Source organism: Pinus tabuliformis, chromosome 9 (genome assembly GCF_031772625.1).
Source record: "Pinus tabuliformis cultivar Carrire ecotype Pingquan chromosome 9, CPIR1, whole genome shotgun sequence".
Taxonomy (NCBI): domain Eukaryota; kingdom Viridiplantae; phylum Streptophyta; class Pinopsida; order Pinales; family Pinaceae; genus Pinus; species Pinus tabuliformis.
In genome coordinates, this window is record NC_142307.1 from 1,385,781,484 (window position 1) to 1,385,853,572 (window position 72,089).

General features: G+C 37.1%; 1 protein-coding gene and 2 pseudogenes across 2 annotated transcripts in view; all 3 read right to left on the minus strand.

The window, feature by feature from the left end:
- Positions 1-655, minus strand: part of LOC149153668 (putative linoleate 9S-lipoxygenase 5) — a 1,503-nt pseudogene extending 848 nt beyond the window's left edge. Inside the window, exons 1-2 of the transcript XR_016263331.1 lie at positions 345-655; positions 1-247 (exon numbers count right to left, since the gene is read on the minus strand). The exon at positions 1-247 is cut by the window's left edge and continues 848 nt beyond it. The product of XR_016263331.1 is annotated as a putative linoleate 9S-lipoxygenase 5 (transcript). The remainder of the gene's footprint in view (positions 248-344) is intronic.
- Positions 656-2,267: 1,612 nt separating this feature from the next.
- LOC149153669 (linoleate 9S-lipoxygenase 2-like) lies at positions 2,268-3,678 on the minus strand. Its single transcript, XM_089443892.1, has 5 exons — positions 3,616-3,678; positions 3,118-3,370; positions 2,716-3,057; positions 2,521-2,606; positions 2,268-2,405 (listed from the first exon to the last, which is right to left on the minus strand). The coding sequence occupies exons 1-5, from the start codon at positions 3,676-3,678 to the stop codon at positions 2,268-2,270; spliced, it is 882 nt and encodes a 293-aa protein (XP_089300018.1).
- Positions 3,679-24,835: 21,157 nt separating this feature from the next.
- Positions 24,836-57,994, minus strand: LOC149153670 (putative linoleate 9S-lipoxygenase 5; annotated as a pseudogene).
- Between the last annotated feature and the right edge of the window lie 14,095 nt (positions 57,995-72,089).

The window sequence follows — 72,089 nt, forward strand, 5'->3', positions numbered from 1 at the left end:
CAGGCAACTCTTGTTCGTCAAACCTCCAGTCCTTGTACGCTACTGCAGACATCTCCATGCTATACCTTCCAGGAAATACTCTTGTTTCAAGAATGCCTCACCATTTATAAGAATTTGGCAAGCCAGAGCATTAATTTTCATGGTGTCTCGGAAATGGGGACTCAGTAGCTTATACACGGGATGCATCACACTCAGCTGTCTGTTGGTGGCGATGACAAATGGCTCCGTTACTGCGTGAGTATTAAGCCTGAAAAAAATCCCACCATCACTAAGTTGGGACCCTATATTATTGTAAATACTAAACAGATTCTGCATGTATATTCCCAGATTCTGCATGATTTTACCAGTGACTGATAAGCTGATGGTAACCAGAATCATTAACGGCTACGTAGCATTTGGCGAGCTGCCATAGAGCTCCTTGTGCGCCTTCCTCTGCAGGAGTGAACACCTCCTGAAAGCTTTCGCGGCGTTGATGTGAAGGGGGTAGGCTCAGCTCGATTGCGACTGGTCTTAATGTGCCATCCTTCTTAAGGAACAGAATTGTGCGAGAAGCATATATCTTGGTGGTAGGCAGAGCGTTGATTCGGTTCACATAAGGCATGAAGACATCATGGTGGTCCAGAATGAAGCCTGTTGTCCTCCATGCTCTGAACATACGTCATATCATATAAATTTATAAATACATATCTTTGAAAGGTATCCAAAATAATAGTCTCAATACATCTGCCCATACATAATAGATATATCATATTAATTTATAAAGACAAAGATAAGAGACATATTATATTAATTTATAAATACAAAAGGGATCAAAAACTTGGAATATAAGTTTTTAAATAACTTAATATACACCTTTCCAACGATAAGAGATATATTTTTTTAAATGAAGTTTGACCTAAATAGTTTTTATCCATTTATTTGTTCATAATTTAATTTTTGTTACCGTAAATTTTATCTAGTTATGAAGTCAATATATTCATGGTGATTATCGGTCATTGATTTATATGTTTTATTTATTTATTGAAGTTTGCCTTAAATAATTTTTTTATTATTTATTCATAATTTAATTTGTGTTATTATTTATTTTAATAATTTAATTTTTATTAAACTATATTTTGTTTAATTATAATATTAATTTATTTATGGGGTTATGGGTTATTGACTTATTGTTTTCATTGGAATATTATGATACAAGAGAAGACAGTTGAACAAGGCTAATTGCTAAACTCTATAGAGGTGTGCATACTTTATTTATTTTTAAATTTGAACTCGTGATATTTTACAAGGAAGTCCTCTTAATCATTAGGCCTACATAATTGTATAAAGAATTTCATTTATGAGAAGTGGTCAGGAAAGGAAAACAAATATGTTAGAATTGTTACATTTTTGTTGTATTTGGTCCAGTCAAAAAAGCCTCATATTTTGTAATATTCATAGATGATGCAATTGGGAAGGTTTGGGGCCCCATCTCATGAAAAGTAATGGCTAGGTGTTTGAAATATTTCTAAAACAATCATGATGTTGAATTGTTTGAGGAGAAATAATGGTGGATAGTATTGATACCAACATATTGCTGAATTGTTTGAGGAAAAATAATGGTAGAGAGTATTGTTCCATCCAATTACTTTAACCATTATTGTAATAGGTTCTAGATAAAGCATGAGAAGATGATACTCCTGAGCAGATTTGGAAAAGATGAATTGCATTATCATGGACATGGTGAGAAGCATCTCAAATCTAAGATTTAAAAAACATTTTTCAGTAAAATGAGTAAGGATAGCTTGTTCCTTATCATCACCCATTATAGCTTTAGATAGTGGCATTCACGAGGAAGATTGGTATCAATTATTTTCATTATATCTTTTTTATCTTCTACATAATCCTAAAGAACATAAAGAGCATAGGACCAAGTTAATCTGTATAAATAAAGTTTAAAGTGGTGATTAGAATAAATTAGACTCATGCATAAAGTCAATTTAAGTGAACTTTATTAGTTTTTATTTTCATATTATATAGTCTATTTAAAGTCACAGTGAATTCATTGTAAATTGTTACTCAGTTGATTATAAGTTGCAAATATAAATATAAATATAAATATAAATATAAATATAAATATATATATATATATATATATATATATATATATATATATATATATATATATATATATATATATATATATTTTAAAACGGTCAAAAATATTATTAAGTAAATCACTCAAATTATTTTATATCAAATTTAAATTATTTTATATCAAATTTTCATAATTAAGAAACAAGTATACGGTTGGGTGATACCTGCTCTACTGTTAGTCCATCGAGATTCTTTTGTATATGTGAAGCCGTAATAGAACTGATCTGAGGACCATATATCTCTGGGTCCAGTTTACTTCTCGGAGGAAAACTCTGTCAATTCAATCATTCATAACATGAAAACAATGTGAAGTAAGCATAACTAAAATATCAAAGGAGGTTCTGTATATTGATAATGGCAGGGAGGGGCCAGCTCTTTGCTAATTACTTGAAGTCTCTGTATAACAACAGGATCGACACCTGCCAGCATCTGGCGCGCAAACTCTTCGTCTGTCCTCCACGCAAATTCGTCAGCTGTGTCCATTCATTCCATAATTTGTATCAATTTCAATTAAAATCAGGTCGATTGAATCTAATGCAGAATAAGAACATGAAGGGATCAGTTTAGAAGAAAAGTACTGACTGGCAATAACTTGGTGAAGCGGATACTTGAGCAACTTTTCGCCGTCTGTTGTGAGGAACTCCTTGATGAGCTCAAGAGGGATGAGACTCGTCATAGCGTCCAGAATTGGGTTGTCGGGCAGCTTTATCCCATCGGAGTAGAGCTTCACAATGTCTTCAAAGGAATCGAATTCGTTGGGTGTTGGATCGAACAGAGATTGGAGCTCTGGTATCAGGAATTGGACGACTGACTTGAGGGCATACGCCAAGAAATCAGACATTTTCAGATGCCCAAAACGCTCATCTCTGGGAACGTAGATGTCAAGGCTCATGTCCAATGGCAGTCTGCTTTCGGTAGCGGGCTCTGTAATGCCACAAAATCAACGAATGCCACACAATTGATCGGCACTACAAATGCACCAACCTGTTTCTGTAGGAGGGCGGCCCGTTCTGCCCCTCCGCGGGTATGGAAACTGTTGAGACCCTCCCAGCACTGGTCGCCTGAGCTCCACGCTCTTGTCTGGGTCTCCGTGATCATTGTAGAAATCGTAGTCATACACTCTGTCCCTCTCCTTCCTCTCACTCTCTGCCATTCCATCGTATTCGCCTCTCAGGCTTATCAGGTCCTCATTCCTCAGTTTTATGAGCGCGGGAGGACAATTCGAAGGGAAATAGCTCTGCAGATTACAGTAAAACACGGTTAGTAGCACATAATTTCGTCAGTTCCTTTCAAAACATTGGACTCGATCTCAGAGATGTGATCAATGTAAGGTTAGTTTGCTTACACAACTCATGCTATTGTTCAGGCTATTCATCTCTAATGTATAACCTAAACCACTCAAACCATCAATGAAGAATTACACATAACACTGCATATCTAATCTACACATAACACTACATACCCGATTAGAGAAAAAGATACGGCCTCTATTGTCTGTAGAGGCGGGATACACCCACGAGTTGCAGTCGAAATGAACGTTGCCATGATGGGGAACTTCAAGCGTGAGTGAGTTGAGGAAGAACTCATCATGATGCCAATTAGTGATGAAGACAGCTCCATAGAATGTATATAGGAACAAATGAATATTTTAACAATAACCATTAATTTACCAAAATATATATAATTATTATTAAAATATTTTACTTTAACAATTTTTTTTCTATATATAAATTATAGGAACATAAATTAGTTAATATAAATCTTCAAATAGTTTATTTAAATATTTTTAAAAAGTATAATATTTAAACATCTTACACATTTTTTTTACTTCTAATTATTTTACAATATTTTTATTTTTTATTATAATTTACATTATTTTTCTATTTAGAACATAGTTTTAAATTTTTATTTTTATTTAAAAAAAAAAAAAAACTACCCACACCTTTACACATTTTGTTATACTAAATGTAAAATAAACCTCTCAACTCAATAATATTTTAAATCACTAAATTTATTTATATATTTAAAAAATATCTTAAATTATAAAAAATTACAATAAACACATGAAGAAGAACAAAACATTTATTTATAAATTAAACTTAACCTTTAACAAATAAACTCATGCACCTATAAAATATACTTCATCTTTCAAAATAAACTCGTGCTCCTGTACCATGTCATGTGTTTGTGTTTGGTTAAAATGAACTATATTCGCCCCACTATTTTCCCAGCCCGTGACTATTTTCTATAACTTCGCCCCTATCGTTTTCCCATACTGTTTTCTATAACTTCACCCCAATCGTCTTTCCAACCAGACAATACTTTCTATAATTTTTAACATTAAATGATCAGTAATGGTTCCTTGCATTTCTCAACTAAACATTTATCTCTTACCATCCCCATTAAATGATCAATAGTGGCCAGTCTAATTTTCGTGTAATGAACTTAAAGAAATTATTTTTTTACCTTCATGAACTTAAAGAAACATTGTTAACCCTTCCATTATCCTAATCAAACACTCCTCTTTACACCTTTACCATCTATGTTAGAACAAGACTCAAGGGACCACCTTCACTAAGTCAAGGCCATCATTTCTAAATACTTTGTTTATGCAAAAATATTCCTCATAAGGTGATGCAAGAGAATCTCTAGCCACTCAAGGACAAAATTGGCATGGATGAACAAGAAGGAAGAACACATTGAATAATATGAAATGGCGTGGATTGATTAGGTTGTGTAAGGAAGAAATCATGGTGTGTTGCATGTTCTAGTGTGTAGGTCATTTTGAAGTGCAAGGAGGAGACATGGAGAAGGCCTACAAAGTTTTTAACAATTCTTTATCCAAGAATATGGCCATTGATCAAGATTGATGTGAGAGTTCTATAGAAGATTGGTCGGAAGGTCCCCAAAAGTTCCACAAAGGAATTTTGGGTTAGATCATGAATTATGGATCACTAAATGGGAAGCCTATAATATATTGATGACACCAAAATGAATGGAGGGGATAAAAGTATCACATCCGTATAAGGATGCCATGTGGTAGGGGGGTCATACGAATGGTGGATCCATATAGAATCAAGGAAGTTAGCATGGCGATTGGGAGAACTATCAGGGGATTAAAGGAAGTAGAGAAGATTGCACGTTACATATAGATTGTCAATCTTACCAGGGTTTGGTAGGAAAATGAATTTAACCTAGGAACCTAGGAACCTAGTAACGAGGAATAAGTAAAGAAAAACATGGAACAAATGGGCCATTCAACCATGGTTTAGATTAGAGAATAAGATTTAAAAGAAAGAACTAAGAATTGGAAGCTTGTAGGAGGAAGAATATATGAGTCTAGAACTTGTAGAAGGTTTGATAGGTTTTTTTGTGCAATCTTACAACTTGATATGTAGTAGCCAATTAAATGCTATTCATCGATAATAAGTTTACTCTACTCTATCAAACAAGTAACAAAGATTCAAACTAGGGTTATTAGATAGAAGGGAAGAGAAGAATATGTAATTTAGTTCTCCTTGTTGAATCTTCATGGTTGGATTGATGGAAAGAAAAGGAGGTAGTAGCTCCAACATCCTTCTATAAAAGATAGAAAAATAGTGTTCCTCCTTTACAAGTTGTAAGAATATAGATTTGACTTGTTAAATAAAGAAAAAAAACCTTTGAATCTACTTGCAAGATTCAATGGCATATAAGCATAAGAATTCAAATAAAAGCATTAAACCAACAAAGTTAAATGGGGGTAAATGGAGGATGTTATATTTCCAAGAAGAAAGATATACATCAACAAGATCTATACCATATGAAGTGATGTGACTAAACTAAGTCCCTTCCCCTTGTAGTTTTATCATCTTTAAAGCTCTATTATGTCCAATGGGCTTAAATGTTCGCTAGCTTAAATTAAGTTTAGTAGAATTTCCATAAAAAAGAGAATCACAATAGTTAGAGCCCAATGTCCAAGGACAAGTTCATATATCTATAGGGGAGTCACACCAAAACATAGATAACACATATTAAAGATGCTTTTAAATACTATGGAAAAAGATGCTCTTAAATAGAGTGTGAAGTTTCTAATGGTTTGTTATTATTAATGTGACTCATTACTCAAGAAATACTAAGGCATAATATGTACACAACATTGATAAAGGATGAAAAGATCACCATACTCCATATAAAGCACATTGACCTTTTCACAAGTGGTTAATTATGACGCAATAAACATAGAAGAGTGTGATCCCAATAAAAGGTACAATAGACTTTGCACAAACAATCAAGCTTGAATTAATCAATATGGGTTAAATTCACTTAAAGTATCAACTTAATCACCATGGGTTAATTCACACAAGCTATCAACTTAAGATTGATTTAATCAACCTAGGAAAATCCTTACATCAATTTTGATCTTTTCAATGGTTGTGTACTACTCAAGGAGAGCATGCTCATTAATTTCAATTTTATTTAGCCTCTTTTGTACATATTTAATGGGGAAAATCATGCACATCATTAATATTGAGGCTAATATATGGTCTCTCAAGGTTTATGCTATATCCAACTATAGGTTTTAATCTTGTACAATGAATTGTTGCAAATATATTACTAATAAAAATAGAAAATATGCAATGGCACACACACACATTTAGCACAAAGATTTTACTTTGGAAATCCAAATGAGGAAAACCAAAAATATTTTTTCTTCAAGTATATTCTATCTTTACAATGTTACCATACAATGATATATATATATATATATATATATATATATATATATATATATATATATATATATATATATATATATATATCCTCCCAATCCATTAACCTTGGATTAGAATATAACCATAGTTCCTTAACTAGAAGTACATTACCGTGGATCTCAAAACCATGTGCCATGAAACCACCAAAGACAAAAACCATACCAAAACAACCGCTCAATAAAATACTCTCCATAAAAAAATTATTAATGATGTTTTTGCCCAACAAGCCCCTTTGGGACCCCGCACAGGGGCTACTATCCTCTCGGTGACCCCTCGTTGTGCCCAACGTAATGAATCACATGTGGTGATGATCATGAAAAGAATATAACACATAACCAACATTCTCTTATTTGTCATTTGCTTTGAATTTCAAGCACCACAAGGGTTCTTGATCAATGATCCAAGAAAGCAACGTCCAATGTTTCTTTGCACCAAGAAAACTTCTTAGTGCTCATACAATTTATTAGTGAATCTGCAACATTCTTGAAGGTGTCCACCTTCACCAACAACACTATCTTGTCTTCAAACTCTCCTCTCAAAAAGTGATACTAAACATCAATATGCTTTGTCTTATAATGATAAACTAGGTTCTTCTCTAGGAATATTACACTCTTACAGTCATAATCTATAATTAGAGTTTGCTATACAAACCCAATACTTGAACACACTATTTGTAACGATTCTGCATCCTTGCTTGTGTGAGTGCATGCCATGTATTCAACTTTTGTAGTTGAGAGTGTGACTATAGACTATCTCTTTCTTATCCAACCAATTGATCATCCAAATGGGTTAAACATATCCACTTTCAAATATTTTGTGATCCAAATCTATAGTCAATTCTACATCAACAACCCCATGCATATCCAAAACTTTATCCAATCCTAGTCTTCCTTAGTAGCGAAATCGATAACTACCCCGTAAATACTTAAAAACTCTCCTTATTGTCTCCCAATGTTCCTTTGGTTTTGACATATAACTCCTCAAAAACCTTGTTGCATGTGAAATGTTCAATCTAGCATAGACCATTACATCCATCAAATTACCAATAGCACTATCATAAGGAACAAGGGACCTGTCCTCTTCCTCTTCCCATGTTGAGATATTGATCTATTGATAACTTTACACTTGTAGGAACATGGGCCTTTATCAGTTTACATTCTTGCATATTAAACCTCAAAAACATTGTCTCAACATGTGTCCTCTGATTTAACTAGACTTTCTTGTTTTCATGATCTCTTTTAATTTCCATTCCCAAAATGAAATTTGCAACACCAATATCTTTCATGTCATATTTAGTGGAAAACTATGTTCTTACAACCTAGATGGTTTCTTTGTTTCCATTCAACAACTTATCATGTACATACAAGACATAAAAAATAAGATGATCACCAACTAATTTTAAATATACACAATGACATGATTTTCTCCTTATGAAGCCAAGTCCCGATGTATAAGTATCAAAATTTTGATACATTGGATTAGAATATAACCATAGTTCCTTAACTATAATTACAATGACATGGACCTCAAAACCATGTGTCATGAAACCACCAAAGACAAAAACCACACCAAAAAAATCGCCTAATAAAATAATCTCCATAAACAATTACCAATGATTTTTTGCTCAACAGGCCCCTTTGGGACCCCGCACAAGGGCTAATATCCCCTTTGTGACCCCTTATTGTGCCCAATGTAATGAATCACATGTGACGATAATCATGCAAAGAATATAACACATAAACAATATTCTCTCATTTGTCATTTTATTTGCATTTCAGGCGCCATAAGGGTTCTTGATCAATGATCCAAGAAAGCAACATCTAATGTTTCTTTGCACCAAGAAAGCTTCTTAGTGCTCATACAATTTATCAGTGAATCTGCAAAATTCTTCAAGGTGTCCACCTCCACCAACAACACTATCTTGCCTTCAAACTCTCCTCTCACAAAGTGATACTAAACATCAATATGCTCTGTCTTATAATGATAAATTGGGTTCTTCACTAGGAATATAACACTCTTACAATCAAAATCTATCATTAGAGTTTTCTATACAAACCAATACTTGAACACAATATTTGTAACCATACTACATCCTTTATTGCATGAGTGGATGCCATGTATTCAACTTTTGTTGTTGATATTGTGACTGTATATTGTCTCTTTCCTATCCAGCCAATTGATCATCCAAATGGGTTAAACATGTCCACTTGTAAATATTTTGTTATCCAAATCTCTAGTCAATTCTACATCAAAAAACGCATGCATGTCCAACACTTTATCCAATCCTGGTCTTCCTTAGTAGCAAAATCGATAACTACCATGTAGATACTTGAAAACCCTCTTTTTTGTTTCCTAATGTTCCTTTGGTTTTACATATAATTGCTCAAAAATCTCGTTTCACATGCAATGTTCAATCTAGCATAGATCATTGCATCCATAAAATTACCAATAACACTAGCATAAGGAACACGGGACATGTCCTCTTCCTCTTCCCATGTCGAGACATTGATATATAGTTAACTTTACACCTGCAGGAACATGGGCCTTTATCGGTTTAGATTCTTGCATATTAAACCTATAAAATATTGTCTCAACATATGTCCTCTGATTTAACTATACATTCTTGTTTTCGCGATCTCTTTTAATTTCCATTCCCAAAATCAAATTTGCAACACCAAGATATTTCATGTCATATTTAGTGGAAAACTAAGTTTTCACAACCTATATGGTTTCTTTGTTTCGAATAAACAACATATCATCCACATACAAGAGAAAACAAATAAGATGATCTCCTACTAATTTTAAATATACATAGTGATATGCTTTTCTCCTTATGAATCCAAGTCCCAATGTATAAGTATCAAAAAATTTATACCACATCCTTGATGATTTCTTTAACCCATGCCATGACTTTTTCAACCCTCCAACTCCTTTCCCTTCACTACAATGTCTATTGGATGTTTCAACTAGATTTTCTCTTCTAAATCCCCATGTACGAATTTTGTTTTCACATCCATCTATTCTACTTCAATAATAAAAAAAAACAACAATAGATAAAAGAAATCTAAAAGAAGTTAACTTTTCAATAGGAGAAAAAAATTTCACAAGGCAATTTCTACTACTTGGAAATAATCTTTTGCTACTAAATGAGCTTTGTATTTGTCCACTTTTCTTCTACATCCAAATTCTTCTTAAACACCCATTTGATGCCAATGGGATTTCTTCCAACCAACTACTCCCTTAGATCTCAAGCCTTATCCTTAACCAAGATTTATGTTTCCTTAACCATGGCCTTTTTCCAAAGCTTCCATCCTTTGAATCCACTACCTCCCTAATAGTTCTAGGATCATCATCAATAATAAATAAAATAAAATTTGGAATGAAATCAAGTGGAGCATACCTCTCTCGTTGCCTTCTTTCTTGAACTAATATCCTCAATATTTAAACATGATTTTCTTCACTCATGTTGTTTTGTAGAGTATTATTCATCACCCTTCAATTCAAACTCTACTTTCTAAAGTTCTTTCTCCCAATGTAGGACTTCTTGTCTGAAAAAAACTTTGATTTCTCTAAATACCACGTGTTGATTATACACAACCTTCTTAGTTTCTAGGTTCCAAAGTTTATAACCTTTCATAACATTTTTATTTCTAATAAAGATACTATTTCAAGTGTTATTATCTATCTTGCTCCTATTCTTATCATCCAATGCTCGGGAGTGTGATTTGTTTACTAGGTAACACATAATGCCCATTGCCTCTAAAATAATCCATGTCCTAACTTGGCACCTTTGAGGATGCTCCTTACGTTTTCCATCAATGTCATGTTCATCGTTTTTGCAACCCCATTCTATTAAGGTGTGCATGGTGTAGTCTTTTTCCTTCCTATACTGCACATATTAAAAAACTCATGGAACTCTTTCCCATAGAATTCCTCACTATTATATATCCTCAACACCTTGATTTTCTTCTCTATTTGATTTTCCACAAGATCCTTAAACTCCTTAAACTTGTCAAAGTATTCATATTCCTTCCCAAGGAAAAAAATCCATGTACTCCTCAAGAAGTAATCTATAAATGAGAAATAATACACATTTACCCAATGATGGAACTAACAAAACACATCACTATGCATCAAGTATAACATTCCCTCTATCCTCATAGCACTAGAGGAGAATATTACTCGGTTTTTCTTCTCATATAAGAAATGCTCATAGAAAAAACAAAGTTTAGATAAAATCTAGACAGAGCTTTAACAATACCTTTATCATGCAGTAATTGAAGGTTATTCTCTTCGGTATGTCCTGGTCTTTGACACCACAACATATTCTTTTCTCTAAAGACTACATGGCTTTTTCCTTCTTTAGTTCTACTATTAGGAACAATGGAGCTATTGCACTCATCACTAATAGTGCTTCCTAGCAACTTATACAGAGGTACAATCCAAAATACCCTTGGAAATACCATTTCTCCTTGAACCATCTTATAGGTTCCTTTCCAACCATTATTTTTACACTTGCATTACTCATATTGCTTACAGAAATCAATTTTTTGGCTAATCTGAGATGTGTATAACAACATAGATTGTTCTAATCCTTCCATCAATGAGCTTCAACTTGAATTTTCCTCATCTTATGATTCTAGCTACTACCTCATCTCTTAGGAAAGCATCAATGCCATCATATCTTTCATATTACAAAACCACTCCCTGTGAGAACTCATATGAAAAGATACACCTAATTTGACTAACCTTGCATGTGTACTTGAAGAAGCCAAGGACATATCCCATTCTTTTGAAAAAAAAATTGCTTCTGGAAGAGGAGAAACATTAAACCCCTTCCCTTTCTTAATAATTTTGGATATACAATGTTTCTTGTAATTCCATTCTTTTGCACTTCTCCATCATACCTTTACAAATTTTCTTCGAGATTTATCTAGATTTAAATCGCCCACATTGGGACTTATTTTTATTCTATAAAAGGATCATCCTATTATAAATAAGGAATCTATTTTTTGTCTTTATTTGTTTTTCCAACTCGTCTCCTCCATAAGACTATTTCATCAAAACTTAAAAGTAGTTGCATTACAACCTATGGAAAAAAACAGACTATCTCATGAGTTTGGTAAAGAAAAAAACAATATGACATCCTTATATTCATCTAAAATATTATGATAAATAAATAATAGCTTACTTACCATAGTATTGAAGGCATTCGGATGATCTTTCACTGGCTCTCCATCCTTCATCATCAACTTATACAACTTCTTTTGTGGGAACAATTTATTCACGAGGGACTTAGAATAATTCAAGGCCCCTAAATTGTTCCACAATGCCTTCCTTGTAGCTTCTCCTAGAGCATCTAGTAATACTAAATTTGAGAGATACAATTGTATTGTTCTCTTTTATTTCTAATCCAACTTGGTCCAATCTTCTATTAACATCCTCATTGTATTAGTACCAAGATCCATATCAATCCATTGATCTTTGTCCACCAATATATCTTCCATTTTGAGATTCCACATCTCAAAACTCTACCCATAGAATTTCTCAACAGATATATTTTAATTTCTCACCATTTCCTTTCACCATAAGAATCAACACTACATATGTGCGATTCTAACAAGGTTTTCCCCAAGGCCAAGCTAAAACCCTTAGCAACAAAGGCATCCCCTTGAAGCAAAACTATTTAGATACCAGATGTAGGTGTTGACCCTATACAATTAATTGTTGCAAAAATATTCTTAATAAAAATAAAAAATGCAATGGTATGCATGCGCACACACACACATTTAGGAAAAGACTTTACTCTCGAAACCCAAATTCAGAAAACTAGAAACATTTTTTTAGTATATTCAATATTTACAATGTTATAATACAATATGTATATTCCCCAAATGCATTAACCCTAGATTATAATATACTTGTACTTTCTTAACCAAAAAAACATTACGATGGAACTCAAAACCCGTGCCATAAAATGCTAGTGGAAAAAATGATATTGTGAGAAATTGGTCAATAAAAACCTATCAATGATTTTTTCTGCATGGGGTTACTCATGCAAAGAATAGACTAACATACCCAACACTAATTCCTTTTTCAAATTCCACATGGTGATGTTTACTAAAGTCAATAATAGATGTCTCATGGTGATAAAAATCAAGTGTTAACATATATCCCTTCAATTATGAAATCAATATAGATTTCCATAAATTACGAGAAATATTCCACTACAATAGTTCATCATAATAAGTCATACAAGTTTTCTCATCCTATTATTAGTGGTAGTGTTTTACTTAATATTCTAGTTACTATCTTAATACATGACAATATTGAAATGAATGAAGCTACGGAAATAAAGCACTATCCACACAATGAACATAAGATAAATCATGGGGAAAACCAATATAGTAAAAACCAAACTAGAAAGGGAGGCCTATGCTCTACTCTCTTCTCTCTAGTTATGAAATGCAAATACAAAGAAAGGGGTACCTAATATGGAGTTTCTATGGGCACTATGTCTAGTATGGCTATTACACAATCTTATGTTTCTTCTGTTATGCTTCAATATCCCACTCCTAGGTCATCTAGTTAACTATGGAATAATAAATAATATAATAATAATGGAAACCCTTCCTTTCATAGCAGCCCAATATTTAACATAGCTTAATAGTCATCCATGGTTAGGGTTACAATTTTTGCATGTATCAACTTCTTATTAATGTTAGAATTTTGGACCCTCTACATACAAATTAGGATGTATATTTGCAACTTCTCCTAAAGTTTTAAACAAAGTCACAAGAAACGGATCTACACTACTGCTCTACTGACATTATTTCACAATTTAGAACAAAAATTTCTGACATGCAAGAGGTAATAACACACATGCAACAAGTATTTTTATCTGGGGGAAAAAATATGCTAAAAACCCCAATGCCTTTTGCATTAATCAAATTAAATATAGATGTATTACAATTTATTTTCTTAGCTAAGCTCACCTTGCAAGTGCACAACCTATCTCTCTGCCCACTGAAGGCCTCTAACATAGACTACGTCAAAATTTTGCCTCAACTTGAGCTCCTATTTCCTTACATTGTTCCTTAAGGAATTAACCCCTATTATTTAGGAAATCCCCTCAATTGAATTGCACAATTCCTTTAGGCTGATCATCTGACTGCATGCAACACATGTACACTCAAGACTAGTCTACAACTGATGTTACACTGCCTTGGAATCTCCAACTCAACTAGGTAACTCAAATTCTCTACATGCACTAGCTATTTTTGGTTGATTTATCAGTTAACTGGATGATCACTGAGTTTGACTGAAGTCCCACTGCTTAACTGACCTTCCACTAGTTCCTCCAAAACTTGGAACTAGTTTAACTGAAAATAACCTGAGATAACTGATCTTGATTGCTATAAATTAGCAATCACACATGAAAAACTGAGCTCTAACTCTTCCAACTCAAATTTACTAAGTAAACTACGTGACACAATCCATGTCACACAAGTTAACATCATCCAAGTTGTCTGCTAATGTGGAAATTCGAATTTTCTCAATTTAATCAAGGAAAAATCAAATTGAGAATTTCTTGTTGCAATTTTCAACACTCCCTCTCAGCAAGAAAGGGATTATCAACCACCCCTATCCTGCACCTATGGAACTCGAACTTCCCTCTTGACAAGGCCTTTGTCAAAATATTAACATCTTTTTCCTCTATCAGAATGTACTGCAACAACATTATTCGTCTCTACACGTAGTCCCTTAAATCGTGATATCAGATATCTATATGCTTGGATCAATCATGAAAAACATGATTTTCAGAGAGCTTGATGCAACTATGATTATAATAGTAGATCGTAGTTGGATTCATCATCTGACCAAACAATCCAAAAAGTATCTTTCTCATCTAGATTGCCTCACATGTTTCCTGATTGGAAGCCATGTATTTTGCTTTCGCCGAGCTGAGTGCCACAAATCTTTGCTTCCTTCTATACCAATAAAATGTTGTAGACCCAACACTAAAAATTCCACCTAATCTACACTTTCGGTTTGATGGACTCCCCACCCAATCTGCATCTGTGAAGCCACAAAGCTTCACTCCCTCTGTCTGACTATACCATATTCCAAACTGGTTAGTGCCTCTGAGATACTGTAGAAAATGCTTAGCTTCCCTCCAAAATAGTTTGGTTGGCCTAACTCTAGATTGGATCATCTAGTAGAATCCAGTTCCTCTCCTGAAGTGGCATGAGACCCATGTCCTTCATTTCAAACTATCTTGCAAGGTCCTCCTTGCAAGATCTAATCAGCTGCTCATCACCACTTAAAATCAATTCATCAACATATTGGACAATAATCAACAATTTACCTTCTACCAAGACATGTTAGAGGTTTTCATCTGCTTCATTTTTGGTGAAGCCCAAACCAGTGAGATAGCTATCGATCCTAGTGTACCAAGCACAAGGTGCTTGCTTGAGATCGTATAACACTCGCTTGAGTCTACACACATGAGACTCTCGGTCAAAAGTCTTTAATCCTTCATATTTCTCGATGTACACCTCCTCCTTAATAACTCCATTGAGGAATGTTGTTTTCACATCAATCTGGTGGATCTTCCCCCCCATCTGTATAGCTAGATAAATAATTGATCTAATGGATGAGTGCCTTGCTATAGGAGAAAAGGTCTCCTCATAGTCAATCCCCTCAACTTGGGAGATCCCCTTGACCATAAATTTGGCCTTGTACTTTTCTATGCTTCCATTTGTTGCATTCTTTACCTTAAAGATCCATCTCAAACCCACAATTGGTTTATCTGCTAGTCTTGGGACCACTTCTCGAACATTTTTCTTTATAATGGATTCGTATTCCTCCACCATTGGATCAACCCACACAAGTTTCTCCATTGCTTCCTTGAAAGAGGATGGCTCAGTCTCTACAAGATCAGTCATTAGAGCCATGTAGCCAGTGTACCAATCTTGTGACCTTATTTGACTACATTCATTTGAAGAAGCACCCACACTCTCCCTTGCATCTTGCACAAGTATCTCAGCTTCCCTAGTCCTTTTCCTGCATTCTATGGATGATCTTGCTTGAGTGGATGTCTCCAATATCTTCTCCTCAATTTGTGGTTGCTCCACAACTTCCTGAGGTTCCTCCTTTGGAGAAAAAATCTCCTCTTCTGATGGGATCTAAAGCTTCCTTTCAAGAAAGGATCACATGGCTTTGTCTTCATTTACATCCCTTCACACAATTGTTATTCCGAGGTATGGAAAGTACACATGGTAGGTTTAGGGAGTTTTTGTGTAACCCAAAATTACCCCCAATTCTGCTGTCAACTCTAGCTTCTTCCTTGATTCTTTGGAGACATGGTAGTAAACATAGGCTCTGAAATCCTGAAGTGTGACACATCCAACTTTTTCCCCGAGAAAGCCTCCTTCGATGTAATCATGCCAAGAATCCAATGAGGTCTCCAGTTCTACAAATAGACTACTATGCTACATGCCTCGGTCTAAAAATATAGAGGTTGGCCTTGATCACGCTCCCACAAAGCTATGGTTATTTCTCTCAGCCACCCCATTCTGTTGTGGGTTGTGGGGTGTTGTCAACTCTTGTCAAATGACTTATTTTTCACATAAATTTTTAAATTCATTCAACACGTACTCACCTCCATTATCTCTCCTAAGAGCCTTCACCTTCTTGCCCATTTATTTCTCAACCAGTGCCATGAATTCTATGAACTTGGAGAATTTCTCATTTTTATTCTGCATGAAGAAGATCCTGCACTTTCATGAGAAGTCAACCATAAAAATGAAAATATATTTGTGCCTCACAATGGAGGATATCGAGAAAGGTCCACAAACATCAGAGTGGATCCTTTCAAGGACTGCATATGCTTTCTTGTCCCGATCATGGAATGTGGACTTTGTGTACTTCCTCAAAGTACATCCTTTGCATGCATCCTACTAATAAATTGCTCCTTTTGGGAGGCCTATTCTTATCTGTTGTATGATATTCAAAGAAACATGATGCAAATGGCCAAGTCTTCTATGCCAAATTTCACCGATATTGTGACTCTGCACCTTCTCCCGCTTTGTGCTCAATGCAGTACAATCCTCCACATCTAGCTTGTACAAGTTCTTCACATGAGCCCCGATCTGCTTCACATGTCCTATAGCTATGTGTCTTAGGAATGCCTTTCCTTTGTTGAAGATCACATCATAACCACAATCTTCGAAAACTGCAACAAAGAAGAGATTTTTCTTTAGGACAGAATGAACAAGACATCCTTGAGCCTGAGGGGAGATCTCGACTCCCTCTGAAAGGTGACTATACCAATCACGGTCATGCTATACCTTCCACTGTCCCCCATCTATGCATCTGCAAATATTTTTCTTCCATGTCACTAAAAAGGTCTATATTCCCTATCATATGGAACGATGCAAATGAGTCCAAGTACCACACGCTCCCCATCATTGTTTTAGCCATGCATGTAATGAGGGTAAATTAAAGCTCGAACTGTGAAGCCAAAGCTTCACCTACTGCTCCTCCCGAGGTCTTATTTCTTGCCTTCTTGTTTGGACACTTCGTATCATAGTACTTGAATTCATGACAATGGACGCATTTAATTTTTGACAAATCTTTCTTCTTGCCCCCTTGACTAGATTCTGGCTTGGATTGGGATTTCTTCCCTTTCCCTTATTTTCCTTTCTAGCCAATGCAATGTTTTCTTCATCCTCGCCCTTGGATGAAATCCTATCTTTGGTATATTGACTTATTTCCTCCTATACCAAGTCAGACCATAAGCACTCTAAACTCGGTATTTTCTCCCTCCCATTCACCGAATCTTGATAGCTATGCCAACTCTTGGGAAGGCCTAGAAGGGATAAGGTTATTAATTCTTCTTTAGGTACATTAACACCGACCCTACCAAGTTCATCATGGCACTGTGTAAACTTACTCAGATACTACCAAATTATGCCATTCTTCTGCATCTTGATACTTCAAAGTTTATCCTTAAGCGCTAGCTTCCTGTGGTCACTACTATTCTCTAACAATTCTGTCGGTTCTTTCCACATCGTGAATGAAGTTTCTTTTCCATGGAGATTCGAGATAGTATGGTCCCATACTCACTCCAAGATGTTTCTCCTCGCCTTGGCCACATCTTTCTTCCACTGAGAAAGGTTATGGGCATCAGATGCTTAAGGTTTTGCAACATCTATCTTGATGTATTCTATTAACCCATTGTCATCCAATACTATCTCCATGCGGTCCTTCCATGCAAAAAAATTAAAGGTGCATTCCAAGGCATACTCTAGCCTTAGTCCATTGAAGGCCATCTTCTCAACTTTGAAGAAATCCTGCTACACTGATCTTCAAATTTGAACCTCTGAGATACAACTTCAAATTTCCCGCTCTTATGTGAATCCAACTCTGATACCATGTAGAAACTTGGATGTATATTTGAAAACTCTCATGAAGTTTTAATCAAAATCACAAAAAATAGATGTACACTATTGCTCTGTAGACATTATTTCACAATTTAGAACAAAAATTTCAGACATGCAAGAAGGAATAGCACACATGCAACACGTATTTTTATCTAGGTAAAGCAATCTTCTAAAAACTCCAATGCCTCTCGCATTAATCAAATTAAATATAGATATATTATACTTTATTTGCTCAATGGAGCTCACCGTGTAAGTGTACAACCTATCTCTCTGCTCACTAAAGGCCTCTGACCGAGACTTAGTCATATTTTTCCTTGGCTTGAGATCCTATTTACTTGCATTGTTCCTTGAGGAATTGTCCCCTATTATTTAGGAAATCCTCGTAATTGAATTTTGCAATTTATCTAAGTTGATCATCTAACTGCATGCAACACTTGTACACTCAAGACTAATCTACAACTTATGTTACATTACCTTGGAACCCCCACCTCAACTGGATAACTCGAATTATCTGCATGCACTAGCTATTTTGGGTTGACTGACCAATTAACTGAATGATGACTAAGCTTGACTGAAGTCCCACTGCTTAACTGACCTTCCACTAGTTCCTCCAAAAGTTGGAACTAGTTTAACTGAAAACAACATGAGATAACTAACCTTGATTGCTACAAATTAGCAATCACACATGCAAAACCGGCTCTAACTCCTCCAACTCAAATTTACTGAGTAAAATAGGTGACACAAGCAATGTCACACAAGTTAACATCATCCAAGTTTTCTGTTGATGTGGAAATTCGAATTTTCTCAATTTAATCAAGGCAAAATCAAATTGAGAAATTTTTGTTGCAATTTTCAACAATCTAGATTCCTCTTGAATGTACACAACTGACTGGTTCCACACATGTGAGTAATTAAAGTTAGCATGTCATCCACTCATTACGTGGTGGTCAACAATATTGATCAACCCATGGGAGACAAAACTCTACATAAAATATCTACTTGAGGTGATATTCACACATTTGGAAAATTCTCTTTGTATAATGACATTAAGAGGTTGTTTAATTTGTTTCCAAAGTTTTGACCTAAATATTGTGCCATTTAAGGTCTCAAATAGTCTCAAGAAGTTTATGGACTCCAAATAACTAAAGTGGGACTACCCTTAGGGACATATAAGTCAATAACTTCAATTTTTCCACCTAGAAAGTACCAAAATAGATGAAAAAGTATACACTGATCCATTTTGGATTGGGCATGGCTAAAATATAGCAATTTTTCCTTTCATACATTGAAAAATAAAATAGATGAAATGATGCATGAAATCTATAACGACTACAATCGAGATCTAATTAAAATATCCACCAGAGCTGATTATACATATATATACTAAAAGGAGGGACTCACTTTATATCAAAGCCATCGAGTTCAAGCCTTTTTTTTTATCATAGTCTCTGGAACTAGCACACACATATATATCCACGAGAGCCGATTATATATATATATATATATATATATATATATATATATACATACTAAAAGGAGGAGGGACTCACTTTATATCAAAACCATTGAGCTCAAGCCTTTTTTTATATATTCTATGGAACAAAAAAATCAAACAAACAAAGAAACAAACATTAAAAAAATTCAAAACAATTAAAATTAAAATTAAAATAACAAATTTAAAAGTTATAAAAATAAAAATAAAAAATTTTAATTTATAAAAAAAAAAAAAATCATTTAATAAAAAAATTAAATTAAAAGAATATATATTATAAATTTTAAATTATAAAAAAAAATAAAATATATTTAAATTTAAAAACAAAAAATATTTATATTATGAAATTTAAATTATAAAAAGAAAAAAAAAATTAAAAATTAAATTAAAAAAAATTATATTAATTTAAAAAATTAAAAAAAAAATATGAAAACTCCCCCCTCGCTCACCACCCGACCCACCAAGGTAGACTGGTCGGAAATCATAGGTGAGACAGATGATTGCAGGTTGGGAGGTAGACCTCAACCAATGCACCAAGCATGAGATACAAGAGGAAGAATGGAGGTTGTTGGTTCCTGATCTCGGAAATACCCGCGACAGGCTTACACAGTATAAACAAATAGTGCAGTTGTACTGGATGATGAAGAATATAGTGGCTAGGGCAATTAAGAACACAACATGTTTCATTAAAACTGATCCAAGATTTTAGGAAATCCAAAAGGAATTCCAACTTGTCCAATTCCAAATTCAGTAGAAAAATGTTCGGTTTGGTCGTATTGAATGACACATCAGGTGCCCGCCTCAATCAGAGATTTTGGGTTTTAGTGCAAAGGACCCAGCTCCAGTGGAGTCATGGAGGACTAGCTCTAGATGTTTCTTTTTTTGTGGTTGTTGTTAAATTTTGATGTTGTATATGTCGTTAAGTAGTATTGTTGTTAGTAGGTTAAGAGTGAATTGGGTTTTAGACATTCATGCCTATAAGGCTAAGTTTGACAGACTTAAGAACTTTAGATATTGGACGGCGTATAACGCATTCCGATGGAAAAAAGACCTTGTTTCTTGATGGGTATGTTGAGGCCACATAATGTCTATTATGGTTGTAATTTGTTTTTTATGAATGAATGAAAGGTCCTATTAAGCTTACAAAAAAAATGTTTAAAATACCTCCATGGGTTGGATTCGAGTCAATTTCTTTGTTGTCTATGTTGTTGACATCTAAAAACTTATAAAAAACGATCACTAAAGGGTAGGGTTTTGGAAATATATGATGCATCCAAGATTTAAAAAGGTTCATAAACTATTATAATATAAAACTTCAGAAAATTTAAGATTTTATAGAGATCAATCACATCTTAGATGAAGTAGCTATTTCTCAAAATAGGAGAGAAGAAAGGCACCTTTTGTACTTAACTCATTATGAGTAAGAATATCCTTACTTGGTATAATACATTATCTATCCAATATAACCTAAAAACTTAGAAGGGATGAAATGTATTATTGATAGTAAAAAATCAAAATATTCATTATATATAATTTTTAGTTTAAAAAAAATTAGAAAAGAAAAGAATTATATATATATATATATAAACTTTTGGAAAAATATATCCATCTTAATTTTTATGCATTTAAAAAAATTATATTTCAAAATTTTTAATTTTTCTCTATAATTAATAAATTTATAGAAAATGAATCTGCATTTGTATAAGAAGTATCAATTATATAAAAAAGTATATTAAATGGAATATATATATATAAACTTTTGGAAAAATATATCCATCTTAATTTTTATGCATTTAAAAAAATTATATTTCAAAATTTTTAATTTTTCTCTATAATTAATAAATTTATAGAAAATGAATCTACATTTGTATAAGAAGTATCAATTATATAACAAAGTATATTAAGTAGAATAACCTTAAATAAAAAATGATTGCGATTTTTTATCAAACATTTGATGGTTTTTTAAATTAGTAATTGATTTTCTTTTAACATGATGCTTTTTGTTTTCATGACATAGAAAAACGTACCTAGTCTTTTTGTTAGTTTTTCAATATGTTTAATGCAAGGACCCCCTAAAATGAAATATATAAAGTAATAACTATATGATTGTAGTGACTATGAGATAAAAACATAATTCAAATAAAAGTAAAAGGAAAGGTGTTTATATAATTCTTGGAATCAATATGATGGAGAGAAACCTACCCACTTGCAATCATAAAAATAACACCATACATCAATATCCAACAATGGTCTAATTTTTGGAATCAATATGATAGAGAGAAACCAACCAATTGCAACCATAAAAGTAGTAACAAGCATCAACATCCTTTGGCATGAGGCTTTCAATAACCTCCTCACACATGAACATGACAATTATATTTCTTGTAGTTGACCTCAATGCTATTAATGTATAAAATAGATTCAATAAGGTGGATTGAACAAAAAAGACTTCCGATATGAATTAGTCTCATAGTCAACAAAATTCCTAGTAAAACACTTAGTGAGATTGTCATAAGTTGAATTCAAATATATTAATAAATGTTGATTTTGAACGACATGATTGGTCATATTTCTTGGAAAAAATTCAAAGTTGGAATTGGTTAATGCAAAAAAAATAAAAATTGTGAAACAACATTTTTTAACAATCAATGTGTGGTTAATGGCCAACTTTTTCATGTCAACATCAATAGTGGAAGTTAAAAGACATGAAAATCAACAATCCAAAATCTCCTTTTTTGGACATTATCAAGCATTTACAAAACTCCCTTCATTGGTATGGACAAAGAAAGGATGTGTGAGTAACTTAAAAGTCTAACATGTGGCATCAAACCAATGAATGATGATGTTACTTGTGATGTAGCACCTTCTTACATTGTATTCAGGGATGCTAAATTTATGTTCAAGTTATTAGTGGTAGGGGAGGAAAGAGCCCTAACTAAGTATTCCACATAGTAAAGAATGTGACCATAAATATTCTCTTTATAAGTATCACTATGAGAGAAGTAACGAAATTGCTAGGAATTTGATTCACTAGATAATTAAGTGAAGGAAAAGGAAGTAAAAAAGTCTGATGTAATTAATCATCATCATAAAAACTCATGAAAGTAATATGTGACTTGTTTGAAATGGGATTCTTGCCTAGTTCATGGAACATACATACATTTAGAAAGAACAATGATCAAAGCCAATGTGTGGCCACTAATGTGAAATTGTTCATGATGATCCTTCCATGCATGATGGACTATTGATATCATTTGAAACAAAAATTCATAGCTTCTAATTGAGTTGTACCAACTACCCATGAAATTGTCCCAAGGTGTAAGGGTGATGCTCAAATGCAATTTGAATTATACCAAGTTGTCTCTACATAATTATAATATGCCATCATTATGACAGAAGTAGAGTTTGTGCTACACTCAAATTCTATTCATCTCATAAGAAGTTGTCTCTTAATAATTATAACATGGAATCATTATGACACAAGCAAAGTTTGTGCTACACTGAAATTTTATTCATCTCATTATTCTTTAAACATTTTTCTAGTTGGCTTTGATATCATTTGAAACAACAATTTATAGCTTCTAATTGAGTTGTACCAACTACCCATGAAATTGTCCCAATGTGTAATGGTGATGTTGAAATGCAATTTGAATTATACCAAGTTGTCTCTGAATAATTGTAACATGCCATCATTATGACAAAAATGGAATTTGTGATACACTCAAATTCTATTCATCTCATAAGAAGTTGTCTCTACATAATTATAACATGGCATCATTATGACACAAGTAGAGTTTGTGTTGCACTCAAATTTTAGTCATCTCATTCTTCTTTAAACATTTTTCGAGTTGCCTTTCATATGTATGGATTAATTAATTAGAATTGTAACCTACCACTATTGTCACATGGTTTAGTGTTGTTATCTCTAATTATTCCACCTTGTAATACAAATGGATGCAATATTATTCATTGTTGACATGCTTTCAATGCCTTAACTTTTTATTAGCCAAATAGATGGATTACAAATTTCCCAATTATGTATGTTTAATCACAAGAGATTATTAAGATTTATTATTATTGAATCATGTTAGCCAAAATTATTTTTGGAAAAATTCTTTAAACCATTTTTTAAATTAAAAACACTTGGCTATAAAACATCTAATTTATAGAAAAAAACAAAAAAAGAAACATACAATACATAATATAATATATAGATATATTCCCATATAATATAATATAATATAATATATAAATATATAATCCTGTGCAATAAGGGGCGAAATTTTGTGAGCCTGTGAAGTCAATATAAGCCAACCAGTGTTGGCCAACACAAAACTTAATCAATGTACAAGATTGGAGACAAACCTCCACTTTCTTGCAAACAACAATAAGGGACAGGGTCAATGTATAATGTATGAAAAAGTTAGTGCAAGATGTGAGAATTTACGCATCAAGAAGCAGGTGCAAGGTTGTTCTTTAGAAGCAGGCACAAGGTTGTTCTTTAGAAGCAGGTGCAAGGTTGCAATTTCAATAAAAGTGTAATGATGTATAGTGTGAAGTGCCATTCTTTCATTGCCAGTGGTATAAGACTTCAAGATCAGGATCTCAGCCCAAGTTTGCACTTCAACCCGTCAAAATTGTGAACAATTTTGCAGATTGAATTATGAAATAAAATGAAGATAAATATATATGATTCAATTGGAAAACCTCCCCCAAGATCCGAAGTTTTGAATTCCTATATATCATATATAGATATTAATGATCATGAATTGCTAACGTACATATAAACAGTCATGGATCACTAACATCTCTTATTCATCCATATCTATAGTCATGAAGTACTACTATCCCTATTTATTAATTGATAGATTTCAACACACCTACTGTTATTTAACTTACGTATAACATTATGAATTAATGCCTTGTGAATAAAACTATTATTGTTTAACCAACCACATTGTAATGACACATTTTTTTAAATATAACATTCTAATGGCGCATGGTGTAAATTAAATAGCAGTGCTGTTGGGAATTCCCTTGCGAGTGAGTTCTCCTTGGTGAGTCAGATCTGAGGTGTTTGGATAAAGCAAAGTATAGGGAACTTTGGTGGGATCATACCTATTCTTCAGTATTTCTGCATTCTGGTTTCTTTCTCTTATATTCTTCTCTATCTCCTCCAACCTTGTTCCGAAATGTTCAAAAGCCTCTATCACACGTTCATCATCACTCCATTCATTCGTGGCTCCTTGCCCCAAATATACCTCATCTATTGAATGCCTCAACAGGATTTCTGTCAAGGCTATACCAAGGGTGGTTTGAAACTGGTTACTTAGAGTTCTAAGGATAGCCAAGTCAGGATTCTCCACTGGCTATGAGAACTCCTGGGAACCTTCTTCAGGGATCAATTTTCTGCTTATGGTGGGCCGATTAAGCATGTATCTGGCGTAAGGGTATTGCCTGTAATTAACCGCAATGCGAAGAGACGAGGCCACCCATATGTTTGTTGTTATTGCTTTTTCAACTTCTTCCATGCTCTCCATGTTGTACCATCATGTCTCGTCCTTCTTGTCTAGGTGACCAACATTTCTAATTTCGACCCACCATGTTTGAAACTCTGTATCGGATTTCACTGCATCATCACTCTGGTAGTACAATGACAGGTACTCTTTAACCCATGAAACTATTGCAAACCATATCTCTAAGGAGTTGTCTTTAGTGTGATTTTTTGGAAGTTTTTTTGGTGGATTTTTCTGGTCTAATTTCTCTAAAATTTGGCAAGAATTCATTGAAATCACAAGCTTGATGGCTAAACATCACACAATAGAAGTGCCCTAGGTGTTTTTCATGGTGTTAAATCTATATTTACAGTAAAAAAAACTAGTTTAAATAACACAAATCAAGATTTCACCTCAATTTTTTCCACCGGATTCCGGCACCGTAACTCCAAAAATTCGCACTATAGACAACTCCTATCTCCAATCCACAGCATAAGGGTAGTCTTCGATCATCAACTTCAACCCGTAGGGCGTTGATGAGTCCATCACTACCATACCCCTGTCAAGTTTTAGCCATATATATATATATATATATATATATATATATATATATATATATATATATATATATAGATATATATCAAAATTCAAATGGATTGTTGGAAATATTAATCTCAACCACCGGCTTAAACACACTAACAACCACCTTACTTACCCAGTCAACTTTTGCAGGTTGCAATTTTGTTTGCAGGCGGAAGGACTGAAGTTCTGAAAAGAAGTACAACGCTAACCATTCTGCAACACATCACATAATTAAAGCACTTATTACATAGTTTGTAAAATATATATTCAACCATTTACTCCACAACTCTAATACATAGTTGGTAAAATGTATATTCAAACATTTATTGCGCAATACTTAGTTGCAGTCCGCAACCTCTCCAAGTTCAGAAAAACCCTCATTTTGTATAATCGCCCATCCCGTGCCTTAATGATTTGTTTTGTCATGTATTAATGTTAAATTTGTATGTTGAGTTAAATATGAATGTAAAGAGTCATCTGTATGACTGAGCGAGAGAGAGGGTGAAATTCTGTGAGGAGAAAATCATGGAGAAATTTGTGGTGGGCGTGTGAAAACAACAGTCATTGTGTGTTACTCTGCAACCCATGGTGAAGTGTAAATTGTCGTAAACCTTTGTTTTTACTTGGTGAATGAATATGAATTTATTTTCATGCATTAGAATTTAATCCTAAGTTTTATTGTGTTGCTCCAAGCTTTACTCCGTTTTGCGGTGAGTGAATTTTGTGTTTTATTAAGTCTCTGCATAGTTGTGATATCTTTTCCGCAACTGAAGTTGACTTTGTCACAACTGATTTTTGAGCAAGACTCCTCTCCTCTGCCCCTACAAATTTGTCTAACACGGTATCAGAGCAGGTTAAACTTTGTTAGTGTAAAAACAAGTGTTTTTACTAGAAATTAACAATTGTTTTGAGGGCAGAATTTTGAACTGTATTTACCAACAGGTAGAAAGATTTTTTTTACACTCAGAAATGGAAACATCAAGCACAAGCTTGACTAATCCTTAGATACCTCAATTTAATGGAAAAAATTATGATTATTGGGCTATTACAATGAAGGTCATGTTTTCTTCTCAATACATTTGGGATTTGGTGGAGAATGGTTTTCACGAACTAGCAAATGCAGCAGCATACAATGCCTTGTCTCAAGCAGAAAGGGATTTATTGAGGGACAACAGGAAGAAGGATGCAAAATCCCTCTTCTAAATTTTTGAAGTAGTTCATGAAAGTATTTTCCCAAGGGTTGCAGCAGCAACGAAGTCTAAGAAAACACAAGACACCCTCCAGACAACCTACCAAGGAATGGCAAAAGTGAAAACAACAAAATTGCAAATGTTGAGAAGAGATTTTCAAACACTTTGTATGAAATATTATGAGAATGTAGACTCATTTTTTACACATGTAATTGGGTTGGTTACTCAAATCAGGTCTCATGGTGAGACACTTGAGGAAAGGAGAATAGTTGATAAAGTTTTGAGAAGTTTGCCAGCAAGGTTTGATGCCACTGTTGTGGCCACAGAAAATCCAAATGGTCTCTCAGAGTTCTTAGTGGATGAGCTTCATCCATCACTCATTTCTCATGAACATAGACTGAATATAGCAACAAGCTCCTCATTAGAGCATGCCTTCAAGACACAAGTTTCAATTGGTCAAGGTCGAGGCAGAGGACGATCATATGCTAGAGGAAGAGGAAGAAGCCCACACAAAGGTGGAAGAAGCATCCCTTCAAGCTCAAGTGGAAGGGGAAGCAATCAAAATCCAAGTAAAGGCCCCAGCCAAAATCAAGCACAAGGTCAGAGGTATGATAAATCTCAAGTCTAATGTCATTACTGTAAGAAGTATGGTCATTACGCAAATGAATGTAAAAAAAACAATATGACATTAGTAAAAAACAAAATGTAAATTTCACAAAAGAAAATCAGAACCATGATAGCATGTTTCTAGCTTGTAATGTAGCACAAGAAAAACAAAGGGATGTATGGTATCTAGATTCAAGGTGTAGCAACCACATGTCAGGGAACATAGAAATGTTTTCCAATCTAAATGAAAGTGTGAAATCTAAAGTGACAATAGGGACTGATAGCAAAGTATCTATCATGGAAAAACGAAGAGTCAATATCCTAACAAATAAGGGGGAGAAGAAGTACATCTCAGATGTTTACTTTGTCCCCGGTTTGAAGCATAACCTCAAAGGAATTGGACAACTCATGCAAAATGGCTAAAATGTATTTTTTTAAAAATGACGAGTGCACAATTTTGGATAGGCTTCCAAGTAAACAACTGACTGTGAAGGTTCATATGAAAAACAATAGAATGCTTCCCCTAAAGATAAGATCAGATTTTAAGGAAGAAGGTGCACAAGCACAGCTATCAATGAACTCACAAGAGGATGGAAGATAAGATGCAACATTCACACAAGTAAACTTTCAAGTAGAAGTTAAAGATGAAAATTGGTTATGGCATTTGAGATTTAGTCATCTCAACTTTGGAGGTTTGAATTTGCTGCATAGGAAAGGCATGGCGAATGGATTTCCACTTATAGAAAAATTGGACAGCCTATGTCAAGGATGTATCTTGGGCAAACAACATAGAGAGACATTTCCAGCAGGAAAGTCAATAAGGGCAAAGGCACATTTGGAGATTGTCCACTCACAATTATGTGGACCAATGCAAACACAATCAATTGGTGGCGGCCACTATTTATTGACCTTCATAGATGACAACACAAGGAAGACATAGGTCTATCTCCTAAAACAAAAAAGTGAAGTGTTTGATCGCTTTCGTCAATACAAAGCTCTTGTTGAGAAGCAAAGTGGAAACTACATCAAAGTCTTGAGGGAAAACATAGGTGGTGAATATATCTCAAGTGATTCCTTCGATTTTGCAAGGAGCATGGAATTCACAAGCAATTTACAACAAGGTACACACCTCAGCAAAATGGTTTCACGGAAAGGAAGAATAGGACCATTATGGAAATGGCAAGGAGTATGTTAAAGGCAAAGAATTTTCCAAATGTTTATTGGGATGAAGTTGTCACTTGTGCAGCATATATCTTGAATAGGTGTCCAACCAAAAGTGTCGAGAACATAGTTCCTGAAGAGGCATGGAGTGGAAGAAAGCATAGTGACACTCACATGAGATTCTTCGGTTGTGTGGCATATGCACATGTCCCAAATGAGTTGAGGAAGAAGTTGGACAACAAGGGGGAGAAATGCATATTTTTTGGTTATAGTGATGAATCCAAGGCATAAATCCAAGGCATACAAGCTCTACAATCCATCAACCAAGAAGGTCATAATCAACAGAGATGTGCAGTTCATAGAAGAAGAAGCATGGGATGGAAGTTTAGAGAAGGTAGTCAATGTCAAAGCATGTATACCACATGAGGACAAAGAGGAATAAATAGCAAAAAGTAATTCATCAATAGTGACTCTCTCTACTCCTATTCAAGTGCAACAAAGCAAGCAACAAGCAACACCATTAGCAAATAATAGGACAGTGTCGCATAGTCAAGCAAGTGCTTCTACAGGTATGTTGCAAAGAGAAACACCAAGTGACATATCAAGCCCATATTCAGCAAGCACAAGAAGACCAAAATTCAGAAATTTAAATGAGATTTATGAACAAGATGAAATTTGACAATAGCATTGGTCTGAATTACTTATTTGCATTGTTTTTCCATGTAGATGACCGAATCCATTTTGAAGATGCAGTCAAAGAAGAAAAATGGATTGTGGCAATGGACGAAGTAATAGAAGCAATAGAAAAGAATGAAACATGGGAGTTAGTGAACCTTCCGCAAGGGAAAAAAAAGTCATTGGAGTGAAGTGGGTCAATAAGGCCAAGAGCAATGTTGACGGGAAGATTGAAAGGCATAAAGCAAGACTAATTGTCAAAGGATACAAGCAGCAACATGGAAGAGATTATGCAAAGATGTTTGCACTAGTCGCGATGACAGAGATAGTGTGTACAGTTGTGGCAATTATTGTGCAACATAAATGGAAAGTGTATCAATGGACATAAAATCAGAGTTCTTGAATGGAGTGCTGAAAAAGGAAGTGTATGTTGCGCAACTATTGGGTCCCTATAATACTAGTGATTACCCCATTACTATTGTAGTTATACCCCTTATTTATATTGTTGTGCCCCTATTACCTCCATGTTGTTATTTCTGTGCCCCATAGAATCCCTTTATTGTTATTTTTGTGGCTTTATATTATTATTGTTAGGTCGGCTGGATTATATTGTGACTTCTTAGACTCCAATATATAGAAAGGAGGTTTTGTCATTTGAATCATCCAAGAATTGTTCATTTATGTAATGTAAAGGAGGTTGCCCCTCGAAAAGGCTGAATTCTAAGGCATTGATCTATCTTTTCTTGAGCTGGTTTCATAACATTTGGTATCAGAGCTTTGGATTCTAGGGTTTCGCTGCTCCAAACAAGTCATCGTGGAATTTTCGCTATAACTTTTTTTTCTGTGACGTTTCAGAAGTCACAAAAAAAAACCCATTTGAGAAGAAATCGCGCTGAACCTTGGGTCCAAATTTCAGAGCTTTTCGCGTGATATTTGTGGAGATATGATCTGAGGAAGTTGGTCTTTTTGCAGACTCCTGAATTACATTCAAAACAGGTGACCTGGGGAAAATCGTCATAACTTTCTCTCTGGGGATCAGATTGAAATTTTGTAAGAAGTTACAGAAAGAGGACGGACTGTAGTTTCTTGTGTGCATGTTTCAGATCCAAAGGTTGAAACAGTGACTCGTGGCACGTCGTACAAGTTCGCTCTACTGAACTAGTCTAGAAGCAAGTCACTGTGGGAGATTTCACATAACTCTTCCTTGGAGAATCCAATTTGGGTCAGACTTGTGGCATTGGAAAGAGGACGCAGAAGGCTACTACAGGTCACAATTTCAGAACTGGATGATCTGAAATTACAGAGATACATCAGATTCAATATCAGGCTTCTACAAAGTGAAAAAAGGTGTGTAGTTTTTTTTTAAATTTTTGCGTAAGCTTGGTTTAACGGAATTCAAAGGGCATAGTAAAGCATTATTATCGGTAATTGATGCCCCGAGGAAAGAAAATGCAAACACCTAGTAAGGAACCTGAAAGCTCTAGCATGACTCATGAAGAAGAGGAAGAAATGCTACATGATATATCAAAATTACAAGAACAAGTGCAACAAATGTCACGCTCACAAAAGCTAACAGAAGCTAAGATAAATGGCGTGGAATCTAAGATAAATGGCGTGGAGTGTAAGATAAATGGCGTGGAATCTAAGATAAATGGCATGGAAGCTAAGATGGATGATTCGAAGACAGATTTGAAGAGAGACATGGCAGATTTGAAGATAGATTTGAAGACAGACATGGCAGATTTGAAGACAGATTTGACAAATTTTCTACAAGAAATACTTACTAATGGTGAAAAGGTAGTAAAGGAAACTCATGATGTGAACAAAAGAAATGTTAATCATGATTCCATAGACTCTAATGTTGGATCGAAGACCCACCATATTCCAAAAATCGATATGAGGAAGTTTGATGGCAAGGATCCCGCCACATGGATATTACAGATGGAGCAATTCTTCGATCTCAATAATGTGCAAAACACACAAAAGGTACGTATGGAAACTGTATATTTGGAACCAAATCAGTTTGTATGGTATCAATGGCTTTGCTCTCGTAAAAAAATTATCACTTGGGCAATTTTTACGGAAGAATTGATAGCACATTATGAGGATACAAAAAGCAACACTTTTTTTAGCCAATTGATAAGTCTCAAACAAAAGGGTTCAGTAATGGAGCACATTGAGGAGTTCCAAAAATTGAACATAAGGGTAAAAGATATTCCAGAGGAGCATAGGATTGATGTGTTCATAGGGTCTTTAAAGGATAATATCCAACATGATGTTCGCCTTTGGGAACCTGATTCATTAGAGAAGGCATTCAGGTTAGCAAGAAAAATGGAAAGCAAAATTATGGCAACCAGGAAGCATACCACTCACAACTATAAAGATGGAAGTGTTGTTGCCCCTAGTCTTCCACAACCTATAAGGTTGACACCACAACAATTGGAAGAAAAAAGAGCAAAAGGGCTTTGTTACAGTTGTGATAGCAAATACACTAAAGGTCATAAGTGTGCTGAGAAGAAATTATTCTACATAGATTGTGAAGAGGAAGAAGAAAAGGAGCAAGAAAGGTCAAAAGAAGAAGATATACTCCAGGAACAAAGCCTAGATGAAGAACAAATAAATCCGACCATATCTTGTAATGCATTGGCGGGAATTACCACTCCTCAAACCATCAAGATAGAAGGACAAATCAAGAAGAAAAAGGTAATAGTGTTGATTGATTCAGGAAGCACCCACAATTTTATTCATTGTAGGGTAGCAAAAGAATTGAATTGCTTCCTATATCCAGCACCAGAGTGTCAAGTGATGATTGCAAATGGAGGAACAATAAATTTCTCTGGAAAGTGCCATAATATCAAGCTATCCATGGGAGAATATGTATTGACTAGCCCAATGCTTTCCATTCCAATGGGAGGTGCTGATGTTGTACTAGGAGTCCAATGGCTACAATCCTTGGGTACAATAGCTTTTAATTTTCAAGAACTTTTCATCAAATTTTCTACGGAAGGAAAGGAAGTTGAATTAAGGGGTATTGCAGGGAAACCAGGAAAGATAATCAGCTCTAATGGTATGACAAAGCTTCTAAAAAAGGAGCAAAGAGGTGTAATTGCACAATTATGTTCGCTAGATGTTTCCACATTGGAATCATCTATTTCTCCAGATCTCCAAAAAGTCCTGGACAATCATTCCAAGGTATTTGAGACTCCCAAAGGTCTCCCACCTATGCGTGATCATGATCATGCTATTCATCTGATTCCAGGAAGTGTTCCTCCAAACATCAGGCCGTACAGATATCCCTATGTCCAAAAAAGTGAAATTGAACGTATGGTTGCAGAAATGCTAGAGGCTGGTATAATTCAACCGAGTCAAAGTTCTTTCTCTGCTCCAGTAGTATTGGTGCACAAGAAGGATGGATCATGGCGCATGTGTCCGGATTATAGGGAGCTCAACAAGCTCACTATTAAAGATAAGTTCCCCATTCCTGTCATTGATGAATTACTGGATGAATTGCATGGATCAATTTACTTCACCAAGTTGGATCTTCGTTCGGGATATCATCAAATCAGAATGAAGATTGAAGACATTCCGAAAACGGCATTTAGAACTCATGAGGGTCATTATGAATTTTTGGTCATGCCTTTTGGCCTTACCAATGCACCTTCAACATTTCAAGGTTTGATGAATTCAATTTTCAAACCATTCCTTAGAAAATTTGTGTTAGTATTTTTTGATGATATACTAATCTACAGCAAGTCTTGGAAGGATCATGTTGAACATGTTGACAAGGTGCTACAACTATTGGAGGAGAAACAATTATATGCAAAAAGATCCAAATGTTTCTTTGGAGTCCAGGAGGTGGAATATTTGGGTCATATTGTATCTCATGAAGGAGTTAAGGTAGACCCTAGCAAAATTAAAGCCATTAAGGAATGGAAAATCCCCACATCCATAAAGCATCTGCGAGGATTTCTTGGGTTGACAGGGTATTATCGCAAGTTTGTTAAGAATTATGGGAGAATAGCAGCACCTCTAACAACATTATTGAAGAAAGATGCATTTTCATGGACTCCGGAAGCAACAAAGGCCTTTGAACATCTTAAAGAGGCAATGTGCCAAGCACCGGTCTTAGCTACACCGGACTTCACAAAAACCTTTATTGTGGAATGTGATGCTTCAGGAAATGGAATTGGTGCTGTTCTAATGCAAGATGAAAGACCCATTGCTTTTGAAAGTCGTCCAATCAAGGGAAAGTTTTTAAGCAAAGCTATTTATGAGAAGGAAATGTTGGCAATACTCCATGCACTTAAGAAATGGCGACCCTACCTAATGGGAAGACACTTCAAGGTAAAAACGGATCATGATAGCCTTAAATACTTTTTAGAACAAAGATTATCCTCTGAAGAGCAACAAAAGTGGGTCACAAAGATGTTGGGTTATGACTTTGAAATCATCTACAAAAAAGGGAAGCAAAATGTGGTGGCAGATGCACTCTCAAGAAAGGATGAGGATGTGGAAGCATTGTTGTGCGCCATTTCTATTATCCAACCAGATTGGATAAACGAAGCAAGGGAGGAATGGAAGAATGACGAAGAAGTGTGGGCACTTATTCGAAAGCTACAACAAGATTCCAGTACGTCTGATACATTTAGCTGGCAAAATGATTCGTTATGGTACAAAGATCGCTTATACCTCTGTAAGAATTCCCAGCTAAAACAAAAGATTCTTATGGAATTGCACACTTCTCCCTTAGGAGGGCACTCAGGATTTTTAAAAACTTACCACAGGGTTAAGAAGGAATTTTTTTGGGATGGCCTTAAATCAGATATTCAAAAGTTTGTGGCGAATGTTTGGTTTGCCAACAAAATAAAGTTGAAACAATTAAGACACCGGGTCTATTACAACCTTTATCCATTCCAAGCCAACGTTGGGAGGAGGTTTCAATGGATTTTATCACAGGTTTACCCAAGTCTGAGGGAAAGAGTGTAATCATGGTGGTAGTTGACAGACTTACCAAGTATGCACACTTTTGTGCATTATCACATCCATTTCTACTGCATTTATGGAAACAATTCAAAAGCTACATGGAAACCCAAAGATTATTGTAAGTGACAGAGATCCCATTTTCACTGGAAATTTTTGGACAGAATTATTTTCTTGTCTTGGTACTCAGTTAGCTCATAGCTCATCTTATCATCCTCAATCTGATGGGCAAACTGAGATAGTAAACAAATGTTTGGAAGGATATCTTCGTTGCTTTGTATCTGATAAACAGACACAATGGGTCAAATGGTTGCCTCTGGCTGAATGGTGGTATAACACTTCCTTCCATACAGCAACAAAAATGACCCCATTTATGGCACTTTATGGGTATCAACCACCATCCATCACATCATATTTAAGAGAAAATTCTAAGGTTCAGGCAGTGGAACATCACATCGAACATCAACAACAAGTCCTCCAACTCTTAAAGGATAACCTCGTGTTGGCACAAAATAGAATGAAACAACAGGCAGATCAACATCGCAGTGAAAGAAGTTTTGATGTAGGTGATTGGGTATTCCTACGGCTACAACCATATAAGCAAATGTCCCTAAAGCAAGCTAAGAAGGATAATAAATTATCACCAAAGTATTATGGTCCGTACAAGGTGTTGCAAAAGATTGGTACTATGGCATACAAATTGGAGCTTCCTGCAGCTTCTCGATTGCACCCAGTTTTCCATGTTTCATGTTTAAAGAAGGTTATAGGCGACAAGCTCCCAGTTCAAACAATATTGCCAGAACTTGACGAGGAAGGAAAAATTATATTGGAACCGGAAGCAGTCACAGAAACAAGAACTCGACAGCTACGAAATTGATCAATTTCAGAGTATCTTATCAAGTGGAAGAACTTATCCGCTGAAGATTCCACATGGGAGGATGAGAATTTTATGCAGAAGTATCCAGAACTACTCAAGCGTTGAGGACAACACTTTTTTGAAGGAGAGGGGCATGTTGGGTCCCTATAATACTAGTGATTACCCCATTACTATTGTAGTTATACCCCTTATTTATATTGTTGTGCCCCTATTACCCCCATATTGTTATTTCTGTGCCCCATAGAATCCCTCTATTGTTATTTTTGTGGCTTTATATTATTATTGTTAGGTCGGCTGGATTATATTGTGACTCCTTAGACTCCTATATATAGAAAGGAGGTTTTGTCATTTGAATCATCCAAGAATTGTTCATTTATGTAATGTAAAGGAGGTTGCCCCTTCGAAGAGGCTGAATTCTAAGGCGTTGATCTATCTTTTCTATATTTTATTGAGCTGGTTTCATAACAGCAACCCCCTGGTTATGATGTAGAAGGAAAAGAAAACAAAGTGTATCAGTTAAGGAAAGCTATTTATGGACTAAAGGAAGCACTGCGTGCATGGTACAATAGGATAGATGCCTGCTTGTTTGACAATGGTTTTGACAAATGTAACTGTGAGCTTACTCTCTACATCAAAGAGAGCGATGATAAGATTCTTATTGTCGTCTTATATGTAGATGATTTGATTTTTACAGGCAATGATGATTTCCTCATCGTTGATTTCAAACAAGTCATGAAGAATGAATTTGAAATGACTGACTTGGGGTTGTTAAGGTATTTTTTGGGCTTAGAAGTGACGCAAACAGAAAATGGCATTTTTATTTCTCAAGAAAAGTATGTAGCAGACATTTTGGAGAGGTTTAATATGCAGAACAACAAACCTTCACCAACTGCAACTATCATGGGGTTGAAGTTGAGCAAAGAAGATTGTAGTAGCAATGTCAATTCGACATTATATAAAAGCATGATAGGCAGCTTGATGTATTTGACCGCCACTAGGTCGGATATAATGTATACAGTGAGTTTGGTGTCGAGGTTCATGGAGACATCCAAGGAAACACATTAGAAAGCAGTGAAAAGGATTGTAGGATATGTCAATGGGACAAAACTCTATGGTATTTTGTATGCCGCAACAAATGATTTCAGGCTGGTTGGTTACACTAATAGTGATTGGCTAGGAAGTGTAAATAACAGAAAGAGAACGTCGGGATATGTTTTTCATTTGGGTTCTGGAGCCATTTCATGGGCCTCCAAGAAGCAACCAATAGTGTCACTGTCAACAGCAGAAGTTGAATATGTCACCGCAACAACAACAGTGTGTCAGGCAGTTTGGATGAGAAGGATTTTGAGGTATCTTCACCATGACCAAGAAGGAACGACAACTGTTTTCTGTGACAACATCTCCGCAATTGAATTGTCAAAGAATTATGTTTTTCGCAAGAGGACCAAGCACATTGATGCTAAATATCATTTTATTAGAGAGTTGATTATTAATGATGAAATTGTGTTGCACCATTGCAGGTCACAAGTCTAACAATTTGTTGATATTTTCACAAAGCCATTGGCACATAAAAAATTTGTTTGTCTTAGATATTCTTTGGAAATTTTCAATGGCGATAGTTGTTATTAAGGGGGAGTGTTGGAAACATTAATCTCAACCACTACCCTAAACACACTAACAACCACCATACTTGCCCAGTGAACTTTCGTAGGTTGCGATTTTGTTTGTAGGTTGAAGGACTGAAGTTTTGAATAGAAATACAAAATTGACCATTCCGCAACACATCAGATAGTTAAAGAACTTAATACATAGTTGGTAAAATGTATATCCAAGCATTTACTGCGTAACTCTTAGTTGCAGTGCGCAACCTCTGCAAGTTTAGAAAAACCCTCATTTTGTATAATCACCTATCCCATGTATTAATGATTTTCTTTGTCATGTATTAATGTCAAATTTGTATGTTGAGATAAATATGAATGTAAAGAGTGATTTGTATGAGTCAGCAAGAGAGAGGGTCAAAGTTTGTGAGGTAGTGAGGAGAAATTGTGGAGCAATTTGTGGTGGGCGGGTGAAAACAATAGTTACTCGGTTTTACTGTGTTACTTCACAACCCTTGGTGAAGTGTAAATCACCTTAAACCTTTGTTTTTACATGGTGAATGAGTCGTAGTCTCATATCCTTACCACAACTAAAGTTGACTTTTCCACAACCGATTTCTAAAGCAAACTCCTCTCCTCTGCCCCTGTAATTTTTTCTAACATGGATGACACAAATCAAGATAAGATTTTAGGCAGTATCGAGGTTAGATTATGATTACCTCTTAAGGAGATCTGCAGGCAACCCTTGTTCATCAAACCTCTAGTCATTGTACACTACCGCAAACATCTCCATGTTATACATTCCAAGAAATATTGTTGTTTCAAGAATGCCTCCACCATTTATAAGAATTTGGTGACCCAAAGCATTGATGTGCATGGTGTCCCAGAAATGGTGGCTCAGTAGCTTATACACGGGATGCATCACACTCAGTTGTCTGTTGGTGGTGATGATAATTGGCTCTGTGACTGCATGAGTCTTGAGCCTGAAAAAAATCCCACCATCACTTAGTTGGGACCCTATATTATATAATGATATTGTAAATACTAAACCAATTCTACATGTATATTCCCAAATTATGCATGATTTTACCAGTGACTGATAAAATGATGGTAATCAGAATCATTAACAGCTATGTATCATTTGGCCAGCTACCATAGAGCTCCTTGTGTGCCTTCCTATGTCGGGGTAAGCACCTCCTGAACACTTTCGCGACGTTGATTTGAAGGGAGTAGGCTCATATCGATTGCAACTGATCTTAATGTGCCATCATTCTTAAGGAAGAGAATTGTGCGAGAAGCATATATATTGGTGGTAGCCAGAGCGTTTATTCAGTTCACATAAGGCATGAAGACATCATGGTGGTTCAGAATGAACAACATGTTGTCCTCCATACTATGAACATACATATCATATAAATTTATAAATACGTATCTTTGAAAGGGATCCAAAATCTTGAATATAGGTTTTTTAATAATTTAATATACATCTGGGCATAGATAAGAGACATATCATATTATTTTATAAACACATTTTTTTTGAAAGGGAGACATATCATATTAATGTTTTGTAAAATTAATCATGGTCAACTATAGTCTGATGTTGCATTGCGACAAACATTGTCTCAATATGAAAACCAACCATGGTTCAATGTCGAATTGTGACAAAGATTGTCTCGATATGAAAATCAATCATGCTTAAGCATGGTCCAATGTCGCATTGTGATATTGATTGTCTCAATATGAAAATCATCCATGGCCAACCATGGTCAACCATGTTTTTTTTAGGGTTTATAATTATCTTGGATTTATATACCTTGGGTTTATAATATAATCCCTTGAGTTTAATATTATTCCCTTGGGTTCATAATCCCTTTGGGTTTTAGTATTAGTCCCTTGGGTTTATTATTCTCTCGGGTTTATAATAACAAACACTTGGATTTATTAATCTAAGGGTTCAACCATGGTTTAGCATGGTCTGACGTTGCATTGTGACAAAGATTGTCTCAATATGAAAATCATTCATGGTCAACCACTATCAATCATGGTCATTCATGGTCAACCATGATTAATCACGATCAATATGAAAATCAACTTTGGTCAACCATTGTCACATTCTGACAAGCATTGTCTTAATACGAAAATCAACCATGGTCCAACATCACATTGTGACAAATATTGTCTCGATATGAAAATCAATGATGTTCAAACATGTTCAAACATGGTCCAACATTGCATTGTGACATTAAGTGTCTCAATATGAAAAACAACCATGGTCAACCATGTTTATTTTAGGGTCAATCATGCTCAACCATGGTGCAACATCGCATTACGACAAAGATTGTCTAAATATGAAAATCAACCTTGGTCAACCATGGTCCAACATCGCATTGTGACAAAGATTGTCTCGATATGAAAATCAATCACAGACAACCATGGTCCAATGTTGCATTGTGACAAAGATTGCCTCTATGAAATCAACTATGGTCAAGATTGTTTATTTTAGGGTTTATAATATTTATCTTAGGGTTTATATACCATGGGTTTATAATATTAATCCCTTGGGTTTAATATTATTCCCATGATTTCACAATCAGATGGGGTTTTAGTATTAGTCTCCTAGGTTTATTATTTCCTTGGATTTATTAATGTAAGGGTCCATATTCCTAAGGTTTAATATTATTCCCTTGGGTTTAATATTATTTCCTTCGGTTTATAATCCCTTGGGTTTTTAGTATTAATACCTTGGGTTTATTAATCACTTGGGTTTATAATATCAATCATTGTCAACCTTGGTCCGACGTTGCATTGTGAAAAACAATGCCTCAATATGAAAACTAACCATGGTCAATCATGGTTCAACGTCGTATTGTGACAAATATTGTCTCGATATGAAAATCAATCATGCTTAAGGATAGTCCAATGTCGCATTGTGACATTGATTGTCTCAATATGAAAAGCATCCATGTCAACCATGTTTATTTTAGGGCTTATAATATTTATCTTGGGGTTTATATACCTTGGGTTTATAATATTAATCCCTTGGGTTAAATATTATTCCATTGTGTTCATAATCTGTTTGGGGTTTAGTATTAATCCCCTAGGTTTATTATTCTCTTGGGTTTATATTATTGCCTTGGGTTTATAATCCCTTGGGATTATAGTATTAAATCCAAGGGATTGATATTATAAACCCAAGGGTTAATACTAGAACCACAAGGTATTATAAACCTAAGGGACTAATATTATAAATCCAAGGTATATAAACCCTTAGATGACCATGATTTATATGGAACCTAAAAGATTAATATTATAAAACCATGAATAATATTATACTTTAGGAATATGAATCTTTAGATTAATATACCCAAGAGATTGATATTATTGTCCCTTGAGTTTATAATTGTAAATAACATTTAATATTAAATAATAATTATTATATAAAAATAATTATTATTAATTATAATGATAATAACGATATTTTTGTTGTAATAATTTTTTGTATTATTATTTCTATTATTATATATTTATCAATAGTAAATACAAATCAAATTTTTAACTATATTAATATTTTTAATGTAATTATGCGAATTTCATATTCACATACCTATAAATAAAAAAACATCATATTAATTTATTAATTTATAATTACAGAGCCACGAGACGTATCATATTAAATTATAAATACAAAAGGGATCACGAATTTGGAATATAAGCTTTTTAATAATTTAATACGCATCTCTCCATCGATAAAAGATACGTTCTTTTAATTGAGGTTTGACTTAATAATTCTTATATCGAGCTCTTTCACTCGATAAGAGAAATAAATGTTTTAATTGAAATTTGATCTAAATAGTTTTTTTTATTCATTATTTATTTTTTGTTAGAGTAAATTTAACTACGCTGGTTATCGGTTATTGACTTAGTTGAAGTTGGAATTAAATAATTTTTATTTATTATTATTCCTTTATAATTTATTTTTTATTAATAATTTAGTTTTTATTTGACTATATTTTATTAGTCATAAAATTAATTTACTGCGGTTATGGTTTATTGATTTATTGTTATTATTGGAAAATTATGATACAAAATAATATGGTTGAAAAATGTTAACTCCTAAACTCTATAGAAATATGTATACTTTATTTTTTTTTAGCACGCATTTTTAATTATTAGGGCTACACAATTGTATAAAGAGTTTCATTTATGAGAAGTGATCCTGAAAGAAAAACAAATATATTAGGATTGTTACATTTTGTTGTATTTGGTCTTGTCAAAGAAACCTTATATTCATAAGTCTTATTTTGTAATATTCATACATGATGTAATTAGGAAGATTTGGCCCACCTCATGAAAAGAAAAAGTGAGGTGTTTGAGATATTTTTATGATAGCGAGATTAACATATTGTTGAATTGTTGTTGAATTGTTTGAGAATAAATAATGGTGGATAGCATTGAGAGTAACATATCGCTGAATTGTTTGAGGACAAATAATAGTGGAGAATATTGTTTCATCCAATGACTTTAACCATTATTGTAATAGGTTCTAGATAAAGTATGAGAAGATGATACTCCTCAAAGGAATGGTACTCTGGAGCTTGGTCCTCATCATTGCCTAGTATAGCTTTGGATGGTGGCATTCAAGAGGAAGATTGGTATAAACTATTTTGATCTGAAACATTTATGCATAATCTTAAAGAACATTAGACCAAATTAATCTCTATAAATAAAGTTTAAAATAAAGATTTATAGGGTATTTAGGGTAAATTAGGTTAAAGCATACTGTCAATTTAGGTGAGATTTACCAATTTTGATAACCTATGATTTTGTCCATGATATTCTCAATGGATTGTAAATTGGTACTTAAGTCATTATACAACATGGTTAAAAAAAATAATTTAAAATTTATTAAGTTAATCACTTAAATTGTTTCTTATCAAATTGGTTCTGTATATTGATAATGGCAGGGAGCGGCCAGCTCTTTGCTAATTACTTGAAGTCTCTGTATAACAATAGGATCGACACCGACAAACATCTGGTGCGCAAACTCTTCGTCTGTCCTCCATGCAAATTCATCAGCTGTGTCCATTAATTCTATAATTTGTATCAATTCCAATTAAAATCAGGTCGATTAAATCTAATGCAGAATAAGAACATGAAGGGATCAGTTTAGAAGAAAAGTACTGACTTGCAATAACTTGAGGAAGCAGATACTTGAGAAACTTTTCGCCATTTGTTGTGAGGAACTCCTTGATGAGTTCAAGAGGGATGAGACTCGTGATAGCGTCCAGAATTGGGTTGTCGGGTAGCTTTATCCCATCGGAGTAGAGCTTCACAATGTCTTCAAAGGAATCGAATTCGTTGGGTGTTGGATCGAACAGAGATTGGAGCTCTTGTAAATGCGTTAGAAAACCTACATAGATGAATCTAGCTAGTAAAGGTTGAACACATAGCTTTGCAGAGCAAAAACACTAAAAGAAAATCGAAAGAAGAAAAGAATGATTCATTAGAAAATAGGTTACAATGCTCATTAGAAAATAGGTAATGCACCATAGTGGTGATCAATGAGAAGACTCAACATCCATAACAAGTTCCGGAGATAACTAGCCAGTTGCGTAGTGAAAGAAGGAGCAAATCAGGGAGTAAATCATGCAGAAGAACTAACCAGTTGTGGAGTTAAAGGAGCAAATCAAGGAGTAAATCATGCAAAAGGAATCTTGCATGTAGTCCCATGCTCTAACTAAGATTCTGCATGTAGGTGTGTAGTAGTTCCAACACCCCCCCTGAACACCACTATGGAGAAAAATAGAAAATGGGCCCTGGAAACTAAGGCCAAAGGTCACCCAAAATACAGTGCAACTTGTACTAAAATTGAGGAAAGAGGGAAAACCTCGTGGGAAAAACCCCCTGATCCAGATTTAAACAGGAACGCAATAAAATATAAAGATAACCATAAAGACAGATATGCAGCGGAAATAATGCTTCATTTCATTAATGGAAAATACTTAAATATGCTTACAACCAGAAATAGAAATAAACCAGCTAGGGCGATGGTAGCTTATCTCTGAGAAGAGATGTGGCGGCTACATGCCTCTGAACTGTTCTGAACTGTATTACAATGAGGCTCGAAGGCCTATTTATTGTTGAGAAACAATGGAAAACCCTTCACATTCCGAAATCTAACCCTAGAAGATGAAACGCCAAATTGTGGGCCCCGTTTGGGTAAATTGGTACATCAATTTCCCGGGGTCGTAACTTTGGCATACGATCTCTGTTTGATGCGTACAATAGCTCGTTAGAAAAATCTATCCGAGTACTACCACTTTGGGAGGCAACATGGGCATGGACCCATGTTGCCCCAGATTTCCCAAAAAACGTCGTTTAGGGCCTCAAAACGGCTCCGGAAGTTCAGGACCCGAAAAACTACTAAAAATAGTAAACTATGCTACAATTTAGGAAACTGAAAAAGCTGAAAGAGACAGTTGTGGGGGTCCAAATGGGATAGGTGGGTGGCCACCAACATCCACCTGGATCATTCCTCCCCCCTTAGGAAGCAATGGTCCCCATTGCGTTGAGTTCCTCCCTAAGATGAGGAAGCTTCGGCTGAGCTGGGTCTCTGGTGAGTTGTTCTGCAATCTCTACTGTGACAAAAAATGGTGGGAAGCATGGTTGGCGATGGTCCACATTGAACACTCGGTGCAAGCGAAGGAATGGAGGAATGATGTGCTTCAAAGCATTGCTTCCCGTAGCCTTGGTACTGGTGTAAGGACCATGTCGGAGTGGTCGGAGCTTCTGATGGGCTCTTGTAAGGCGTTCTTTCTGCAGATGTAACCAAACTTTGTTTCCCACCTGAAACTTGTGTGGTATCTCTGTGGGTAAGGAGAAGTTGTTCTTATGTTCTGTCATGACCGTATCCCTTTGCTATTGCTGCTGCATGGAGGAACCCTTTGCAGGGGTCATGGAGGTAGCAACGATCTTCCCCTTACTTTGAGAGTGAACCAGACAAATAAATTTCCTGGTCTGTGAGATGAGCTTGCTGCCTTTCTTAGCAGTGATCAAAGATGTGGCAGTAGGTGGGGCTACCTCTGGTATCTTGTATAATGAATTACTCAAAGAAATAATGACAGCACGAGGCCTTGACTCATACACAGCATGTCGCCTCCACAAGTATGGTCGGCCTAATAATACATCACAAACATCCAGAGGTGTAACATCACACAATACCTCGTCTGTGAAGGGCTTGATGCTGTATGGAAGGCGGCACTGCTGGCGAACTTTCAGATCTCATTCTTCGTGAAGCCACCCGATACTGTACGGCTACGGGTGCAGTGTAGTCGGTAGGCCCAACCGCTTCACGACCTCTGCTGAAACGAGGTTCTTTTGGTTGCCACTATCGACAATGAATTGTAGTGGTGAACCCTTCACCCACATCTGTGAGTGGAAAAGACGATCCCCTTCCTCTGGATTTTCGGGCTCATCTTTCTGGATCTTGGCGGTGGCAACAGTGGCGCTGGGATCCGCATCAATGATCTGCTTCCCTTTGCCATTCCCCTTGTCGGGTTCTGGCTCAGGGTCAGAACATGCATATAATTCGGAAGCCTTCAACTCAGCCACCAGCGGCTGCTTGGTCCGACACTCACTTGTGTTATGAGTGGGACTCTTGTGGAACTCACACCACTTTCCTGTGTCCTTCTTCGGCTTCATGGTGTTGTTCTTTTCTTGCGGCCTCAACGGGTTGTCTTGGGTCACCCCGCCTTGGCTTTGTCCTTTGGGCTTCGGATTTGCAGATCCAAAGTCTCGCTTCTTCTGTTTGAACTTTTGCTCGATTTTGACAGCGTATCGGTATGTTGTGCCGAGTGAGCGGATGTTCAAAAACACCATCTCTTCCTGGATGTATCTGTGCAGGCAGCCGCGGTATTTGAGTACCAGATGCAGCTCATAATTTTTGATACCCAACTGTGTGCGAAGGGTATGAAAAATGTTTGTGAACTCCGGCACATCTTGGTCTCGTCCCTGCCATAGTGTGGTCCATTTGATGTATTTGTCCTCATAGCTTCCGACAAGGTAGTACTGCTCCTTGATGGCATCTCGGAAGTCATTCCAAGTGGGTGAGGCTGAAAATAGTGAGCCTGTACTTTCATCCTTCTGCTCGCAGGAGGTTTCCCACCAGTCCTTGACGTGGGGGGCTGCTTTGAGAAGGGCGAAAACAATCTTTTCCCGATTTGAAAATTCATGAACAGAAAAATACCCATCTAGCAGATTTAACCATTTATCTACGGCATCTGCGTCTATTTGACCCTCGAATATGGGGATTTTAAAATTCACTTGTACCTTAAACGGTGTGGTGTTTCCAGAGTCGCTGTTGGAAGCCGATGCTTCGCCTCTGGGTAGCCGCTGAAGGATCTGCACAAAGCTATCCATCATCGCGTTCCTTTGCCACTCGAGTGCTTCTTCGAGCAAGATTTTGATAGGATCTCCTGCCCCCTCGTCTTTCTTCTCATCCGCCATGGGAGGCCGTCAGGATTTGCGAGGCTAGTCTTGCAAAGGTTCGACCAGTTCAAGCCCTAACTCCTTATATCCCGACCTCGTTGGGGACATGCAAAGAAAAACAGAGAAAAAGCAGACCGCTCTGATACCACTGATCCGGATTTAAACAGGAACGCAATAAAATATAGAGATAACCATAAAGACAGATATGCAGCGGAAATAATGCTTCATTTCATTAATGGAAAATACTTAAATATGCTTACAACCAGAAATAGAAATAAACCAGCTAGGGCAATGGTAGCTTATCTCTGAGAAGAGATGTGGCGGCTACATGCCTCTGAACTGTATTACAATGAGGCTCGAAGGCCTATTTATTGTTGAGAAACAATGGAAAACCCTTCACATTCCGAAATCTAACCCTAGAAGATGAAACGCCAAATTGTGGGCCCCGTTTGGGTAAATTGGTATGTCAATTTCCCGGGGTCGTAACTTTGGCATACGATCTCCGTTTGACGCGTACGATAGCTCGTTAGAAAGATCTATCCGAGTACTACCACTTTGGGAGGCAACATCAATCCATGGACCCATGTTGCCCCAGATTTCCCAAAAAACGTCGTTTAGGGCTTCAAAACGGCTCCGGAAGTTCAGGACGCGAAAAACTACTAAAAATAGTAAACTGTGATACAATTTAGGAAACTGAAAAAGCTGAAAGAGACAGTTGTGGGGGTCCAAATGGGATAGGTGGGTGGCCACCAACATCCACTTGCCCTGGAAACTAAGGCCAAAGGTCACCCAAAATACAGTGCAACTTGTACTAAAATTGAGGAAAGAGGGAAAACCTCGTGGGAAAAACCCCCCCTCAAAATACAATGTAATCAAAAGAAAAGGGGAAGGAAAGACAGTTGCTAAGCAACTGTGTCCTTCACTCCAAGACGATCGCGTAGAGAGTGAAACTTCTGCTCAATGAATGTCTTGGTGAAGATGTCTGCAGTCTATTCTGCTGAGGGAAAGAACTACAAATCAATGACCCGATCATGTACTAAGTCTCTGATGTAGTGCATATGGATCTCTATGTGCTTCATTCGCTGTCGTTGTACTGGATCCTTGCAAAATTTGAGAGTGCTCTGGTTGTCACACCAGATGATAATGGGCTGGTGGAACTGGACGCCCAACTCAGTGAGGAAGTGTTGTAGCCACAGAGCCTGAATGGTGATGTTGACTACTCCTCTATACTCAGCCTTAGCTGAAGAGAGAGAAATAGCAGCCTGCTTCTTGCTTGACCAACAGATAGGGCCAGATCCTAGACTGAGTGAATATTTGGAGGTGGACTTGCGATCAATGCTGTCTCCTGCCCAATCAGAATCTATGAAGCCAAGGAGATTCAATGCAGTGCTTGCTGCATAGTGAATCTCGAAGGTGATGGTGCCCTTCACATATCAGAGGATGCGCTTGGAAGCATTCCAGTGTAGCTCATGCGGCTCCTACATGTATTTGGAAACTGCCCCTACTGCATATGAGAGATCTGGTCTGGAGTGGGTGAGGTACAATAAGCTCCCCACTAGCTGTCGGTAGAGAGTGCTGTCAACTAATGGAGTGTCACCTCCATCCTCAAGGCGGACCCCAGACAGAAAAGGAGTCGGTGCTCACTTGCAGTCAGTCATGCGAAATCTCTCGAGGAGATCCCGTGTATACTTAGCCTGAGAGAGTTTGATGCCTGTGGCATCCTGGCTAATCTCAAGACCAAGAAAGAAGTGTAATGGACCCATGTCCGTCATCAAGAACCTATCATGCAAGGCCCTCTTGACTGTAGCAATGGCTGAAGCCGAGCTGCTAGTGATTAGGAGATCATCCACATAAAAAACTAATATAAGAAGAGAATCATGTGTCCTGAGCATGTAAACATTCGAATCAGACTTACATCTTTCAAAGTTTTGTGATAAGAGAAAAGAATCCATCTTCGCATACCAAGCTCTCGGGGCCTTCTTAAGGCCGTAGAGAGATTTATTTAGTCTGTAGACCAAAGATGAATCATGAATGAAACCATGTGGCTGCTCCATGTAAATCTCCTCTAATAGGTCTCCGTGAAGAAAGGCATTCTTCACATCCATCTGATGTACTTCCCATCCCTAGGTAGCCACAATGGCAAGTGTAAGGCGTATGGAATCCATCTTTGCTACTGGAGCAAAGGTCTCATCATAATCAATGCCATGCACTTGTTGGAAGCCTTTAACTACTAGCCTCGCTTTCCGTCTAGTGATTTGCCCATCTGCAGCACTCTTAGTCCTGTAGACCCATTTGTATCGGACAAGTTTCCTTCCTGAAGGAAGGGGGACCAGATCCCAGGTCTGGTTCTCGAGGAGGGAGTTATATTCCTCCTCCATGGCGGAGTCCCAAGATGGATGCCCAGCAGCCTCAGCATAAGACTATGGATTAGAAGATTGAACCAAATGACAATGTCAGGATGGCGATGGTTCAGTGGTAGTGAGGACAAGAGGAGGCTCAATAAACTCTGAGCTAGTCCTCTGCAGATCAGAATTATCCCCCACAAGACCATTTCTAGAAGTTGGGTGGTCTTGTGCATATATCTCACGTAAGCTCCTTGTTCTCTGATTTATGACAGGGGAATATGATTCACTGCTGGAAGCCTGATCTGGTCTTGGATGTGGATCATCATATGCATGCACTGGATTTGTATCTGAACACTCTGTCTCTACATCTGCATGCTCTACCGCGACAACTGCATGCTCTGTATCCGCATCTGAGTGTACTTAGTCATCATCTCGGACATGAGGTAGATAAAAGGTGTCTGCATGCGGCAATTGAGGTGCATGCGAGAGACTTTCCTCAAATTTGACACTTCGCTCAATGATGAGCTTGTCTGTAGAGGAAATCAGGAGTCGATATCCCTTCACACCATCAGGGTATCCAACAAAGATGCACTCAATGCTCCGTGGATCAGGAGCTTTCCTCTTTTTAGAGGGGATCCTGGCCCATGCTCAGGAGCCGAAAACACGGAAGTGGGTGACCTCCAGTTTAGTGCCACTCCAAACGTCAAAGGGGGTCTGATCCTTGATAGACCTATGAGGAGATCTATTCTGGATGTAGTTAGCACAATTAAGTGCTTCAGCCCATAGCTTATGAGGCAGTGACTTAGCATGCAGCATGCAGGAAGCCATCTCTTTGAGAGATTGGTTCTTTCTCTCAGCAACTCCGTTCTGCTGCGGAGTGTATGGAACTGTGTACTGCAATTGTATGCCGGGCTCAAGGCAAAGGTTCTGAAATGATTTTTTAACATATTCCCCCCCATTGTCTGTATGGAGGGCATTGATATTTCTCTTTGACTGTGTCTCAACTAGTGCTTTGAAATCTTCAAAGTGCACAAAAACTTCAGATTTGGCCCTGAGAAGATACACCCAAGTATACCGTGAGAAATCATCTGTAAATGTAAGCACATACCTTGCTTTGTTGATGGAAGGATGAGGAAAAGGCCCCATGAGATCACTATGGATCAGATCTAGAGGAGAGGATGCTCTGTGAGTCTTTCCGGTGTCAAATTTTCTCTAGGATGTTTGCCAAGGACACACCCTTCACAAACTCCTTTGGAGAAACTGATATTTGGCAAGCCTTCCACCATCTCATTCTTGCTTAGCTGCTGCATATACCTGTAATTTAAGTGACCAAATCTCTCGTGCCAAAGCCTAATACTATCATCAACATGTGTAAGCAATAAGGAGGATTCAGGTTCAATAAATTCAGAAAATGTATACAGTCTGGCTCCATTTTTTACCTCCCCAGTTGCAATTTTGGAGCTGCTATGTAGGTCATATATGTTCACTGCATCTAGAGTGAATTCCAATCTCTTTCCAGTGCTGGAATGAGTGATCTGATAAACTGAAAGCAGTTTTACCGAAAGTTTTGGAACATGAAGCACATCTTCAAAGCTTCCATGTAAAAGTTCCACTCTACCTTTTCCATTGACCTCAATAGGTGAGTCATCTCCCATGAGGATGGGAGGTCCCTTGCATGCATCCAAAGAGGAATAGACTTCCTTTGCAGTATCCATATGATGTGATGCACTAGAATCTATAATCCATGCATCAGAAGAAGAATTAATTGCAACTAAATCATGAAAATTGTTACCTTTCCCGTGTGGTTGATCCTTAGTTTTCTTCTTGGCACCCTGAGGGATGTGGTCCCCAAGGTCGTGATTCTGAAGGATTTCTGCCATTTGGTCAATTTGTTTCTTCATGCAAGAGGATTCTGGATGGAATCCTCTTTGACAGTAGGTGCATCTATTTCCTTTCTTCCCTTTCTCATTTCTCGAGCCGGAGGAGTCATTGAAGGGCTTGGTGTACCCTTCCTTCTTTAGATGGGAATGCACTTTTCCCTTGTCTTTTTGCTGCTGATTTTTTTGATTTGAATCAGATCTATGATTTTTATTGTGGCTGCCATCATGCACAGCAAGTGCATGCGCTTTTGGAGGTTTGATTTTCCCCATGCCAATGAGTTTATCTTGCTCAAAAATAAGGGACTCCATAAATTCTTTGAGAGAAGGCATAGTGTAGGATTTACCTATTGCGAGCCTTACTGAATTAAATGTAGACACAAAGACGAAGTATTCCGGTCCGAGCTTTGACATAATAGAGAGAACTTGGAAACACTCCTCCTTGGATTTGTCAATTCCACAACCCTTGAGTTGCAGCAATAGATCATTATATTTGGTGAAGAAGTCTTGAATTTTGTCATAGTTCCATGGAATCAATGACAGCAGTTCCACTTCGAGCAGATGTCCTTTCATCTCATCCTGTTTCCCGTAGAGATATTCAACCTTTTTCCAAATCTTATTGGGAGTATTGCAGGCAGATAGATGAAACTGCAACTCTTGAGAGATGCACATGCATATGGATCCGTGAGCCTCATCAATACGGTTGAGGTACTTGGATTTCTCTATGGCTGAAGTGGGTTCCACTTCTGTAGCATTGGTAATCATGTACAACCCTTTATGAAGAAGGTATCGAGTCGTTTGGTCCTTCCATTCCTGATAGTTGTATGGTGTTAGGATCGATGCTTTGGGAAACTCCATTTTCTGTCGATATTCGATCTCCAAGCTATAATACCTACAAAATAAAGTACTGGTGCGCCTTTTATCTAGCAACCTATGGGCTCTGATACCATGTAAATGTGTTAGAAAACCTGCATAGATGAATCTAGCTAGTAAAGGTTGAACACACAGCTTTGCAGAGAAAAAACACTAAAAGAAAATCGAAAGAAGAAAAGAATGATTCATTAGAAAATAGGTTACAATGCTTATGATATAGCATTATTGGGTGAAGGTCCCAAGGTAATGCACCATATTGGTGATCAATGAGAAGACTCAACACCTAAAACAAGTTCCGGAGATAACTAGCCAGTTGCAGAGTGAAAGAAGGAGCAAATCAGGGAGTAAATCATGCAGAAGAACTAACCAGTTACGGAGTTAAAGAAGGAGAAAATCAAGGAGTAAATAATGCAAAAGGAATCTTGCATGTAGTCCCATGCTCTAACTAAGAGTCTGCATGTAGGTGTGTAGTAGTTCCAACAGGTCTGGTATCAAGAATTGGACGACTGACTTGAGGGCATATGCCAAGAAATCAGAAATTTTCAGATGCCCAAAACGCTCATCTCTGGGAATGTAGATGTCAAGGCTCATGTCCAATGGCAATCTGCTTTCAGTAGCAGGCTCTGTAATGCCACAAAATCAATGAATGCCACACAATTGAGTGGGAAAATAAGGATTGTGTTGTTTTATAGATCGGCACCACAAATGCACTAACCTGTTTTTGTAGGAGGGCAGCGCGTTCTGCCCCTCTGCGGGTATGGAAACTGTTGAGACCCTCCTAGCACTGGTCGACTGAGATCCACATTCCTATTTGTGTCTCAGAGATCATTGTAAAAATCGTAGTCATAAACTCTGTCCCTCTCCTTCCTCTCATTCTCTGCCATTCCATCGTATTCACCTCTCAAGCTTATCAGTTCCTCATTCCTCAGTTTTATGAGCCCGGGAGGACAATTTGCAGGGAGATAGCTCTGCAGATTATAGTAAAACGTGGTTAGTAGCGCATAATTTGACCCAACTCATAGATGTCATCAATCTCAGGATAGTTTGGTTAGATAACTCATTGTTTCATGGTTTTGTTTATGGTATTTATCTTTAAAGTAGCATCAGTTTTTCTGCTACATTCCACTTAAATATCATAAAAAAAACCATGAATTACCTCCAAACTTAACCAAATCAAATTTATCTAAACCACCTAACCATCAATGAAAGATTGCATAGAACACTACATGCTGATCATATATATATATATATATATATATATATATATATATATATATATATATATATATATATATATATATATATATATATATATATATATATATATATATATATATATATATATATATATATATATATATATATATATCTATATATATATATATATATATATATATCTATATATATATATATCTATTTATATATATATATATATATATATATATATATATATATATATATATATATATATATATATATATATATGACCCGATTAGAGAAAAGGATACGGCCAAATGAGTTACAGTCGAAATACACCCATGAGTTGCAGCCGAAATGAATGATGAGTTGCAGTCGAAATGAATGATGCCAAGATGGGGAACTTCAAACGTGGGTGAGTTGAAGAAGAACTCATCATGATGTGAATTAGTGACGAAGACAGCTCCAGGGTGTCCGAAGTCGGAGTCCCAATCAAAGTCGATACTATACATAGTCTGGCCAGTAACGAGTCTTTCAGGCGTAGAAATCCAATTTTGTAGAAGCGCTTACTCGCTAAACTTTCCACATCCACTGCCTGCAAATGAATTTTCGAACAATTTACATATTAAATTACAGACAATTGGGTGAATCTATGAAATTAACAAAAGGAAGAAGGAAAAATCCGCTGGAGGATAGTAGCACTCACTGGGATCAATTTCAGATGTGTAAATGTGTTAGAAAACCTACATAGATGAATCTAGATAGTAAAGGTTGAACACACAGCTTTGCAGAGCAAAAACACTAAAAGAATCGAAAGAACAAAAAAGAATGATTGATACAGAAAATAGGTTACAATGCTCATGATATAGCATTATTGGGTGAAGATCCCAAGGTAGTGCGCCATAGTGGCGATCAATGAGAGGACTCAACACCTACAACAAGTTCTGGAGAGAACTAGCTAGTTGCGGAGTGAAAGGAGGATCAAATCATGGAGTAAATCATGCAGAAACGATCTTGCATGTAGTCCCACAGCAAGTTCCAGAGAGAACTAGCCAATTGTGGAGTGAAAGGAGGAGCAAATCAGGGAGTAAATCATGCAGAAAGGATCTTGAATGTAGTCCCATGCATGCATGGACAATCAATACCAGTAATGAAAGTCCTAGGTGTGTAGTACCTATAACACCCCCCCTGAACACCACTATGGGGAAAAATAGAAAATGGGCCCTGGAAACTAAGGCCAAAGGTCACCCAAAACACAGTGCAACTTGTACTAAAATTGAGGAAAGAGGGAAAACCTCGTGGGAAATCCGCCCCTTCAAAATACAATGTAATCAAAAGAAAAGAGGAAGAAAAGATAGTTGCTAAGCAACTGTGTCCTTCACTCCAAGACGATCATGCAAAGAGTGAAACTTTTTCTTAGTGAATGTCTTGGTGAAGATGTCTGTAGTCTGTTCTGCTGAAGGACAAAACTACAAATCAATGACCCGATCATGTACTAAGTCTTTGATGTAGTGCATATGGATCTCTATGTGCTTTGTCTGCTGCTGCTGTACTGGATCCCTGCAAAATTTGAGAGTGCTCTGTTTGTCACACTAAATGACAGTGCGCTGGTGGAACTAGACGCCCAACTCAGTGAGGAAGTGTTGTAGCCACAGAGCTTGAATGGTGATGTTGGTTACTCCTCTGTACTTAGCCTCAACTGAAGAGAGAGCAATAGCAGCCTGCTTCTTGCTCAACCAACAGATAGGGCCAGACCCTAGACTGAGTGAATATCCGGAGGTGGACTTACGATCAATGTTGTCACCCATCCAATCAGAATCTGTGAAGCCAAGGAGATTCAATGCAGTGCCTGTTGCATAGTGAATTTCGAAGGTGATGGTGCCTTACACATATCGGAGGATGCGCTTGGCAGCATTCCAGTGTAGCTCATGCGGCTCTTGCATGTATATGGAAACTACCCCTACTGCATATGAGAGATTTGGTCTGGAGTGGGCGAGGTATAGTAAGCTCTCCACTAGCTGTTGGTAGAGAGTACTATCAACTAATGGAGTGTCACCTCCATCCTCAAGGCGGACCCCAGACAGAAAAGGAGTCGGTGCTGGCGTGCAGTCAGTCATGTGAAATATCTTGAGGAGATCCTGTGCATACTCAGCCTGAGAGAGTTTGATGCCTGTGGCATCCTGGCTGATCTCAAGACCAAGAAAGAAGTGCAATGGACCCATATCCGTCATCAAGAACCTATCATGCAAGGCCCTCTTGACTACAGTAATGGCTGAATCCAAGATACTGGTGATCAGGAGATCATCCACCTACAAAACTAAGATAAGAAGAGAATCATGTATCCTGAGCATGTAAACATTCAGATTAGACTTACATCTTTCGAATTTTTGTGATAAGAGAAAAGAATCCATCTTCGCATACCAAGCTCTCAGGGCCTGCTTAAGGCCGTAGAGAGATTTCTTTAGTCTGCAAACCAAAGATGAATCCTGAATGAAACCATGTGGCTGCTCCATGTAGATCTCCTCAAATAGGTCTCCGTGGAGAAAGGCATTCTTTGCATCCATCTGATGTACTTCCCACCCCTGGGCATCTGCAATGTCAAGTGCAAGGCGTATGGAATTCATCTTTGCTATTGGAGCAAAGGTCTCATCATAATCAATGCCATGCACTTACAGGAAGCCTTTGGCTACTAGCCTGGCTTTCTGTCTAGTGATTTTCCCATCTGTAGCACTCTTGGTCCTGTAGACCCATTTGCATCGGACAAGTTTCCTTCCTGAAGGAAGGGGAACCAGATCCCAGGTTTGGTTCTTGAGGAGGGAGTTATACTCCTCCATGGCGGACTCCCAAGAGGGATGCCCAGTAGCCTCAGCATAAGACTGTGGATTAGAAGATTGAACCAAAGGACAATGTCGGGATGGCGTTGGTTTAGTGGCAGTGAGGGCAAGAGGAGGCTTAATAAATTCTGAGCTAGTGCTCCGCAGATCAGAATTATCCCCCACAAGACCATTTCTAGCAGCTGGGTGGTCTTGTGCATATATCTCACTTAAGCTCATTGTTCTCTGGTTTATGACAGGGGAAGTTGATTCACTGTTGGAAGCCCGATCTGGGCTTGGATGTGGATCATCATATGCATGCACTGGATTTGTATCTAAACACTCTGTCTCTTTATCTGCATGCTCTACCTCGACATCTACATGCTCGATATCTGCATCTGAGTGTACTAAGTCATCATCTCGGACATGAGGTAGATAAAATGTGTCTGCATGCGGCAATTGAGGTGCATGCGAGAGACTTTCCTCAAATTTGACACTTTTCTCAATGATGAGCTTGTCCGTAGAGGAAATCAAGAGTTGGTATCCCTTCAGACCATCAAGGTATCCAACAAAGATGCACTCAATGCTCTGTCGATCAAGAGCTTTCCTCTTTTCAGAGGGGATCCTGGCCCATGCTCGGGAGCCGAAAACACGAAAGTGGGTGACCTTCGATTTAGTGCCGCTCCAAGCCTTAAAGGGGGTCTAATCCTTGGTAGATCTATGAGGAGATATATTCTGGATGTAGTTAGCACAATTAAGTGCTTCAGCCCATAGCTTATGAGGTAGTGACTTAGCATGCAGCATGCAAGAAGCCATCTCTTTGAGAGATCGGTTCTTTCTCTTAGCAACTCCGTTCTGCTGTGGAGTGTATGGAACTGTGTGCTGCAACTGTATGCCGGACTCAAGGCAAAGGTTCTAGAGTGTTGTGTTAATATATTTCCCCCCATTCTCTGTACGAAGGGCTTTGATCTTTCTCTTTGACTGTGTCTCAACTAGTGCTTTGAAATCTTCAAAGTGCACAAAAACTTCAGATTTGGCCTTAGAAGATACACCCAAGTATACCATGAGAAATGATCAATAAATGTAAGCACATACCTTGCCTTGTTGATGGAAGGATGAGGAAAAGGCCCCATGAGATCACTATGGATCAGATCTAGAGGAGAAGATGCTTTGTGAGTCTTGCCGGTGTCAAACTTTTCTTTAGGTTGTTTGCCAAGGACACACTCTTCACAAACTCCTTTGGAGAAACTTGTATTTGGCAAGCCTTCCACCATCTCATGCTTGCTTAGCTGCTGCATATAATTGTAATTTAAGTGACCAAACCTCTCATGCCAAAGCATACTACTATCATCAGCATGTGTAAGCAATAAGGAGGATTCAGATTCAATAAATTCAAAAAATGTATATAGTTTAGCTCCATTGTTTACCTCACTGGTTGCAATCTTGGAGCTGCTATGTAGGTCAGATATATTCACTACATCTGGAGTGAATTCCACTCTCTTTCTGTGCCAGAATGAGTGATCTGATAAACTGAAAGTAGGTTTACCAAAAGTTTTGGAACATTAATCACATCTTCAAATCTTCGGTGTAAAAGTTCCACTCTACCTTTTCCGGTGACCTCAATAGGTGAGTCATCTCCCATGAGGATGGGATGTCCTTTGCATGCATCCAAAGAGGAATAGACTTCCTTTGCAGTATCCATATGATGTGATGCACTAGAATCTATAATCCATGCATCAGGGGAAGAATTAATTGCAACTAAAGCATGAAAATTGTTACCTTTCCCGTGTGGCAAATCCTCAGTTTTCTTCTTGGCATCCTGAGGGATGTGGTCCACAAGGTTGTGCTTCTAAAGGATTTCTGTCATTTGGTCAATTTTTTTCTTCATGCAGGAGGATTCCAGATGGAATCCTCAGTGACAGTAGGTGCATTTGTCTCCTTTGTCATTGAAGGGCTTGGTGTACCCTTCCTTCTTTGGATGGGAATGCACTTTTCCCTTGTCTTTTTGCTGCTGATTTGAATCAGATTTGTGATTTTTATTGTGGCTGCCATCATGCACAGCAAGTGCATGCACTTTTGGAGGTTTGATTTTCCCCATGCCAATGAGTTTATCTTGTTCAAAAGTGAGGGACTCCATGAACTCTTTGAGAGGAGGCATAGTGTAGGATTTACCTGTTGCGAGCCTTACTAAAGGAAATGTAGACACAAAGATGGAGTATTATGGTCCGAGCTTTGACATAATTGAGAGAACTTGGTGACTCTCCTCTTTGGATTTGTCAATTCCACAATCCTTGAGTTGCAACAATAGATCATTATATTTGGTGAAGAAGTCTTGAATTATGTCATAGTTCCGTGGATCCAATGAGAGTAGCTCCACTTCGAGCAGATGTCCTTTCATCTCATCCTATTTCCCATAAAGTTCTTCAACATTTTTCCAAATCTCATTGGGAGTATTGCAGGTAGATAGATGAAACTGCAACTTTGGGGAGATGCACATGCATATGGAATGCGGTTGAGGTACTTGGATTTCAATATGGCTAAAGTGGGTTCCACTTTTGCAGCCATGGTGATACTGTACAACCCTTTCTGACGAAGGTATCGAGCCATATGGTCCTTCCATTCATGATAGTTGTACGGTGTTAGGATCGATGCTTTGGGAAACCCCATTTTTCTGTTAATCTTCGATCTCCAAGCTGTAATACCTGCAAAATAAAGTACTTGTGCGCCTTTTATCTACCAACTTGTGGGCTCTGATACCATGTAGATGTGTTAGAAAACCTGCACAGATGAATCTAGATAGTAAAGGTTGAACACACAGGTTTGTAGAGAAAAGACACTAAAAGAATTGAAAGAACAAAAAAGAATGATTGATACAGAAAATAGGTTACAATGCTCATGATATAGCATTACTAGGTGAAGATCCCAAGGTAATGTGCCATAGTGGTGATCAATGAGAGGACTCGACACCTACAGCAAGTTCTAGAGAGAACTAGCTAGTTGCGGAGTGAAAGGAGGAGCAAATCAGGGAGTAAATCATGTAGAAAGGATCTTGCATGTAGTCCCACAACAAGTTCTGGAGAGAACTAGCCAGTTGTGGAGTGAAAGGAGGAGCAAATCAGGGAGTAAATCATGCAGAAAGGATCTTGCATGTAGTCCCATGCATGAATGGATAGTTAGTGCTAGTAATGAAGGTCCTAGGTGTGTAGTACCTCCAACAGTATGCGTTGACAAGTTGGAATGAAACTTCCTTTCAAATAAGCTCGCTAGGATCGTCTATTATGTGTGCACTGAAATCATTAAAATCTAAAACATTTTTCATTTGTAATACCGAAAAACCTTCAATCTTATTTTGTTGTCCAGACGTACACCTGCAATGGGCACCAACGTGAAAGACCTCTGAAAGTGTATCCATGGTGGATGGATAATTGGATATTGCTTCAAGTTATACCCTAACTGGAAGAATGTGTAGGGAGATGGAATTATAATGATAATCATTTCTGCCGAGGAAGAGATGCAATAGAAATAAATGAGATGATGATACTATATGATACATTTAACATGACTCATACTAACTTCATTTCCATTATATTCACACCAATTGTATGCCCTATCTTATCCACATGAAAAGAGACATATTTATATCTATTACAAGCTTATCCCCACGGAAAGATACATATTTATTTCCATTCCACTTTCCACCACCTAAAGTTCTTGGATGATTGAATGCATTTATGGCGTTGTTTAACGAGGCTATAATTCACTTCGAATGAAGAATTTATGCTTAATCAGCTAAGAAATTAAAAAAAAAAAATTACTATTGGTGAGAGTTTTTGAAACATTTATTTTTCTCTATAATATAAATGGATTTAATTATATAAAAATTTTGAAATATCTAAAATCTTGAATCTTGAAAGTTATAATTTTGATTTTCAAAAATACAATTTTGGTTTACATTACACATTATTGTACTTGTTATATACCTGCTATAGGAAATGTATAATTGATTAGCTATTAATTGAAACAATGTATGATTGATGAGTTATTAATTATGTTTCACCAAAACAAATTTAAAACTTTTTCATAATTTAACATTATTAATTTTTTCATCCGCATGGGGTAGCTCAAGTGGCAATGGCCGTGGAAATGAAGTCTCACTGAACAGGAGATCTTGGATTTGATTCTTGTGCTACCCTCCTCGGAAATGGGGTGAATAACGGACATGTAAAAACTCGAAAATGAGAGGGTCCTACCAAGCTTACAAAAAAAAAACATTATTAATTTTTCATAATACTTAAATTTATTTATTTAAAATCTAATTAATTCAATTTTACCACTTATTTTTATTTGTAACTGTGTAAAATTATAATTAATATAAAAAATAAAAACTATTGTACAACCCATATAAAAGCACAAATGGAACCTAACAGCAGTGTGATGTAGTTATTGAAAAATATAAGAGCACAAATGGAACATAACAACAGTGTGATGTATGCAGGAACAGCACGGGGGGGACTAGTTGGTACAGTAGTCTCAAGGTTGGGAGGAAATCTTTTTGTAGCTACGTCTGGTTTGGATCAGAGAGCTCTAAGCAGTGAGACAGTGGTTTCTCAAAAAAAAAGAGATGGTTCCTATATTCACGAACAACATGACGGATGGACTAGCTGGTACATTGGTCTCAAGGTTGGGAGGAAAAGTAGCAAGCAGATCAAGGTCTAGTTTCATACCAAATTGGAAGTTAGCATGTTCTAGATAATTGAAATATCATACTATATAAGTAGAGGTATGATATATATAAAACTATGCTTGATATTTGGTAACAAATATTTTAGAGATAGAATGGTTAATTCTGTGTGTCCTGTGTAGAATAGTCCATAAGCAATTTTTATGTACCTAAGTTAGAAAGAAGAATTACTTTACTCAGACCAAGAGAGAAACACAGTCTATATGCGGTTATAGTACACAGGGAATTACAGAAGTCTAGATATGCAGACATTATGTCAATAAAACAAAACAAGAAATCAAGAATTGCCGAGATTTTGCACACAAATTTATAAAAGAACTAGTATGCCAATAATTCCTTTAAAACATAAAGGAAAACCCTGATTATAGGGGAAAGAAGGAAAAATAATACATGATCGAAAACCCTCATAGAAATTCGAACTGTGTAAAGAGGATCAATTAAGAACCCAGACCTTCCGATAATAACAAAAAATTTAAACAGTAAACAAAACGAAAAGAAATTGAGTTTATTGACTTGTGACGGGTAAATATATATCCTTTTATTGTGGGAAATGCCACATAAATTGTAAACTCCACTTGAAAATTGTAGTGGACCTTAAAAATTATAGATTCAACTTGAAAAATGGTTGAGCATTTCGACTTTAATATCTGAAGAAAATGATAAAGCATTTTACCAATTATTACATTATTTAGAAGAGGTATATAGAACAATTATTATACATGGAAAACAAGAACTGTAATGTTCATCGAGTCGGCTGCAAAGCCCTTTCAACAACATTGAGAAACTATAGCGAACCTATTATCCAAAAAGGAGGGAAAACAGAGCTAGACCATGGTTTTTTCCACCATTAAAATCTATTACAGAACTTATTACAAATATAATTCGCCCTTAAAGCCAATGAACTTTTAATATTAGAGATGTTGCAGCTAATAGAAATTATACATAGACAGATAAGTTAACAGTTCTGATACTGGAGTCTTCTTTCTCTTTAGAACCCAAAACCTCAAACCTAAGAAACCCTTAAAAATTGTAATGGGAAAAACGCAAGTACCTGGTAGATGGGCTGGAACAACCATCGTCGCACCTAGCTGGCCGAGCAAAGGATTTTTCCAACACCTCACCCAAACCACCGTCACCTGTGAAACCCTCCATCCCTCCTGGGAAGAGTAACAAAAGTTAAACACTACACATGTAAAAAAAATAATGGGTAAACTTGTGAACATAATTGTATCGACCACATTAAAAATTTTACCTAGATTGTAGCTGCATGTAAAAACCCTCCTCACAACAGCATGCCAAACTAGAACCAGATGTGCCTGTCAAAGGTATCCATTGTCGATTAGGAAGCATAACATGACAGGGATGAGCCTAATTAGGAAACAAACGCCTTGAAAATGACGAAGGTTAGACCTGTAGCTAACTGTACATAGAAAACCTCTCTACAGAGAGCGTTATGTGTAATGTAGGAAGGAAGAAATGAGAAGGTGATAAAACTACATTAGAGGCATAGAACCCCAAGGTTCTCCACCACCGTCTGATATGAGTCGACATCTGGGGACTGTGGATGAGGAGTCACTCCCGAGATCGACGACGAATTTATACAGTAGACAAAGACTCCAGAGGGGCAATACCTCCATACCTAGGTCGATGCATCAACCATAGAGTTAATGCAGCTTTAAGTGTAGACGGGTGGCAAATTAATGCTTAGCGCAATGACATGACAGAATTAAAGAACTTAGCTTAAAATTAAAGTTTGATATACAACAATATAATTAGTCATGGTCTAAAGGTTGGTAAGCACGGGCTAGCTAACTTGGTTGGAAACTCAAACCAATGTATGTTCATGATAAACATTATACATGCCAAGATTATATAAAAATATGTTTCGTTTGATTTTTACAAAAGGACCATACTATATTAAAATTCGATGAGATGTAAAATAGCATTGGCAAGAAATTACAGTATTGGTGTAAATGTGCACTTAATGATGAAATAACTCTGCTTGATACCAAGTAATTTTTTATTTTATTTTATGAATATCTTGACATGTGGGTTTATGACATATGGTATCAGAATTCTTCGGATGCAAAATTGAGTCCTCTGGAATATAAGTAAAAAACAACATCTTTGATGTGCATAGAGGAAGAAGGGAAAGCAGTCAGCATGAGGAGGATTGGAAATCCACCACACAGGTCCGTAACGGGAACAAGGACAACATCATTTCAAGAAGCCAATGCTGAGGTATGGGTACAGTTGGGGAAAGAGACGCGCAATACCAATACTACCATCATGGAAATTGTACAAGAATTGAAGGAGGAGATGGCCCGGTTACGGGAAGATAAAGAAGAGAAGATTATGAAGAGTCTGTGTGATAGATAGAATCATTGGCCACTAATCCCCAGCCCTGAGCATGTAAATATGACTGGCGAGCAATAATTTCGAACTGAGAATGTGGAAACAGAAGGTGGCGAAGAGAATCATGAAGAAGAATCGAATAATGTGTTGGGACACAAGACATGGAAAAGACAGAAAATGGAGCTTCAAGGGGAATTTTGGAAAATAAAACCTCCCCTCTTTGATGGTGAACAGGAAGAGGCAGTGGAAGCCTGGCTCATCAATATGAAAAAGTATTTTCAGTTGTACAAGTATGACCATAATTTAAAGGCTCATTTGGCCATCTTCCAACTGCAAGGGAAATCCACCTTATGGTGGGAAGAAGTAAAAACAGTTTGTGGGGTAAATGAACAAAGCATAACCTGGGAAAATTTTCAAAGGTATTTTAAAGAAAAATATCTAACTGAAAGATTTTATGATGAAAAGGCAAAGGAGTTTCACGCTTTCCGACTGGGTCAATTGTCCATGGATGAGTTCATAGCAAAATTCACATCTTTACTTCGATATGTCCCTTACATACGTGAAGAAAAGGCAAAAGTACAACAGTTTATCAGTAGTCTTCCACTGTTCATGAAAGAATGACTTGAGTTTGATAACCCAAAAACCATGGACGAAGTTATATGGAAAGCACAGATATGCTATCAGCAAAACAAACAAAAGGGAGATGTGGGAAAAAGATGGGCTGACAAAAAGGGGATTAAATTTACTTCCAATCACAATGGAAATAAGGGCACAATCAGAAAAGGACCATAAAAGGTCAAACTAGTCATAATATGAATAGAAATCAGCCCAGATTTAAGCTACTAGGTGAAACCAAAATGAATGAGCAGTCAGGAAGAACTGAAGTAGAATTAACCACCAGACCACCTATACAATGTTGGGGATGTGGAGGGCCGTGTTAGAGCCTAGATTTACCTCAGGCTAAAAAGGTAAGCTTCTAGGTCCACATCAAACCACGCTTAGCCTCGTAGCTAGCCCTACGAGGATAGGAGAGGGCTCTCTCCGGGTCAATCTTAGCAAAAGATAATCGATGGGGCTTGAGATGATTAAGATACAAACTAATTTTAGGCTAGGTATGAAGTGCAAGGAGTTGATTTGATAAAATGGTGTTTTGTTGACTCCGATGAGAAAATAGATTTTGGGGTGCGGGGATTGAGGTTCAGTGCTGCAGGGATCTCAATGGGGCAAGGTAGGCAATTGTTTTTGGTACTCTAAATCAAATGAGATGGATGGATAAGATAGAGGAGGAGTTGAAGAGGGCAAGAGCAACCATGGATCCTATCCAAACAAATGAAAACATCAAATAACTAAATCAAACTTCAAGCAGAGCACTGCATTTTCAATGGATTCTACTTACACTCTTGTTTGTTTAGTTCAGAAGAAATAAGATAGATAATGTCATACATAAAAAAATTCACAATTACAAAAGAAAGCATTGTATCAATTCAAATTGCCACATGAATCCCAAAGAGTACTGCAAATCCTGGTCTCAATTCCTTAGCCAAAATGAAAATATGAGTGTACAATGAAGCTCCATGCTTTCTCAAGAGTCCAACCATGCTAATGACTGAAAAACAACATAATATAGACAAACATAGCTCATCCTTGCCTCTAGGGGTCGAGCACACATGTTTAGGAGTTGTTTCAACTAATTCTAAACTGAGAACTAGAAATTAGGCAACAGAACAGCATGCCTCTAGAAACAAGGGAACTGATTCATTCAGTTTCAAACAACCTTTAAACTGATGAATCTACCTCTACAAGTGAAAATTTAACATATTTACATCATGATCCATCAATGTACATCAAATTACATCACAAATTTTCCATTAGGAAAGTGAAAAAGTCAAACTAGGCAAAGCTGGGCGAAAAATAGAGCAAAACTTGGTCAAACTGGCAATTTTTCCTCTATGCGTCGCGCCTGATTCTCTATGCATAGCGCCTGTTTGGACCCACTTTTGGAGGCCTTCCCGGTGTCAAAATTAACTCCAAGTGTTCTTGTTGGAAAGGTCTGCCTGTCTACTTTCCAACTCAAGTGGAATTTTTCAATTTGGCCTCCATTTGCCCCTCCAAAAGTCAGTTCTCCCAACATTGCTTCCTGTGTGTCAAAATAGGGGCAGTGAGGTCATTTTTTGAGAGTTTTTGACCTTTTTGAGGGCTCAAAACTTGCCCATATTTCTTGGCCATAGGTAGGAAAGCATAAATTTTCATGCCAAATCCAAAAATGCTGAGTTTTTGGGATTTGGATCCCCCTAGCAAAACGAGCGCCACGTGGCGCGGCGCATAGGGAGGAAAATTCTATTTTTTGTGCAAAAAAATTTCAAAATGCAAAAATTGCTCCAAATTTCAAGAAATTTGGGCTAGACCTTCTCTATCAAGAGCTATGTTGGGCCAAGGAAGCCTTGGCCAATTTCTGAAGTCGATCATGCTCCTTTTGCCTCTTTGATGCCTTCCTTAATTTTGCCTTTAAACACCTGATTCGCTTGGCACACCATATTCCTTGACAAATAATGATACGCCATGTTTCTGAAAATATTCTTTTCATTGATGGATTTCTCCAACCTCCTCTCCAAGTGAATATTGACTCTTTCAAGCCATGACTCCCGATCAGCATTGACCTCTTCCTCAAGTGAAGTGAACTCCACCGTCCTCCTTTGGGCAGCTTGGCGGTTTTCCCGTATGTTTTGCCACCTTTATGAGGTCTCCTGGGTGCATGTACCTTTGTAGGTGAGTCACTGTGTGTCTCCTCTTCATAATCATATGATGGATCAGATGCCATCTCTGCTAGTGGATGAACTGTCTTGGAGCTGCCTTGATGAGAAATAGGTGAGTTGTGATGTGTTGAACTGTCTTGATGGTGTGTTTTGACTTTTGCCACCAAGGGGAAGAGTGGTACAACTATAGGGGGAGGAACAAATAGTGAGGGATTTTAGGGACTGCTGGGGGTAGGGGGGTTTAATCAAGGGAACAGGGGTCAGGGAGTAGTTTGGGAGTTTTTAGTATGGGACTAGGGTTTGGGAGTTTGAGTTTGGATTTTAGGAAATGGGAGTAGGGGTATAGGATTAGTGAATTAAGGGGTATGTGAACTTGGGGAATAAGGAAATCAATGGAAAATATGAAATAAGGGAGTGATGAACTTGGTAGCAAAACAGTCAATCAAAACCCTAGCACTGTTTGCTTTGGAAATTTGGAGAAGTAGGGTTTTATTTCTTTAAACAATCACCATGCAACAAATACCATCAAACAACCATCAAATTTGGATGAAAAGCTATGAGAGAAGCTCAACCTACTTGTACAAATGATGATCCAAGCATATTGGGCGATTTTGGAGCAAATTTTTGAAGTTTTTGGGCTTGTTGGCTGTATGCACCGCGCATCAAACCCAATGCGCCACGCCTTCTCTATGCGCCGCGCCAGTGTAAATTTGCACTGGAAATTGCAGCCCAATGCGTCGCGCCAGTTATGTGCGCTGCGCCACCTGCCCAATGCATCGCACTTTTTCTAGGAGACTTTTGGAGGCCTTCCTGGTGTCCAAATTGGGCGCGGGATAGCTCGTTGGAAAGGTATTTGAGTATAATTTCCAACCCAATTGGAATTTTTTAATTTGGAGTTCATTTGCCCTATCAAAAATCAAATCTCCCAAGACTGGTCAAAATGTGCAAAATGAGGCTGCCTAAAGGCAGAGTGCTGTTGCAGTCAACTTTTGAAGGGCTTACTCAACTAAAAATTGAGCTCATGATAGCTCATTGGAAATATATTTTTTTCTATTTATCCTTTGAATCATCAAGCAAGTCATTTGGCCAACCAAGCTAGGATAAAACTTGATTTTCCCAAGGTCACTTCAGAGGTGCATCAATTCTCCCGAGGCAACTGTATTTTTGACATTTCTCTAAAACCATGACACCTGTGTAAAAAGTGAAGGAGGTTTTTATTCCTTGGCCTATTTTGGAAAAAAACCTCTCTAATGTTTCCCAAATTCATATTTTATTGCTCATAAAAATCATTGGAGTAAAACCTATCCCGATGTGTGGAACAGGGGATTTGTCGAAATGAAGCGAAATGAAGGGGATAAGGGGCTTCTAAATTCTTGAGAAAATTTTGGGAAGTAGGGAGGGATGTTAGGAAGTAGGGGAAAGTGGAATTTCAAAGATTGAGTGAGGGGAAGGGGTCCAAAAGGGCAAAACACAGGCCTAGCCTAGAAAATTGCCAAGTTGTAGCAAGAAACTAGGGTTTGTGCAAAAATGAGGAATTTGGGGGATCTCAGTGATGGGAAGTGTTTAATAAGGTACATTAAGGATAGGGGAAGGTGTATGAACATCAGGATACAATTTTTGCTGATGATTTGACCATCCAAGAGAAATTACCTTCAAAACCCTAGGAGAGGGAAATGAACCTTACCTAGGCACAACTGAAGCATGAACAAGGTGTAAAATGACCCATTGGAACCTGGCATGATGATGAAAACCCTCTGAATGATGGTACACTCAGCTGAATGGTGACATGGACCGACATTTGGACAACTTTGAAAGGAGTAAAAACAAACCCTAGACCTAATACCTAGTGACCAAATTTTGCTTGAAGACTCACTGAAATGACAAAATTTGACCTTGACACTTTAAAATCACTTTGTAAGAGCATGTTTTATCACTGGAGGAAGGCTGCAAAGACTGACACTAACATTGGCTCCAATGGGGATGGTAGCTCCTTGGAGGTGCCAAGAACAGTAGATCTTTGGGAGAGTAGACCAGTGCCTTGTCCATTGGGCAATGGAGTAAAAAACTCAAGCTGAAATGCATGACTGAAAATTGATGACTTGACGACACAAATTGACTCTCACTCAACTAAAAACTGACTCGATACTTAAACACAACTGACAAACTGGAAAAGATGCTCAAGGTTGAGCTTATTCATCAAACCCTACTCTAACAGTTTCATTCATCACCTAATCAAGTAAAATGAAACAACCAATGCAACCAAGTAAGTATTCCGGCTGCTGTTTGAATTCTGCACAAGTGCTCGCTTATACTACTGAAAGGCAACTCCCATGAAAACTTGTGAACAAATCTGTTGAATACTATGGATTCTCTATCCGCCTCCAGAAACACTGCATAAGGATCTCAAAATTCATGCACACTGGGACTTAGCTCATCCATTGGATTACTTATCTTCTCTTCATACCATGAATGCAAACTTTGATTTGAGATTTGTGACGAGACACCTACTAAAAATGACAAAGAGACCGGCTGCCGGATCAAGTTTGTATCAGTACACATTTCAATCTCATGTATAGTCAATGGGGAAGGACTTTGACTGCAAACATTATCCAACACATCAGCTATTGGATCATGAAAAACTTGAAAAGACTGCTACAACCCATTTTCTATTGGTTCCAATGAGATTGCATGAATTTCTATAGGCTGCTCATTTGAAGATATACTATGCAATTTTCCCTTCAAAAACTGAAATTATTCAAAACAAAATGGTATGGAATCATCTTGTATCATTTGATCGTATGTGCCAGCTTCCAAGTCTTCATCTGCAACTTGACAATCAATGGCATTCAGGGGCTGCAAATCTGGATATGAGAAGTCTTGAACAAGGTTTTCATTGCTCTCAAGGTGGTCCAGATCAAGACTTGTCGAAAATTGATTTCTGAGTGCATGAATGTTGTCTTTGAGGAACTGAAACGAAGCAAAACAAAAAGGCAAAGATCCTTCACTTCAAAATTTGTTTCCTTGTCACTGTCATAGCTGATATGTTTCGGTTGATCACTGTATTCGAGCTGCTGAAAATGAACTTCCTCCTCCCACAAACTAGCTGTTGATTTGTCTACAAGATTAGCTTCTGTTTGGAGAACATAATCATCATCATACTAATCAAACTGAGGCAAATCATCAGTATAAAAGACATCATCAAGCATACATGTCATATCAACAGATCTCTCTTCTCCAAGATGATCTACAAAACAATCATTATCAGATCTATGACAACTGGGATAAGAAAAAAGATGTTTTGGAGCAGCCATTTGTTCTTCTTCAATCAACGAGCCATGGGCTTGAACATTATACTCATTCCTTGTGATGATCTTTTGCATCATCTCTTCCACTGCACTTGCCAAAATGTCAAGCTTTACCTCTAGAGATGTCGATTCCTCTAGATCTATGTTTTTCATCTCTTCTTCCTTCAACCTTGCCCTTCGGATCAACAAATGAACCTCTACATCTACTGCATTGTTCTGCATCTCTTCAAGTGTTGCAAGGTTCCTTTCTCTCAGTTGAAACTCCATTTCCGGATCAAAGGCACCCGGGTAGTGCAAGAGAGCGATCCAGGAGGAGGTCTTATATTAACAGGCATCGAATAATAAACTTGGTTAAATCTGGCTGAAAACTCTTGTACTGCCTCCCCTTGCTATCTTTTCAACTGGTTATACTCTTCTATAATCAAGAAAGTGTTTTTTCTTACCACCCACCTGTCGAGGAAAACTTTGATGAACTGCTGGAAATCTGAGATGCTTGCATTAGGCAGGGTTTTGAACCAACTCTTGACTTTGCCTTGCAAAGAAAGAGAAAAAAGCCTAATACTGACATCCTCTTCATCAACTTCAAAAAGGTCAAGAAAAGACTCAAAATTCAGAACATGTCTCTCAGCAGTGATGTTGTCGCGTTCACCATCAAATCTTGGTAGATATAGGTCATGATTTTTAGGGAAAGCATGGGATATAGGAGGTAAAATCAGAGGCTTGTATCGATCTGGAATTTTACAAGGTATAGGGGTATGTACAAATGCTACAGAATCAGTCTTGGTCTCTTGAGGTTCATCAGTTTGAAGACGATCATCACAAGATTCAGAAAAAAGGTCTTGATCCAGCTCAAAAGCATGCAAATCTTTGGTATTCAAAATCTTCAAAGGGAAGGAATCAAATGCAGGCTGAGGATCTTTTCTCAAACACAATATACTTTGCAAAGCCTTCTTGACATTCTCGGGAAAAGAGAAGAAATAATTTAGAACAAAGAACAAAATTTCTTGGATGAAATTCCAACTTGAATACCTGATCTTTCCATATTGTCCTTTCATGTTTTTGCTAGTCAGGTTCATCCTCTAGTGGAGTCTTTGGATCTGATCTCAAAAATAATTTGGAATAGTCAGGTGAATGATTTCAGCCTTGCTTTGTCTGATCATTGTCCACCATCAACAATCAGATCTGAACTTGATACATGTACTGGGGAAACTTGCAAGTTAGATATTCCGTTTATAAGACTAGACCGGAGATTGACTGAAGTAGCTTTTATCTACTTGCACTAATGCAAAGCAAAAGCATTTCAAAGGCTACCTGGCTAACTTCAGGCTCCGTCTGTAGTTTATAAAATGAAGAACACTAACAGACAAACAATTTTTTCCCCAGCGGAGTCGCCACTATGTTAGAGCCTAGATTTACCTCAAGCTGAAAAGGTAAGCTTCTAGGTCCACATCAAACCACGCTCAGCCTCGTAACTAGCCCTACAAGGACAGGAGAGGTCTCTCTCCGGGTCAATCTCAGCAAAATATAATCGATGGGGCTTGAGATGACTGAGATACAAACTAATTTTAGGCTAGGTATGAAGTGCAAGGAGTTGATTTGATTTTGTTGACTCTAATGAGAAAATAGATTTTGGGGTGTGGGGATTGAGGTTCAGTCCTACAGGAATCTCAATGGGGCAAGGTAGGAAATTGTTTTTGGTACTCTAAATCAAATGAGATGGATGGATCAGACAGAGGAGGAGTTGAAGAGGGCAAGAGAAACCATGGATCCTCTCCAAACAGACAAAAACATCAAATAACTAAATCAAACTTCAAGCAGAGCACTGCATTTTCAATGGATTCTACTTACACTCTTGTTTGTTTAGTTCAGAAGAAATAAGATAGATAATGGCATACATAAACAAATTCACAATTACAAAAGAAAGCACTGTACCAAGTCAAATTGCCACATGAATCCCAAAGAGTACTACAAATCCTGGTCTCAATTCCTTAGCCAAAATGAAAATATGAGTGTACAATGAAGCTCCAAGCTTTCTCAAGAGTCCAACCATGCTAATGACTGAAAAACAACATAATATAGACAAACATAGCTCATCCTTGCCTCTAGGGGTCGAGCACACATGTTTAGGAGCTGTTTCAACTAATTCTAAACTGAGAACTAGAAATTAGGCAATAGAACAACATGCCTCTAGAAACAAGGGAACTGATTCATTCAGTTTCAAACAACCTTTAAACTGATGAATCTACCTCTACAAGTGAAAATTTAACATATTTACATCATGATCCATCAATGTACATCAAATTACATCACAAATTTTCCATTAGGAAAGTGAAAAAGTCAAACTAGGCAAAGCTGGGCGAAAAACAGAGCAAAACTTGGTCAAACTGGCAATTTTTCCTCTATGCGCCGCGCCTGATTCTCTATGCATAACGCCTATTTGGACCCACTTTTGGAGGCCTTCCCGATGTCCAAATTAGCTCCAAGTGTGCTTGTTGGAAAGGTATGCCTGTCTACTTTCCAACCCAAGTGGAATTTTTTAATTTGGCCTCCATTTTCCCCTCCAAAAGTCAGTTCTCCCAAGACTTCTTCCTGTGTGTCAAAATAGGGGCAGTGAGGTCATTTTTTGAGAGTTTTTGACCTTTTTGAGGGCTCAAAACTTGCCCATATCTCTTAGCCATAGGTAGGCAATCATAAATATTCATGCCAAAACCAAAAATGCTGAGTTTTTGGGATTTGGAGCCCCCTAGCAAAAGCGAGCGCCACGTGGCGCGACGCATAGGGAGGAAAACTCTGTTTTTTGTGCAAAAAAAATTCAAAATGCAAAAATTGCTCCAAATTTCTTGAAATTTGGGCTGGACCTTCTCTATCAAGAGCTATGTTGGGCCAAGGAAGCCTCAGCCAATGTCTGAAGTCGATCATGCTCCTTTTGCCTCTTTGATGCCTTCCTTAATTTTGCCTTTAAACACCTGATTCGCTTGGCACACCATATTCCTTGACAAATAATGATACGCCATGTTTCTCAACATATTCTTCTCATTGATGGCTTTCTCCAACCTCCTCTCCAAGTGGATATTGGCTCTTTCAAGCCATGACTCCCGATCGGCATTGACCTCTTGCTCAAGTGAAGTGAACTCCACCCTCCTCCTTTGGGCAGCTTGGCGGTTTTCCCGTATGTTTTGCCACCTTTATGAGGTCTCCTGGGTGCATGTACCTTTGTAGGTGAGTCACTGTGTGTCTCCTCTTCATAATCATATGACGGATCAGATGCCATCTCTGCTAGTGGATGAACTATCTTGGAGTTTCCTTGATTAGAAATAGGTGAGCTGTGATGTGTTGAACTGTTTTGATGGTGTGTTTTGACTTTTGCCACCAAGGATAAGAGTGGTACAACTATAGGGGGAGGAACAAATAGTGAGGGATTTTAGGGACTGTTGGGGGTAGGGGGGTTTAATCAAGGGAATAGGGGTCAGGGAGTAGTTTGGGAGTTTTTAGTATGGGACTAGGGTTTGGGAGTTTGAGTTTGGATTTTAGGAAATGGGAGTAGGGGTATAGGATTAGTGAATTAAGGGGTATGTGAACTTGGGGAATAAGGAAATCAATGGAAAATATGAAATAAGGGAGTGATGAACTTGGTAGAAAAATAGTCAATCAAAACCCTAGCACTATTTTCTTTGGAAATTTTGGAGAAGTAGGGTTTGATTTCTTTAAACAATCACCATGCAACAAATACCATCAAACAACCATCAAATTTGGATGAAAAGCTATGAGAGAAGCTCAACCTACTTGTACAAATGATGATCCAAGCATATTGGGCAATTTTGGAGAATTTTTTTTAAGTTTTTGGGCTTGCTGGTTGTATGCACTGCGCATCAAACCCAACACGCCATGCCTTCTCTATGCGCCGCACTAGTGTAAATTTGCACTGGAAATTGCAGCCCCATGTGTTGCGCGAGTTATGTGCGTCGCGCCACCTTCCCAATGCATTGCGCTTTTGCCAGCAGACGTTTGGAGGCCTTCTCGGTGTCCAAATTGGGCACGAGATAGCTTGTTGGAAAGGTATTTGAGTCTACTTTCCAACCCAACTAGAATTTGTTAATTTGGAGTTCATTTTCCCTGTAAAAAATCAAATCTCCCAAGACTGGTCAAAATGTGCAAAATGAGGCTGCTTAAAGGTAGAGTGCTGTTGCAATCAACTTTTGAAGGGCTTCCTCAACTCAAAATTGAGCTCATGATAGCTAATTGGAAAGATATTTGTGTGTAGTTATCCTTTGAATCATCAAGAAAGTCATTTTGCCAACCAAGCTAGGAGAAAACTTGATTTTCCCAAGGTCACTTCAGAGGTGCATCCATTCT

Excerpts from the sequence above, each read along its gene's own strand:
- LOC149153669 (XM_089443892.1), bottom strand. The coding sequence starts at position 3,678 with ATGGCAACGTTCATTTCGACTGCAACTCGTGGGTGTATCCCGCCTCTA. Across the intron at positions 3,371-3,615 it reads CTCTACAGACAATAGAGGCC|AGCTATTTCCCTTCGAATTG; the intron begins GTATCTTTTTCT and ends TGTAATCTGCAG. Across the intron at positions 3,058-3,117 it reads CCGCCCTCCTACAGAAACAG|AGCCCGCTACCGAAAGCAGA; the intron begins GTTGGTGCATTT and ends GTGGCATTACAG.